We start from the raw sequence: 60,948 nt of genomic DNA on the forward strand, positions 1-60,948 counted from the left end.
GCGTGTGTGTGTGTGTGTGTGTGTGTGTGTGTGTGTCTTGGAAAATGGGGGGAAGGAGGACATGGCTTCCTCTTCCACCCGAGGAATGTCTCCATGCGAGTTCCTGTTTAGAGAGAGGCAGGCCTCCCTCTCTCCCTCTCTCCCTTTCTCTCTTTCTCTCCCTCCCTCTACATCCCCCTCCCCCACTCTCTCTCCCTCTCACACATTGGCGGGAGCCCACGAGCTGCTTATGCTCAGATGAGTGCTCACCGATAAGGCGGAGGGTGGTGAGGCTCAGCCAAAGCTTGGGGAAGGTAGATTATCCTCCGCAAAACACCCCCGCTGGCGTCAGCCCCGCGGAAGGAGCGAATCGTGCCACGCTCGTGTGCGCCATGCCTCCATGCCGGCAGGGAAACGTGAGAGAAGACTGAAAGAGGCAGACCGAGGCAGGGGGAGGGTGTGTGTGTGTGTGTGTTGGAGGGCAGCACAAGAAAGACGGGCAGGGAGACATCTCGTAAAAGAGCGACGGGCAGAGAGAAGGAGACAGATGGAGAGAAAGGCGAAGGAGGGGAGAGGCGGGGAGGGAACGTGCTTCTCTGTCAGCAGTGTGGAGTTCTGTCGAATTTGGGGCAGCCGTCACAAAAGGTTGCGCGACAAAGCCCCGCACACTGAAAGCGCAGGTGTGCGCAAGTGCACGTCTGCCGACGGCGCAGCAGGGTGGCCTTTTCCTGGGGTTTCTTCAACTAGGCGTACTGCGCCTTTAAACACAAAAATGAGGCGCTTCGCTCCTCCACCCACACCCCACCCCCCTTCACGCTTACCGCCCCTTCAGCACCGTCTCGTCCCTGCCGCCCATCGGTAAGCTCGTCTCGCACACAAGAGCTGCTTCCTACCCGGGACCTTGGGCGCGTGGTTAGGCACTCTACAAACGAGAGAACGTGCAAAACAAACTCCTGGCGTACCAAGGCCTTCGAGGCCACTGAAACCCACACTGGGGGTATCGCCCACAAGCTGGGGTGCACGGCAGTGCGTTCCCGTAGCAGTACCCCCCCCAGAGCAGCCTGTCTTGAGGAATAGAAATCATGGCTGTGTGGTGCGGGAGGTTTGGGCACCGTGGGACTCGTTTGGTCAGGCTGATTAGAGCACTGACAGATGCGTCGTGGTCGCCTGTTTCATTGATCGCTCTGTGCCACTGCCCAATATCCGGCCGCGGGAGGTCTGTCTGCAGCGCTCGCGGCTACTTTTCTCAGTGCGCTGATGGAGAAATTTCAGGGCTGCAGTGCTGTGAGGTTTGTGGAAATCCCATAGACCAAGTAGGGATATGCTGTTTTCACATTAGCCAGGTCATTAGACACGTTAAGTCTGGGAAGAGCAAATCTCTACGATAGTGTGCGTGTGAGAAAGAGGGAGGGAAGAAAGTGTGGGTGGTAAAAATCGCACTAAATGGCAGCAAAGAGTTTAAGGCTGAGGTGGACAGTAGAGAGCAGAGGTGCTGTAGGTTAAGGAGGGGAGCAAAGCGGGGGAAAAGCACTACCCACTAGAAGGACGGATGGAGGTGCTGCGCTGGAGGTGAATGCTGGCGGCGACGGGGGGGGTGTTACTAAGGCAGCGGGCGAGCTCTGCTCTTCCCGCCCTGATAACAAGCTTGGTGGCATTTTCGCACCAGGCACGAACCTTTCAGAGAGGCATTAAAGCAATTTTGTTCAAGAAAGTGATCAAGTAAGAAACCTCAGGCGTCAGTTCGGAATGTTAAACGAGTCTCAGTGGCTTCCATTCATTCGCGTCTAAAAAAAGCATCGAAAGCGACTGGCCATGCTTTAATGGATCTTAGGGATGGAAAAATAAATAATGTTACATTACCTAGGATAACGAACAACGCATGTTAAATATCTATGTGCAAATATTCATTATTATTAAATAAATAATAAAGGACGGATATGCTACAGGATTAAAGTCGCAATCTTTAAGAGAGACATCACAAGAATCTTTCGCTGCTCGCGTGACGTCTCGGCAAAGATTTCAGCAGCGCGCGGGAAACGTTTACGTTACTTGACAGCAAAAATCGTTGCAAAAGTGCCAAGCGAAGGAGCGGTGATATCATCAAAGGTGTTTTTCCGAGAAAAACGTCTGGACTCTGGAAGCCTTTATCTTGTAGGGAGGGAGGGAAGGAGAGAGAGAGAGAGGATGTTGACCATAAGTCTTCCACAAATCCGAAAAGAGGTGCAAATTATGCATGTATCATCACCTCTGGGTTACTGGGATGTATTTAAACATAGGAGGTGAAACTTCTATATCTATTCGGCAGAGGAATGCGAACAGAACGATCCGAATTAACGCAACCGGGCCGTGATGTGGAGGCAGTACGGCCTTTAAACGGAACAGGAGGTCGAATGCGAGTCATTTAAATACACAACAGGAGAAAGAGCACGCACGACACCGTGGAACACGAAGCACACGGAAAGACGTGAGAATCATATTGCGGCCATAGATGACTTCGCGAGAAGTTTGAAAAGAAAAAAAAAAAAACTTGGGAAGGTTTTATGGGAGTCCCGGTGATGAGACGATGGGGAACAGCAGGTGGGGAGCTGAGATCACACTGTCGAGAAGTCGTCGGTGACAGGCACGCTTCATTTCATGCATTACCCTCATGATACCGTGAGAACGGCATTGTGTATGGCGGTTTTAAAGGAGGCCCTGCCCGCAGCTGTGATATGATCACCCACACGTCGCAGTCACACTGATTTGCTAATCTACCTGTCCCACTTTTTGACAATTTTTGAGTTGTTTGTTTCACGTCTCATGCAATGTGTTATACAGTTATTCAAATCTCAGGCATCATTTGATGATGATATTCAGTATTTTCACTAAATAACTTGAAATGCCACAGTTTGTTACACTTCATAGTTCTGGCAGGGGAAATAGTTTTCATGCTACCTTTAACTAATCCACTGATTTCTTAAGCAATACTGTATCTATACCTACACCATCACACAATAACTACCAACAATTATAGTGCTTTTAACATTTAGATTCAAAGCTATTCCAGTTAGATTTGGACCTTACTGAAGAGCAAGTATTCAGTTTTGACTCAGAAATTAGTGTTTACTGCCTCTTGCCGTAGATCACTGTTGACTTGGGGAGAAAAATGTGTTTGCATGCATTTGTGAGTGAGGGAGAGAGTGAGAGAGGAGTTGTGGTAGGCTTGTTGGAGCGAGGCATTTCACTATAAAACATGCACCCAAGGCAGGTCATGTGTTATGCATTGATCCATGTAACTGTAGCAGGAAAATCCCACGCGGCGGGTCCATGTTTCTGCCAAAGCCCGCTCAGTCAAGACCACAAGAGCAACATGACTAGGCCAGGCGTCTAAATCCACTCTCGTATGATTTACTAGAATTAGGAGGTTCTGTGAATATCGTAGAAGTGCATGTTTCTTCCCAATAGTTTTAGGGGCCTGACTTTAATTTTGGACCCGAGCAAGCACAACAATGCTCTTCAGCCTTCTCATCACCTCCTTTCTAATGAGCTTGACTTTTATCATCAGGGCCCCAACATTAGCAATCGACACTGCTGCACCTCTACACTCTTAAATGCATACCTTCTTTCCCAGTAGGGATTTGAGACTATTATGCCCATCCAGACGTCACGTTTGGAATTAATCAGACCATGAATGTCCCTTGGGCCTCTGTCTCGTTGTCTGCATGGTGAGCTGCCTAGAAGCATCTCCGGGCAGGGAACCGTCTCTGAGCCGGAGCTGGTTTTTACGGTTTCGCTCTCAGAGCTCCCTGTGTGATGAGCCAGAAGTCATCGCCGTCCGAATGCTAGAAAGCTAGCTGGTGCCGCTTCCACGACAGCGTCTGAACAGAGCACTTGAGGACGACGATAACAGCCCATGAGCTCAGTGTAAAGGAAGGGGGAAATGTCTGCATCCGTTTAACAGATGCAAAACGATGCACATGTGATCCGTCTGTACAGTTGAGGAGAAAACAAAGTATGTGGTCAGTGAAAAATTTACAGACATGTGGAGAAAATGTCTAACACATGACATTCAAGCATGACATTTGCTACATCAATACAGTCTAAAAAGATGTTTGAAAACAATATTTGAAAACCTGGCTAAGGAGGTAAGAGGGGTGTGATTTTTCCAGTAACACCACAGTCAAAAGATCATCAATTGTTTTATCAGAATTCTTGGGACCAAAAAATGTGCAACCCATGGTGTTCCCAAGCTAACAGCAAAGACATTCCAAGAGATATTATTATCTTTGTTAAGATAATATCAATACTGTGCATTATATACATCATCTTACTTCTTGGCTGGCTGTATTGCAAGGATTTTTACCCTGATGCTTGGCATCAGAGCAAAAAAGTCTGTAAGCAACACTAACACTGCGCAGATGTGCAGCGTCGAGGTCATGCATACAAGTGGGCCCACTGCTGGAGATGAATAGCACACGGGTGGCTGTCTCAGCAGTGAGAGCACCGGGCAGACAGGAGTGCATGGAGGTTGCTTGGAGGATGGGATAGCTTATGGCAGGATGCTTCTTGGGGGACTGGCGCTAGCCCTGGCCTGAGCTGAGTGAGATGAGCTCCCTGGCTCCACAGCCTGGTGCTAGCAAATGGCCCGACCTGCTTTAACCCTGGCGCAACCCGACCCTTCTGGGTTCAGGGACTGCATAGCGTGAAAATGCTAACTGGGTGGAGACCAGCTCTTTTGAGGTAGATTAATGCAATATGCATTTGAACACAGGTTTAACAGAAGCGTCTCCAAACACTGGGCTCTTTTTAACCACACATCTGATAAATTAAGAATGTTTGAGCTTGAGGTCTGGCATGAAATCTACACTCAACTGGTACTCCTACTTTTTAGGAAACAGCTCATAGATGTACAGCTAGTCTATGGCCCATCTGTTGAGATGAATATTTATGTTTGGCATCATCCGCCCTTCACCAATAGTCAGTTTTGGGGACATTTCCCACAGGACACCTTTAGGATTATGTTAACTTTGACCTAGCTGGTAGGTTACATGTCTAGATACCTCTGTAGGAGTATGGTCATACTATGTGCTGTCCTTGGGCACACTGTAATTAATCATTGCTGGTTGGTCTTGTTGACACACTGCAGAATCAACCCAGGGTGTTGAACCGGTCTCCAGTGGACACTGTATAGCTCCAGTAGGCTCCAGGGTACACTGAAGGTGTTAGTTCCACACCAATGATTTTTACCCTGCACTTTTTCTGTCCCTGTCCTGATTTTTGGTTACCACCAACGTAAACGATGTTTCATATGTAGTAAAAAAGTGTCTTGCACTTTTTAAATTAGCATGGATGTAACGGGAAAATAGGTTCTCCTCAGGTTTCTATCAAGATCATCACGATTGACTTTCAAAAGTGAATTTTGAAATGTCCAGTTACATTTGGTAGGCAGAAGCCTTCAAACATCCCTGCCCACACGCCTGCTCCCTGTGCCGATTTTGGCATGAGGAATGGTCATGCGATCCTCGTTGCTTGTGCAACCCCTCGTGCAGCCTTCCTTGTTACCCGGGGTCATGCGCAGGAAGTAGGAGAGATGCCTCACCTGATGCTAAACAAGCCGCGCCGGAACTCTATCTAAAGGTTAGCAGCGCTGGAACGATCGCAGTGGGTTCAAAAGTCGTCACGCTCTCTCGTGAGAGTGTCCCAGAGTCCGCAACCCTATCAAGGATTGCATAAGACTGAGGGCAGGCCAACAGAGGCACGCTTCCCTTAACACATTAGTGTCTTATCTCCACCTACACACGCTCCAAGGGCTTATCCAGGAGAGGAGTTTCCCAACCGTCCAGATGCCGCTGGCGAAGTCCAAGAGGGTCATCCGGCACGTGAGCGACTGGAGCTTCAAGCTCCAGCAGAGTGAACTAGTCTGCTCCGGTGCAGAAATTAAGAGCCAATACTCTTTGGGCGAATTTCTTGAGCTATCAATCACGTAACGTCACCAAGGAGTCAGAGATAGGCCTAGCACTCTGAAAGCTTAAGACTAATTAAATTAATTAAAGACAGGAAATTAACTGATTTTTTTTGTTGTTGTTGTCACAGGCAGCAGCATCACATTTCAGTGGTGAAGGCTGAGCTGAGGCAAGGGGAGTCCTTGATGTTCTTTCAGAGGGGGAGAGAGAGAAAGAGAGAGAGAGGGAGTGAGAGAAGGGGGGTGGCAGACAGCAGTGTGACACATTCTAACAACATGCTGTGCTGATGAGAGGTTGCTACTGTGGGGGCCCTGCCACCCCTTTCCTTACTACGCTTCGGTGCATGTGCGTGTGTGTTGCTACTGCAGCTGCAGACACTGTAACTGTACATGTTGGCCTGGACTGTCAGGCTGTATGTGCACAGGAACAGGAAGATGTTGTGGGCATAGGGAGCTGCCACTGAAAATCCTACACTATGATGTCACAAATTAAACATGAGCCGCTTCTGCTCAGCCAGCAACGAGGGGAAGGGAATGGGGTCATTTTTGATTACTCCAACTTTAATTTAGTTGGGGGGAATAGTATATAAAGTTGCAAAACACTGTGGTGTGGACGTATGAGAGTAGATTGTTTTTTAGCCAGCCTGAAATGAATTTGTGTGTATGCTGGCTTTGCTTTATCCCCGTTTGCATATGTGTGTTGGCTACAGAATGACATGTGTTTGTGTCATCCAGATGTAATCCACACCAGGCAGGCGCTGAATGCTATGCTACAGGAGTCACAGGGGGCAGTCTAAAGGGGTGACAAACTGACACGCTCAGCCATGCACATGTAAGGAGATCTGCTTTCATACATGTCCCGAGGGCTACTGCTGTGCGTCTCTCTCTCTCTGTGGGTGTGTTTGCGAGGGGAGTGAGGCAGACCTACACTTAAAAGGAGTATGACAAACCCAAGCTCCAACATACAGCAGACGAAAAATCCTGAGTAGATTGTGGAGACTTGTTTTTAATACTCAAGCTACAAGCTCCAGCAAAGAGCATGCACTAGTCGTCTTGGTGTTTTCTTGGTACAGAATTAAGTGCTAATACTCTGGGTGAATTTCACATCGCAGAAAATAAAAGGCATAGTCGTTAATGGATAGCAGTAATGGATTACTTAAGCCTAAATGATGACAAACACGTTCACCCTGGTCAACGGGAACAGCATCAGACTGAGACAAGTTACGAACGACCTCACTGTGGGCAAAATGCGCGTTTAATATTAGAGGAACAACAAGGCCTCTCCGTGTGGACATAACCCTGGTTTGCAAGCTCGATGTACTTTACCGTGAGGGATCGTTAGCGCAGAGCAACTACTCAAAAAAGCCGAAGGCAAGCAGATACGCGCCGCTTTGAGAGCTGTGGTCTACGAGTAGGCGATCTTCTGTAGCTTACCGCTGTCCAAACATGGCCTTCGCTTCCTTCTACTGGACTAGCTCCCTTCTGAAGAGGAGCGTCGCTTTGAGGAAGAAATATGTGGCGCAGAAATGTAAATACTTGGCTAAAGAATGCGAGTTCTTCCGAGCGCACTGGGGAACTCGAGAGACAGCGATACATCAAGCCGACGTTTCTCTCCGCCTTGTCGGTTCATTTCAGGACTCGTGAGACAGTGTGAGGGGTTAAGCAGGGAAGCAGTCTAAAGGGAGCGGGAGCGCGCGCGCGCGCGTGCTCACGCTGTTGTTTGCTGTCATTCTTGCTTACAACTCCCACAGCAGTTCTACACCAGCCTTCCAGCAGAAACTAATTTTAAAATATTAATCATCTGTGACAGTTGTTTAAAATAGAAAACATATAGCTTAGGGGACTGGGGCTTTTGTTGGTGTAACTTTAAATTCAAAATCAATCATGACAGCATGGCCCTTGCTAGCATATTTAAATATACATTTAGGGTTAAATTATTTCACCATCCAGTAGCTTAATTTATTAATTTCACACACCGTTTAATAAGTTTTAAATGGACTGTTCATGAATTAGTAAAGTATTCTTTCAGATGTAAAAACCCATTTAATATACTTCCTATTGGGAGCAGAAAATCATTTGTCTAGAACAAAGGTGGCATATTCCAAACACTGACAAGCAAGTTAAATTTGACACTTTTGCTAATAGTTACATTAGCCTTCATTGCAAAAGACTCAATGCAGCGGTCTGCAGAAACCAAGAGTTAATGGCTGGACAATGGGGTAATGAGACTCTGAGACACAAGCATATACATAGTGGGCATGATGGCTTGGGAGAGGAACTAGTCTACTGACCACCCTGACAGCATGTGCATTGTGAGATATTCTCACACACACACACACACACACACACACACACACACACACACACACAGCAAATTAGCATGTATTGGGGAGAGATTGTTGGTTAGGAGCTGTTGAAGCACAGTCCCAGCCCCCAGAGCTCATGCACTCAAACCTCATTTGCATAACTCCAGTCAAGAACCAGCTCTCCAACTCTCATTCCAGAAAAGTTCACCTCAAATAACATGAGCAGGTTAATATAACTATGAAAGGACATTTTGCACCACTACAACAAAAGGACTTGGCAATTGTTCACCTGGTGAGGTGAACCTTAACCATGCTTAGGTTAGAGATGATTTTCTCCCCAATGACTTCATGTAGTTATCTGGAGGAATAGGGAGCACTGTTCTAAATGGATGGGACTACTATGGTTCAGAGGCACCTCTCGCAGAAGTTTCTACGACAGTTTTCAGATGTCCGGAAGAGAAAGAGAGAACAAAGAGGACTCGATGCAGGCAGGCAGGCAGGCACGCATAGATAGAGAGGGCACAACAGCAATTGTATTTGCACAGTCACTGGAGAAGGCAGGCCTTGGAGAGCCACACATTCATTTCTTCTGGAGGGCTATTCATTGGCACAAGCACCAGAATCACTTTGCTCTTAGGACTGAGAGGATATTGAGCTTTCTATTAGTATCACAGGGCAAGGGCTGACGAGTAAGGGGTGTGTGCGTGGTGGCAGCAATTCTGTCCTTGGTCTGGTAGCAATAAGTCTACAGTGGGCCCTTGATGCACTGAGGCACAATTCTAGTAGACTGACTCAGTGCTAAGGAACAGTTGACAGGATTTTAAGTAAATGAGAACACACTTGAAAAAGAGACACTGGACATCACCTTATGCCCTACAAAAATGGCCACTATTGCATAGATGTTTGACCTTTTTGCTAGTGTTTCATTTGAGGGTGGACCTAAAGAGTGGGATAAACAGACATTATGCAGGCACAAACTGACCAATCGACAGATGCTTGCCCACATGCCGCCACCGTACGCATGCACGCAGCATGCACACACACTCACACAGAGCTGCTGCTGTACTGGAGTTAGATAGTTTATAAATGAGCAGTAGCCGAAGTTTAATGAGGACCTCACAATGCATTTTTGGAAGCCAGTCGTAATTACAGCGCTCAGTAGATGCTGGAGGGGAGAGGAGAAAAAAACAAAAAAAACCCACCAACAAAAAACAGGCCTCATTCATCTAAACCTTGTCAGCTGAATACATTTAAACGGCACCGGTGTCCCCTCAGCGGCAGGTTAGAGCTATTAAAAGCTGGGGCGGCAAAGGCGAACGGTTTCGTTCAGGAGTAGAAGGCCAGCCTGGCTCTCGGAGACAGCCTTCATAATGGGAAATATGGCCTCCTCTTTAGGATGAGAAACGGCAATGCAGTGTGTCACTTAATCAATGGCGAGCCCCCCGGAGAGGAGAGGCCGCCTGGTGCCTAAGGACCTCTGCATTCTGCTCTGCGGTGCGGCCGGAATGAAGCCGGATGTGGTTTGATAGTGTTTAGACTGATTGTCAGGCTCCCGAGGTGCCACCGGAGAGCCCGGTCAGCTCTTCTCCGGGGGGTGGGGGTATGGCTACTTTAACGATGTCATCCGTTTCCCTAATGCAATAGCACAAGGAGCTCGAGGGGCCAGCTGGGTCATTAAGGCTGGCACTGAGGATTTGGGGAGAGTAAGGAAGAGAGGCCAGAGAGCTCAAAGTGACTCCGCATGAGGCAGAGGAAGGTATTGCCCACCAAAACCCCTCTGCCCCGCCTCCTCTGCCCTTCCCCTTCTGTGGTTGACAGCCGAAGTGCATGTGCCAGGCCATTTCTCAAAAGCCTCGTTTAAAGTGAGTGTGCGCAATTCCTCAGAGCGCATGTCATTCCATCACCAAGCATGCTGCGTTCCTGTAGCCCTCTCTCCTTCCACTCGCTCCTTAGCCCGGTACACTCTCTCCAGCATCGCTAGTTTCGTGCTGTCCACGAATGCGAACCAGTGGCCTGTTGAACAGCTCGACCTTAGAGTGAGGTTCAGACGGAACCCTGAGGTCAAAACCGGGCTGTGTGCATGAACGGCCACAGCTGTGGCTCCTGTAGTCTGGAGTGAACTTTGAGTGCTCACCTCCTTCTCAAGCGGCTCGCACGTCCTCATCCACTCTCCATCCCAGTGGCTTTCTAATCGCCTGAGAAAGATGTTCCCCTTTTTGCTTTTCTCTCACCTCCAAAGTGGGTGGGGTTCACGCTGTCGGGCAGGTCCCACTATGCCGCCGTGGTCAGGCTGGAGCAATCAGTCACCTTCACTGCAGAGCTGGACCATTACCCCAAGGGAGGGTTCATCGCTGACTTCCGAATGAGAGGAACAAGAATGATTGCTCATATCAACAGCCTCGTTAGGATGTGGGGACACCCCGGCAGGCTCAGCAGGCAAAGACCACCGAAGTACGTGACAACTTTGGGGGAACACCTTGAGGTGAGGTCTCCTCAACAGAAGCATAGCATAACATGCTGACACAAAACAAACATCCAAACCACGTCTCAGTAGCTGCAAGAACCACGGTTACATATCTCCAGGAATGGCTCAGCAGAAACTGAAATATCTCCCAGCTTTGACACTTTCCCCCAGAGAGCTAGTGAAGGCCACCACTGACATTTCCTGCTGATATGCCCCCGTTGCATGTTTATCGTCCAGTGACACCCCCCCCCCCTTTTTTTTTTTGCTTTCTGACTTCCAAGGAAATGACAACCGAAACATGCTAATCTACTACTCGTCGGTGTGCCGAGGGCTGGCAAGAGTGAGATTGGGTTTCCATGCAAACAGGATGTGAGCATTTTAGAGCGCTGTTACGCACTACAGGACCACAAAGATCGACATGTGATAATGACGAGGCCCTGAATTCTTTCCCGAGCAACACGGTAAAAGGGAACATTAACCATGTACCAGTACTTTTTGATTAGAAATTGTAAATTTTAGACTAACTACCCTCATGGTGTGCTTTGAAAATTATAAAAGCGGTAAGAACAGTGGAATAAAATCAGTGCAAAAAACATAACATTTAATGTATATTTTCAAGGACAATAGAAAAAAAAACTGGACAAAATCTAATTCTTAAAGTGTATTTTCAACAATAAGTTTCCTTTTAAGAGCCAATTCAAAACATATTCTTCAGTACTGGCATAGAAGTATCAAATTACAGTCCACTGATGTCCACCGTTTTTCTGCGTCCTTGTTATATCACTCACTAATTTGGATTATCCTCATCGTCACTGTCCAGTTCCTTGGTATCCACAATTCGCAGAGGGTTCCTATGTGGCTGAGAGCATAACAAGTCCTTCCTTACTGTTGATTCCTTTCTCAGTGCCTCACACTCTCCCTCTATGCTACGGCTCCTGGAGCGCCCTTCTGTCAGAAGTGTGCTCTCCTCGATTTGAAGTCCCTCCTCCAACCTCACTCCTAACTCTTGGATCAGCCTTCTGTGCTCGCCTGGCCCTCCCCTTCCTCCGCACTGGAGCTCCTGAGCAAGGGGGGAAGGTTCAGCCAGCGAGGCTGCCTGGCGTGAGCTGTGGCCTGGCTGAGGTCGGGAGGCAACCCCTTCTGCTTCCCCTCCTCCCCCTCGTTCCTCTCTGAAAGTGTGGATGCGGCCATCCTCCTCCCCCTTGCCACCACCAGAGCCCGCTTCCTCCCCCACTCCCATGTTTCCGCTCGAATCTTCCTCCTCCTCGCTGCTGCTGGAGTCTTCTTCCTCCTCCTCCTCCTCGGTGCTGCTGGAGTCTTCCTCCTCCTCCTCCTCCTCCTCGCTGCCATTGCAATCGTCATCCTCCTCCGTGACTTTCCACTTTTGCTCCTCATCCTCCATCACAAGATGGGCGGCTTCCTCCAGGATGTCCAGCTCCAGGTCCAGGTGCTCCTTGCGCAGCTTGGCTGTGCGCAGGGGTTCGGCCAGGGCCACCACATGCCTGGACCTGCAGAGGAAACATTAGATGATCAGATACCATCAGACAGAGGAGTCACCTACACAAACGCCATAAACACTGGAAACAGCGATCTTCACATGCAAAGTGATGAGGGTCCTTTATTTACTACAGGATAGTTTTTGCCAATCAGCCATCAGTGAACTTAAAAGTTTAGGATTCGTATGTGAGGAAAGGAATCGCTACACATGCGATGTTAGCATTCAACTCGGAGAGCAGCTGTCTCCATGGCTACTGTTGGAAGAAGTCTGCAGTAGTGCTTTAGTGCATGCTTATCAGTCTTGCTCTCTGCTGGAGTAATTATTATACGACTAGGAGAGCCTCCGCGCCCCCCCCCCCCCCAAACAAAAATGATTTGCCAAAAAACACAGATTGCTTACTTGAACTCCTGCTTGCAGGCGCGTGCACACACACACCCACACCCACACCCACACACACACACACACACACAGTCTGACATATTTCCACTCATACACTTCCCACCCCAAAACAGTTGTGGGCACACCGCATGTAAATGAACCCCAAACCAATTCTGTCCCAAACATAAGTGAGCGGCGCACTGCTAAAATATACCCAGCAACTTGGCCTGCGTTCATACCGCATGCAACCGCTGAAGTGCCTCTGAGGACAAGTGCAGCAGCACACAACCGAGGCACGACAAAGCTCTCCTTGGAGAGGAGGAACCAGCTCCAATGTGGCGCATGTAAAGGTTCCCGAGCGGGTGGGGTAAGCCTGGGGGCTGCGTGCATTATTCACAAGGCAGCCGGGCCCAGGCTGCTGCCAAAACTCAAGTGTCCGCTATTGAGGGCTGCGGGCAGCTAGCCGCCTTCATCGCCATGGTGATTAGCTGCTCTGCTGTGGTTTCGGGGGGCCCCGGGTTCCCTGCTTTGAGGGACGGCCAGCCCGGGCCGTCCCACGCCTATTGATCTGGCGATATCCCGCTCGGAGAGGGAGACGTGCTGACGGGAGTGTGGGAGAGCAGCGGTCTGGATCGTTTTGGCCCCCCAAGTGTGGGGCGCCCGTCTCTGTAGCGGGCGGACAGAGACAACTCGGCCGCGGGGGGATACGGGAGCGTGCTGCTGTCGCCGTCAAAGCGGCAAAGTAAACAAGGCTACCGGCTGAGCCGTCAGCGACAGGTGCCGCCTCCCGCGAGTTCACATTCCCGTGCCGTTTCGCACATATGCAGCCTGACTCCATGCGTGCTGATCCTGAATCCTGCCCTGTACCGCCCATGTAGACCGGAGCAGCAACGGCCCTCCGAGGCGAAGCTGGCCGAGACGCTGCCTCTGACCCGCCGAGGCCTCCAGGTCCATTAGAGAGAGAAAAGGAGCGACGTCCTGCAGCGACGTGGCTGCGGGACTGCAGGACTTCCTGCGGCTGGCGGTGGAACATCAAACACTCGCAGCACTATCGTCTTCCCCCCGTGGGAAGGTATTATTGAGTCAGCTCTGCAGAGACAATCCCCCCCACCCCCTCGCCCCCAGCCCCTTTCTGTGGTGAGAGAATGCGTGCTTGCAGTGCAAACAAAAAGCTCCTTTTGGTGTGAGGGATAATGTCGTACACAATCCAGTCATTAAGAGCCAGGCACTGTTGTGGCTCGCCTTAATTGGCCGAGGAGGGGCCGCTTTCAAGGTTAGGGCAGAGAGAGAATAGAGTGAGGGAGGGAGACAGACAGAAGGAGAGAGAGCGAGCCAGAAAAAGAAAGGCAGAATGAGAGAGGGAGAGAGAGAGAGACACACAGGGAAAAGGGGGAAGGGGGGGGGAGAGAGAGAGACGGGAAGGAGAGACGATGTGTGCATCAGAGGTAGTCTGTGAACAGAGCAAGACCTTGAAGCCTGGGGCAGGAAGGGGCAGACTTGTGGTGAATTACTCAGCAAATTTCAGCGAATTACTAGCTGAAATGAAAATGCTTGGATCTCTCTTCATTAGTGTGCTTCAGACGGCCAAATCAAACGCACATTGAGAAGGAAACACGCCGTGCCTTTGAAGCACTTAATCACCCTCTGAGCCCAGTGGAATGATGTATGACAGCCTACCAGACACCAAACATGTTCCTATACATTTTTTACAGACGTACGCTCATCAAGATGAACATAAAGAGAAGATAAAGAGCCCCAAGCCATACAATACTTAATAACCAAGAGTTAAAAATATAATAAATCATTTATATTAAATGATCTTCCAGGCATTCTTTATACTACGAGTTAGCAGACACAAGCAAGCTTATGGAACGAAGTGGTGTTTGTTCTGAGGAGCTCTGCGATAACCCTAGACAGTTAGCAGTGAGAGAGTACTGCCGGTCTGCTTATCCTGGCAAACCCTGAAACCAGAATCCGCCCAGCCCAAGCGACAGGGCACTTCCATCCCAGCTCACTGGAGCCCACTTGAATGGGACTTTTAGTGCACAGCCCTTTCAGCGCACATGGGATAGGGACTAGAATAGGGCAATGAGCTGAAGGTGAGCTGCTCGTTACATGGCAACACTGTGGATGGGGTGGGGAGGGGTAGGTGCCGTGCAATTGAAATGCATTATTCGAGACCTGCCTAAGGAAGCGTTATGCTGGAAAGCGTCTAAAACCAACAGTTTCTGACCATTTCAAAACAAAACAAAACTACTGAGAATGTGAAAGTGAAAAGTTCAACCTATTTTTTTCCTATAACTTCATGTTGCTAGATACTAGAGGAGCAAACACAGTCATAAAGAGAACTTAGCAAAGTTAAACATCAAGCAATCTGCAGTAAAATTGATAGGATTTTTTCTATGAAAAAATGTTAAAAGCACTCATTTCTTACCAGTTCTGTGAAAATATTTCTCATCAGTTCAGAGAACTATATAACAATTGCTTTTAAACCTGTTCTAAGAAAACTGGCTTGGTCTTTCCAACCATATTACTTTATTTCATGCTATAACAGCACTCCATAGGGCATTTTCTTTGTGTTCGTACAGTTTTTGAAGGCAAACACATTTTTGTGCAACACATCCAATGCAGACTTTGTTAAATGGGGACAAAATAAAAGACAGTTCGAAGCCTGTTTTATCGCAAATCTAAGCTGTGATTCTTAACCCACCTTCACGTCACTTGAGATTTCATCTTAATTTCCTGGATTGCTGCTGAAGGCTTACTTCTTAAGAGAAACTGTAGAAGTTCGTCTTCCCATAATGCACCATGGTGGCACGGTGATATAATGCTGGCGTACAGCGCTCGAGTCCACTCCACTAAGCATTTCGCCGACGCCCAAGCTGCGTGGCCCCTGCAGACCACCGTCTATGTGGCCCTATCGGGCTATTGCATAGAAGCTCCCTTTCCACAAGGCTGCCTCGCTTGGCTAGTCACCAAGTTCCAGACAATGCACCATTTTTCTCTTCGAAAGAATGGGTCTCCTCAAAGCCAAGCTCAGAGATCCAACTCCTACAGGTTACCATGGTTGCCCATCGGAATCCAATTAGCCCAATTTAGGAGTTTGGACACAACGAGGGAACGTGCAGAAAACATCCACAAGTCACAGCCCAGGGTGAAGCACGGAGCTCATCTTATCCGGCTGGCCGATGAGAACCCATGCTGGAGTCACTCCAACGGGTAGTTGGGGGAAGGGGGGGATTAGAAGAGAGCAAAAAAAATGAAGTGCTAGTTGTCTTTGCAGTCTGGCACTGTCGCGGGGAAGTTTTGGCAGCTGGACAGCTTGCTAAAGCCACAGTGAAATGAATAGCAGTGTGCGAGCGTCTGGCCTCCGCCTGTTCTCTCCGGGCCGTAATTGATAGCAGAGGTTCCACCACCGCAAACCGTCTTCCAAACCAGAGAAAAACAAACTTGCTCCTAAAGGAAGGGGTGGCTTTTTAAAAATCGCAGTCACAGTGAAACATGCGGAGATCGCCTAATAGCGGGTCCGTCAAAACAGGCTTTGCCCCTTTTTTTCCCCACCCCAACAGGCAAACGTACATGCACACGCACACTGGACATGGCAGTGCTGCATGGCGTGTAAGAAAAGTGAAAACAACAGGCAACTCTTAACCACCCCTCTTGCAAAACCTTAAAAATGACAAAATCCTCGCTTCTTAGGAAGACCCAAGAAACTCTGAGCTCAGTTGAAAGGTGAGCAACGGTCTTTTATAGTGGCTGGAACTCTACTCTACTGGATGCCTCTACTCCAGGCGCTCTGAGGAGCTCTGAGGATTGTGGTTTGTTGTCAGGCACGCTGCCACCGCGGGTTGGTGAGAGGAGGCATTCAGAAAACCCCAGTCAGTCATGAGCCGTGTGTCCGCGAGAGTCACTCCGCCTCGCTTCTGACAGGACAGGCCTCCCTTGGCAGCTTAAATCACTCCGATGCCTTTACGAGGTCGTAAATCCTGGCCCCGACTTTCCAGGAGGCGAGGGAGCCATCGGAGCGGGAGACGTCTCCGCGGGTATCGGAACGGCGCGAGGCGCGTCCGTTAAATCATCCGTTGAGCTAACGTTCATTACTCCCCCGCGGCGGTGAGCGGCCCATTGCGCCCGACTGGCAAGAAGAGGTGAGAGGCATTGAGATGCCACGCTAACAAGTGAGGGGGCGGGAGGTGGTGGGGGTGTCAGGGGAGGTCTGATAATGTGGACTGAGGCGCCCAGTGCAGGCGAGTCCCTGAGCAAGGCAGGGAAAACATTCTCGGAAGACACTGCGGTGGGTGGGAAACACGAGAGACATGAGCGTTTAAATAAGACGTCATCGGCTCTGTCAACCACGCTCGGTGGATGCTGAGCGAGGCTGGCCGCGCACAGCAGAGTGGGACTGGGTCCGGCACTCGAGGAGGAACAGCTGCGTCTCTCTCTGCCGCTCCGCCTGACGAGTGGCGCTCGGCTTCAAACCCCTTCCGCGAGGGAGGATGCAGTTCCGCTGTTTACATGAGTCCCAAGGAAGCGAGCTGGAAATCGATTCTCAGCATGAGACAAGACCAAAAAAAAAAAAAAAAAAAAAAAAAGAAGAAACGAAATAAGGAAGCGGCGGAATGTCTCATCCCTCGTCAAACTCCTCCGGGCATGCATGCGGTTGGGACTCGACCCGGCTGCTTACAGAACTGGGCTGAGGGAGGAAAGGAGGAAAGTGTGCTGAGCGTCGTGCCGCGCTCCACGGAAGGTGGCTTGGCCGGAAGCCAGGCGAGGGAGGGGCCGGAGAATGTGTGTGTATGTGTATGTGTGTGTGTGTGGGGGGGAAACCCCACCTGTGCCTCTTCCGTCTCCCCGGCTGGGACGTGTGGGGCAAGACTGAGTTTTGTGGCGAGGTGACATTGGGACTGTTCCATGTGCTGGGTGCTCAAGACAAAGCTCTGCTCTGTGTTGGCCCCACCTCAACCCTCGCTCTTTAGACCTATGGAAAAAGGGTCACATTCCAACTCCCTCTGAACGCCACCAGCGATTTTTTTACACATTTATTTTTAATTGGCCGCAGAGGCGTTTTTCTTTCCAAAAAATCTGCGCCGGACATAAAGGAAAGGGGGAGAAAAAAAATCCATCAGATCCTCCCGGGATTTTATCATCTCTGCATCTGGGCACGGGGCCTATAACATCAGGGCCCATTTTTCTCTACTGGACCCTTTACACACAAGCGTACAACTCTGGCCTGAAAGCCAGCCAGGGGAGATCGTAGCTCATTACTGACTTATGTGCTCACTGGCTCACATTTTAAACATGCAAGCAATTACAAAACACAGTCAAAGCAGAAGCAGGTTTTTCAGGCCAGGGGAAGGGAGGGGTGATTGCATTCACTGTTCCGGCGGAGTGGGCAGAGCCCTCTGGTTCAGCATAGCTTAAATTATAGAACGCTTCACACCATTGCTCCTCGTTAATGACCTGTAAAAGGGTATCTTAAGGCTATGGTGGGGACGGAGCACGTATACGCGGAGGCAGTCCTTTCCTGGTTGGATTCAGCCCACATTCATATAGCAACAGTCTGAACCTAAAGCCAAAACATTTGATTGGGTATATAAGCACTTCAGCCTGCTTCCTGCATGTAACCCAAAGAGAGCGCCAGATGGTTTCTTGACAAGTTACACAGGGGAGCAAAACCCTTCTTGAATAGCATGTGAAACAAAACCTGCATTCCAAACTGACCCACGCAAATTAGCTGCGGTCCGCTTCAAATTATTTGTTCCCTAATTGCAAGCACCCCCCCCCCCCCAATTCTCCCTCTGCGGCATCAAATCGAGTTACCCAAACTTCCTGTGTGGACATCAAAGGGAGTCGCATAAACTTACTTGGCTCGCTGGATCCACACGCAATAGTCTGTGATGTATAGATCGTTGAGGATGTAGGCGGGCTCGTTCTCTCTGAAGACCTTGTGGACAGCCAGCAGGCATTTCAGGACGCAGGCCTTGCCTAGGACCAAGCAAAGTGTTGGCCAGATTAGGTCTGCAGCAGACAATAAAGGAGCAGCTGTTTATATGGGTCGCTGCCGGGCCTGTAGGGGGAAACTGCTGTTTGTAATTCTGGAAGAAGTGGCAGCCGCTAGCTTTCTAAGAGTTTCGACAGTTCATAAGCGAAGTTTTATATAAAAAAAAAAAAAGAAAAAAAAAAAGGAGGGGGGGGGGAGGAGGAAACACTTCAAGCTCTAGGATATGTTCCTGAGAGATTAAAAGCATGTACTTTTTCAGCAGATGGGTCAACGGCACAAGGGAACAGCACGGCCCTGGAGGGTGCAGGGAAGGAGCCGGGACCGTTTGTTGACACAACACCGGCCTCCCGCGGAAAGTGTAAAAATATCTACCCCGAGCACGAGGCGCAGCAGTTTGGCTCGGGCTCTGCGGCAGGGAAGAGGCACGTGTGAGGATCCTCCAGCTGCCCACAGAAGGGCCTGGCGGGGGCGGCAGGGACTCCAGCCGCCTGCGCAAACAACCGGGGGGCAGCCCTGCTCTGCAAACATTCGGTTCCAGGCTTGAGCAGGGACTCTCACCTCAGCTGCGACAGGAGCTTGTTCTCTTGTTCTCTCTACCAACCCCCCTCCCCCGGTCTCTCCCAGGAACACCGCGACCTCATCCATCCTGGAGCGTCTCTTCCACTCCTCCCTGCTCTCAGGGTTTAAAAACAAGCTATAGCTTCATCTGCCTTGCGCGGGGCTGTCTCGTGTCTTCTGGAGTGCTCGGCTTGGGGGTCTCCTGACGACACGCGCTGCTGGTTAATCATGCATGACTCAGTCTGAAGGGACGGGGAATCACGGAGAATAGGAGTGGGAGCGGGACACAAAGAATCTGGCACCGGCCGGCTCAGACCCTGGCAGATCGCTGTCGTGTATGCAGCGAATTAATGCGGATCAGCAGTGTATCTGTACCCTCAAACGTGCTCTCTGTAAAAGCGTGAACGTGCACCCCTCCACATGCTCCGCATGCTTGCTATTACTGCGAAGATAAAAACGGGCCATTAGCGTAGTGGTTTTGAGCTGTGCGAATGAAAGGTTTTCCATTGGAATCCGCCCTCGTGTTTTCAGAGCAAGATACCGCATTTTTGTTTTTAAACGCACACTTTTACCAGCACGTGCATCTGTCTACGAGTTTCCTTAGAACGGGTGTGCGATGATCTCGCCTTAATTAAAACACGGCTGCTTCCACATCGTCAGTCTCCTGGACAATTCTGTGCGTCTCCCTTCCCTGCTGTGGACAGAAGCGAGAAAAAGGCGTAACGGACACTACAGACGCGTTGTGCGTCCCTTTCATGAGCGTGTCGACGCCGAGGGTTGTCCCATGGAATGCCAAACGCGCCGCTCGAGGGCTGTTCAAATATTTACCCCAAATTTCATTCCCTCCACATGACTGGCCTTGGGCACAGCGCTTCTAATTGGTTTGTTTTCCTCATCCTGGCGACGGTTGGGCTCCCATGAAACTCGCTCGGGTGTGCCACGCTCCAGTGGAAAGCCTTCGTCGCTCGCGGGCTCATCGACAACGGTGGCTGCTGCTAAGGTCACGACCCTACACTTACCGGCTATAAACCAACAACAAACAAGCAAATATTTGTACGACGATGGAGACACGCTACTCTGTGCTGACTCTCTGTAGTGCTAAGGGCCGCGTGCGGGAGGAACGAAAAATAAGCCATAAATTACTGCATGCCCCCCCCCCCCCACCAATAATCATTGTTGCATTATTACCTACTAATACATACGTTTGCCTTTGCAGCAACCCCCCCCCCCCCAACAAACAAACAAACAAACAAAAAAACACGGCGACAGTGTCTGTCTCCTGCATTCAGGCTGTTCGGTTGTATACTGTGCTTGTGCGGCCGCACGCGGGCTAAGCCTTAAAGGGAGGCTTTCTTGTGGAAAGGAGCTAACAAGCGTGTCTGGGCCCGGCCCCGAGCAGCGAGGTGCTTGCCGCGGCTAGCGCCCATGAGCACCTACTAATGAGCCGCGGCCAGGCGCTAATCCAGCTTCTAAAAAGCCCTTTAATTGCCATCGTTTACCAGCATTAAAATCAGGCCGCAGCGTTTAAGCTCACCGCACACATCCTAAATGTATTTACACAGAGCTGCTCTCTCTCTCTCTCTCTCTCTCTCTCTCTCTCGCGCTCTCACACACATGCTCCTGCTTTCCTTCCTCCCTCAGTGCCTCTCTGGCTGGCAGTCGCTTTGATTGCGCTCCTCTCCGAGATATCAAAGTCGATTGGGTGTGCGCAGCGAGAGCCTCGCTCCCCCGCCGGCGCGTCTCTCTCTCCGCCTGCATCGCGAGACCAGCCGGAGCTGAGCTCTCGGGGGGTGGGCTGCCTTAGCCCTCGTCTACCCCGCAGGGGGCGGAAGGCATCCCGCTATGCCGCCGCATACCCCCCCCGCCTCAGCTGAGTCAGCCTCTTGGGGGTTGTGTCCGAGCAAAACAATAATATCTGAGCGATGGTCGTTGATGTGCTTCTGGCAGCCGAATGGTGGAGGGAAGCTGGAGAAACGTGTCAGTGGGGCCGGTGGGAAAGTGGAGGCGTTTGGAAGGGGAATGGCTCATTAGGGCCACTCTAGGGGATTAAGGGGTGAGTGGCAAGGTGAAAGGCGGACTTCGGCGTGTGAAGGACGGGTCACGGTAAGGCCTCGACCCCTGCCCTGACCCCAAGTCCTGTTTAAAAAAAACACCCGAGGGGCTTACTGTGATGGAGTCCTGCTGTTGAGGATGGAGGAGCACAGGAGGGAGGGAGAAAGAGAGAGAGACACACACACACACACAACTTACCACACTGGAATATGTGTGCAGTGTCCCTCATCGCAGCCATGATCAGAGAGAAGTGGCGATGCAGTGGATAGCAGAGTACCCTTCTTCCGAAAGACACCAGCACCTCGTGCACGGAGTGATATGTCTGAAACCCCCAACATACACACGCACACACACATTAGATACTGCAGCGCTACTGCTGTCCACTCACCTGACACCATTCATTACACTCCAGCGGTCAATAAAAGCTCTGGTCATAATCTTCGATAAGCCCCTTGCCTACCGTGTTCTGGCCCCCTCCACCCCAGCACAGAGAGCCTTGCTCATAACCACGGCAATTAGTGCGCTAATTACTCCTAACGACCGGCAGTTTCACTGGATGGCTAAGCAAGCGGACAGACTCTTGGAGACCGTTAAGGCCGCCAGGCTCCACAAGCCCGGCATAACCTTTGAGCCTGATGGGCGGGGGAGTGTGGAGGGGTGAAAAGAGGGGAAAAAAAAGAACTGTGGGTGAAGACACTTTTTTTCCCCCTCAAGGTCTTTGCCTGCACCCCCCTCCCAGGTAAGAGGGTGCGTCATGCTGGCATAGCGCTTCCCTGTGGGCCGCGAAAGAGCGACGGATAAATAAACCCGGCGGCGGAGGGCAGGGCAACAGGGCAGGAGACAACGTTAGTCAGCTGGAATGGGGGGTGGGGGTGTGGGTGTAGAGATAGAGGAGAGGTCTTTGACAGCGAGAGGAAGAAAGAGAAATTGAGGGCGCAATAAAGCGAGAGAGAGATGGATAGCTGGCGAGATAAGGGGAGCGATAGACAGAGATGAGGAAAGATACAGAGGGAGACCGAGGGGGGGGGGAAGAGAGAGAGAGAGAGAGAGAGAGAGAGAGAGAGAGAGAGAGAGAGAGAGAGAGAGAATGGGAAAGATGGGGTAGTGTGCGCTCGCGAGCGCGAGAGAGTGGGTGAGCGAGTATGTGTGTCTGTGTCGGAGGCAGCTGCAGAATGTCATTAGCAGGGCTCCATTATCAGCCTCACACTGGAGTGCTGGCTCGCACGGAGCATGGTGCAGAGAGGAGGGTCAGGTTACTTGCTCTCATTGTCACACTCACCGTGCAAATGGGAGGGATTAAGGGCTGCTGCTGCACTGGCTGGGAGGCAGGAAACACACACACGCGCACGCACGCACGCACTCTCTCGCACACACCCACACACTGTCACGCTTACTCACACTCACGCACACCGTCTCTCACATACACCCCCCACACAGTCATGCTCACGCTCAGGCTGCCAGCCATCCAGCCACATAAATGGTGAGAATATATGGTCTTATGTCCCTGCATTCTGTCTCTCCCTCTCCGTCTCTCCCTCTCCGTCTCTCCCTCTCTGTCTGTCACTTCAGGAATAATCATGAGGGAACGGTCTCAGTCGCTCCATCTGTGTGCCCGTCAGGTACAAACAAACACCTGTTCCACTTCATAAGCCTACAATGCTTACACACACAACCACACACGTGTGCGTAACAGCCCAACCATTTACCCAATTCTCACCCAACCTACTTTCCATTTCGACGGCTGGTAGATCCGTTAACACTCCTCCCACCGTGACTCCTCACATCCACACCGCAGACCTTGGCTAAGAACGAGGCTTTTACCCAATGAAATCCATTTAAGAATGCCCAGAATAGGATCCCTTTGTGTGTTGCTACAACCTGGCTTCTTAGTCAGCCACGTGTGGATCAATAGCTTACTAAGCTTTAGTCTGCCAGCAGTCTGAGCCTCGGGAGCTGGCTGGGGCTGAGCCCCGCACGAGGAGAAGCAGGCCCCAAGAACATGCTCCCGTCTGAGGCCTGGAACGGGAGCTTCTAAAAGGCCGACACTGACCTGGTCTGGACGCCAGGACGTCTGGTCTGCTCCGAACCGCTCATTCTCTAGGCTGTTCCGTCAATCACTTCGCCTGCTCCCTCATTTCTTCACTCCTTTGACCGCTCCCTTGTTCCTTCACTGCTTCCTCCACCCGCTCCCTCGTTCCTTCACTCCTTCGACTACTTCCTTTGCCTGCTCCCTCGTTCATTCTACTTCCTTCACCTGCTCCCTCGATCGTTCCCTGCAGGCTTTTATTCAGTGACTGTCTCCCTGCCAAATGTTCCCAACACCCCCTCTGCTCACCGCCGACTGACAGCAGCAGCGCGGAGAAAAGCGGAGAGAGCTGCGGCTCCGCTCCGCGAGCAAGGTGCGACGCGTGAGACGTGCGAGACGTGGGGGAGCACACGGGCCAAACTGCAGGGTCACGTGCCCGCCGTGCCTGCGCTGCAGCGGTGGTGGTGCTCTTGCTCCAGTCCCTGCTGGCAAGGCTGGTCACAGTATGTGCTCAGAGCTTTCTCACCACACCGGGCTGGTGCTGGCCTGCCTGTCGTACAAACGACACAGCCCCATGGCGGAACTCCCTTACCCCTAAACAGGGAACACTGGCAGAAGAACGCCTCCTTGAATTCGGTTCAAAGTTTAACCTAATCACCTCAGTGCTGGTCACAAGATTGGCTGTCGTTGGCCCAAACTCCTTGGCAAATGCCTTTGTCAGCTCTGTAGACCTGGGGCTGCCAGACCCGGAGACTTATCTACAACTAAATGGAAAGAGGAAGAAGGAGGAAAAAACAACCACTCTAAGCCTTGCACCAGCACCCTCAGGGATCTCTCTGCTGTTGAACCTGCTCACCCGTGACCATGCTGACAAGTGTAGTGCCATCATTGGGATCGCTGAAGACGCTGCAGTCTCGGGCGCCGTTACCGACAGCCCTTGCAGAGAAAGTCAAGCTCCTGTTCGGCCAAGATTGTTTGTTTTAAGTAGAGGGGTCAACAGGGGTCACGGCCTCCCCCCTAAACACACACGGGGCTTAGAGGAAAGGACCCTAGAGGGCCCCCAGAGCAGGCGGCTCAGCTCAATTCGTTGCCAGAGCAACGCCCCCACCTGTACAGGGCCTCACTGCCAAGCGACGCCTGATGTAGGCCTACCTCGCCGTTGCGGACCCCTCCCGCAGGGCCCAGCAGTGGACTCTGGATCCTGACGCCGGGCCAGCCAATGCCCAGGGGACAGTCAGGGTGAGCAGCCTCTGCTGCCCTTTCCCAGTTTCTAAACTGTGATCCCTTGCCTTGACCTCCGACCCCTGAGCTGAGCTCCCGACCCCTCCGTCCTCCCAGACGCGGCCGATAAAGTCCGAATCCTCCTGCAGCAGAAGCCTGCGACTCACAGCGACCCCTAGTGCCTTCTGCTCCTTTCGCTCTGCTGCTGCGCGAGACCAATGTCGCCATTGCGTTGTTTTGTATTTGTTTTCCTGAATTTCGGGTGCTTATCGTCACGCTCGCTGTGTTGGACGCCCCTCGCCCAACTGTCGCCACGCGTTTACCGGCGTGTCATGTGTCTGGAGCACACGGAATTCATCCATTCTTTCATTCATTCAGGCAAAGAAAAGGCAGCTGTCAGGGCAGGGGAAGTGCTTGGCTGAGCTTTGCTGTGGGGTATGTAGCACTTGTGATGCTGGCTGTGTAGCGTGCTATACCTCCAGCCAGCTCAGAGTCCCACTCAGCTTTCTTATAGTCCACGCAGACTCCACCTGTAAGACAAGGCCGAATCAGTTCTGTACAATAGTACCACGACACTCAGGGGGCATATAACCACACACACACACACACACACACACACACACACACACACACACACACACACACACACACACACACACACACACACACACACACACACACACACACACACACACACACACACACACACACACACACACACACACACACACACACACACACACACATCTCAAACTGACCACACTAAATGCACCTGATCATTTCAAAAGTTACACACAAAAAAAGTTACAACAGCATTTATTTCTCTGCCCTGTCTAATGACACTATGAGATGAATTCATTTTCTGAGCTTTGCTGTGGACCCGAACCAACACAAACTCTTCCGTTACTAAGAATTCAGTTTTTCAACAAAAGTGGAGTCTTATGAGGGATGCTGAGTAGTTTTCCAGGTTTCCCAAAAGGAAACTAAAGTGCAGATGTCTGAAGGATGTTTATGATATGTCAAAGGTTCAGGACCTGGGCCAAGAGATCTGTTTACAGTAGCTATAGCCTAGGTCTTTCCAGAATTATAGCTCACTCTCTCCATGCGCTTAAACCTGTGATTTAAAACTCATAGCCCTGAAGAAAACACTATTTTTACGCATTTCACATCAATTTTTATGGCGGGTACGTGTGGCAGCCTTTCAGGAAGATTCTTTCGAAAAACTGCCTGAAATACTTTAAAAAGAGCATGTCAGAGAAGCCTCGAGCTTTGACGAATGGCGGGGGAAAGAGTTGATTCTACACTCTGACAGCTGATGCTACAGGGGAGAGGAAGCACAAAACTGCACTTGCGCCTGTGCACGGAAGCCAAGGGCGAGAGGGCACTCACATTGTGCTCTCCGTTCGTAGTGCGCACGTCGTACACATAGGCGAGGACGATGTCCAGCAGGCCCAGCCAAATGGTGCGTCTAGTTGCCGGATCCAGCAGGTGGGAGCGGTTTGGGAACTTTCTCATTTGTTCTTTTTCCTCGTCTGTGAAAGTCACGGCTGTGTGGGTAGGCGTTGGGAAGAGAGAGATTCCGGGTCATTATGTAAATTAGTAGCAGCGTGGTGCGCGATGCCGCGTGGGATTTCAGAGGCGCTTCAAGACAACAAACTGGGAGAAGCGGGATCGATGGCTGTCTTGCTGCAAGCGTATTAATACCAGCACAAGCGAACAGTCAGAATCTGTGAATCAGGGCTGGAGAATAAACACACATACGTTTAAAAGGCAGTGCAGGCGAGTGTACTGAGAGTAAACAGGGGTTTCTGAGTTTGACTGATGCCTTGATAATCCCCTGGGGAGGGAGAAGCAGGGTGAGAGGGAGGAGGAGGAGGAGGAGGAGGAGGAGGGGAGCAGGGGTGCGAGTCAGCAGTTTGGGAGCAGCTGAAAGTGATCCGGTCGCAGGCAGCAGTGAAGGGGGGCGGGCAGCCCCCCATACAGGGGCCCTGATGTGCACATGCCACTGATCTGGGGGTCATGGTGGACACCCGCTCTCTCACACACCCCCACATACACATACCCACTCACAAACACACTCCACACACCCCTCCACACTCATGCACTCACACACCCCTCCACACCTCCACACCACGCGCAACACATGTTTCGAATGAGGGCGCTGGCTACAGACGGGCCTTGGCTCGGCCGGGCGCTGATGGATTCCTGCAACATGACGACAGGAGCGCTCCCTCCCCCGTCCCCAATCCTCATTCGCTCTCTCCCCCTCACCTCCCCGTCTGTGCCTGTCTACCTGAGGTTCTCCGTGGGGCAGCTGCCACAGCCGCGGATGATCTGCGGCTCTCCTGTGGAGGCCGCGGGAGCCGAGCTACGTCCCCGCTGGCGGGCCCGTGCTCGCTCCCAGACCCACGGCCTGAGCCGAAAGCCATGGCACGACAAGGAATGATGTGCGTTTTAATGGGTTCCTTGCTCCTAGGAACGGGACTGCAGGGAAAGCGTTTCATTCTGAAACTCGACACGCATTTAAGGGTTTAAATCATTCCAAACCTCAGATTTTTTGGTGTTGTTTTTTCTTTTCTTTCTTTTTTGTGTGTGTGTGTGGGGGGGGGGGGTGTATTATTAGCACATATCTCTCCGTGCCTTTACTCTACTGAGAAAAAAGGACGGCTGCTGAACTGTGAGGATTTGGGGGAAATGTAGTCCAGCTGTGGTCTGAGGGCTTCCGTTTTCCACATCATTTATCCTCCGAGGGATCTTATAAAGTGAGCTCTCCCTTCTCTCTTTTTTTAAAAAGCCAAACAACTCGAGCCAAAGGCCAAGCTTGTCTAATGGACATATCACTCACCACTCTATTAGCAACTTCTGACTTCAGCTCAACTTATCTGGCTAACCAGGAAAACCTGCCGCGGGAATCGTTCAGCTCCCGCGGCGAGTCGCACGCCCGCCCACCAATGACGACACATGAGCGCAGCAGGCTAAGGCGACATATGGAGCCTTTAAAACCTGCTGCCTGCCAAGGCCGCAGGGCTTTAAGGTGTGTTTGGGGGAAGGGGGCAGTCACGTAGCAGGGGAGGCTGCGGCTGGCAAACAAACACGCCGCTGATTTGTTTACTCGCTGGCAAGTACTGCAGAACACAACCGCGCCGGAGCTCGTGTTGCTGCCAGCCCAGCCAAGGCACCAGTCAATACGGGACAGAGAATCTGACGCGTGCACGGGCAACTGCCAAGTTCCTGATTTCTTTAACCATTCGGTACTCTTCTAGGAATCAGTTAAAAACCTAGTTGTGCGTTTTGGATTTTTCTGGAACATTTGTTGTTTTTCATTTTTCTTCAAATGCCTTTTGCAGGAAGTGATTTTTATAATTTTTTAAAGTAGTGGGTGTTGGAGGAAGCAGGCGCACCCCGATTGCTCCACTACTTCTAGCTGACTCCCCTGGAGCAAGAAGCAGGATTGAGAAACGTTTGAAACACGGTGGATAATTACAAATCTCGATGGTCAACCGGTCGATGTCCGAACCCGGTCCGGTCCCCATAAAGGGGGGAAAAGCGGAAGTGGATGATACACTGAATGCCTGAGTGCTTCAGCGCCAGGACGAGCGGCACATTGGCCCAGGTTTTCCTCTGAAGTGTGCTGAGGTGAAAGGTCAGGGTTCGCACCGATGCCGATTTCCCCGTCAGTACCCTGCAGCTCTTGATGAGTTATGCAGGGAGAAGAACATTTAAAAACCCTGAGCAGCTTTAGCTCCCTCCTGTGTATCTTAGGTAGGCTGATGGAGGCGGAGCTAGTGAGGAGTTCCAGAGGCAGTCCAAACAGGGACCTGGCCAAGCAATCGTAAAAACAACAACAGAAAACAAAAAAGCATCGGTGGGAATTGACTAAGTTTATGACTTAACGAGAATGTTGCAGTCAGGGGGTTATGAAAGCCAAACCGGTCCGGTTGGGCGGTGAGGCAGGAGAAGGGTTCTGGTGGCCGGGTTTAAGATGTCTGAATCACAGCCAGGCTGCTTGGAGCTGTCAATCCAGGCAGTAAGTCGGCATTACGTGAGGACAAAATTACTGCGGCACGCAGAGTATGTGTGAGCCTGTGTGTGTGTGTGTGTGTGTGAATGCAGGCTGAGAGGCTATGCTGAAAGACGGATGTTTGTGTGCGCATGACAGTGAAAGAGATGGATAGCAAATAAGGAGGTGTGTGTGTTAAGTAGCTGTCCTCTACAGAGTGAGTGTATCAGAGTGGCACGCTACTGACTGATGCCTGCTTGCAGGTGACTGACAGTTGCTCTGCTGGCACAGAGGCAGACTCACTGATCTAAAACACTCCCGTCTCTGTCTCTCTGTGTCTCAGTAGTGCTATCTGTTCCATCTTAATCCTCTCCGTGGCTTCCTCTGTGCTGCCGTGCGCTTGCAGCTTGGAGTCATTTGTTCGTGGGGCGTCGTGAAATTAACAGGCTGCTAAAGGCACAGGGAGTGTGCGCGTGATTGAAATGTCTGCATGTTGCCACCCCAGCACCGCCTAATCGCTTCCACCCACCCTCCCCGGACGCACACGTGCACAAGCACGCAGTCCTGAGTCAGTGATCCGTGCATCACGGCTTTAAATGTGTCAGATAAACCCATCGATTTTAACTGCGAGTGACACGCATAGGGGAGCGAGAGAGAGAGGGAGAGAGACAGAGAGAGCAGACTGGCAGTGGGTTTGAGAGTAGGCTGTTTGAGGGTGTGGATGCCTCATTGACTAAAATAGCCAAATGAATCATGGTACGTCTCTGCGCAAGATGACTCTGCAATCGAACACTGCAATCTAACATTGCAACCAGCACAGCCTACGTTTTTCTGACTCAGCTCTGGGCTAAGTAATATAAACTGACCGCAAAAACTGAACAACTGGCATTTCAGTACGAGAGTCAATAAATCAGTCTGTCATTAGTGATTTGGTCCGGAGCCCCGCGCAGCGACACAACGGCGTCTTGGCAACGTGACGCCACCTGCTGGTCAATTCCGGTACCTAACATAACATAATACGCTGCCCCCTTACCCTCACTCTACCTTTGCATACAAAAATCACATTTACCAGGGACAAAATTAAACCAGAATCGAAATTTAAACAGCACTTTCACTCTTTTAATATCAGGGTTGGTCGAAGAGCTGTGGTCCACTACAGTATCATTTGCTAAAAGACTTTTCGACAGTTTGAGTCACTGAGAAGCTAAAAGGATTAACGGTTAAATGGTTGAAAAATGACAAAATCTGTTCCTAGATGAGGGCTCCTGTTTTACGCTGTGTGAACATGGGATCTGGACACCAATCCCACCACTAATGTCAAGTGAAACTCCTATTAATTACAACCTGTGTGTTACGCTACGAAGAAATAGTAAATGTAAATGACTTACTGATTTCAGCATGGCTGTCAGAGGGAGGTGCCATCTCACTCCACCATGGCTTAAAGTTGAGATAGACTTGTCTCATCTCTTCGCCTTCATACAAGTCACACCTGTTAGGAACCAAAAAGTAAGAAATCACGATCCTGTGGCGACATTGCTCTAACAAATGAGTCAATTAGGGACAATAGATGGACGAGCTCCTGACAAAGGGATCCCAGCTGACATTACTGAGTGAAAGGCAGAAAAACTGCACCCCAGCACTTTGGAGAAGCCACCTGAAACATTGGGTGACCGTTAGAAACCCCAGCTGAGCTTAGACCCGCCTCTGTGACAGTTCAGCAAAACAAGCTCCATAGCTAGAAAAAACAAACAAATAAACACCTCAAAGAGGAGGAGCTCCCACAAAGCTTTAGGCTGAAACTGCCTCCACTTTGATCTTTAATCTGAAAGGAAAATCCATGCCAGGTCCATGCCATGTAAACAACAACAACAAAAATCTGCCTCGTTCATGGAAACAGCACTGTGAGTGGATGTGTGTGAATCTCCTGCCTCAGCTCTGTGGGCCATTCAATCACCTAAAGATACGCACATCCCCGTGCTACGTCCTCCTACCCTACCCATGTTTTAGGCGCCATTTCCGTCAGTCTGTCACAGCCTGTTAGAATGCCTGGCTTATCTTAACTTTGTCTTGGAATATAAGTGACGGGTAACTGAACGGCCGAGGCACTGAGAATGGTGAACGGTTTCTGACGCTTCCCTCGTATAGTGGAAAAGTCTGCCGACACAAAGGTGCACTCACAGGTAATGGTCGGCGCAGAACACGGAGGTCTCGGCATCCAAGCGATCACGCCTCCTCGCGGTAGGGGTGGAGTTGTCCGGGTCGCCGACGTCAATAACGTCTGACAGCTCCTCCTGAATGGCCGAGAGCAGGCGTCCGTGAGGCGAAAGCAAAAATATGGCTGTCTGACGAACGTCAATCTCAAGTACAGGCGCTGTGGAAGTTTCACGTCCCTGATACCATCTCTACACCCTCAACCTCCTCTTCCATTTTTTTACAATTTTACCTGCAGCCTGGAGAAGACAGCAGTCCTTAGGTTTCCGAAGCCGTACTTCTGCAGCTTTTGCAGGTCTTCCACCGAGGGTGCCACATACATCTCCTGTTCCACCTGCCAGTCAAACTCCTCCTCTTCATCTTCATACTCCTGGCCTGCCTCGCTCCCACCGCATGCCCCTTCCAAAAAAAAAAAAAAAAAAAAAAAAAAAAAGGATTGAGGGAAACGCCGGCAACAAAGAAGAGGCGGCAGGGAAGTGGGAGTGAGTGTTGGAGACACAGAGGACAGAGCTTGGGATTCTAGCCTACCCACGTCTTCCACCAGGGCCTTGGCCGAGCGGGAACCTTTGGGTGCCAACAGGGAGGTTAGCATCTGCAGGCCCTCGAAGTGATGTCCTGCTTTCTCCTTAGGGACACGCATCGTGAAAAGACCTGGTGCCACACACACACACACACACACACACACACACACACACACACACACACACACACACACACACACACACACACACACACACACACACACACACACACACACACACACACACCAGAACACAGAAATCAATGCATTTCCTTGCTTTGTCTTTAAATAAATAAAAATGATGAGTGGGTAGGTTATAGAGATAATTCTACACCACAGCTCTCTCTAATCATGTAGTTATGACAGGTGAATGATATTTTTCTATCGATTGTTTATTTCTATCCCCTCATGTACTTTAAGCTGTCCATAAGAAGACAGAAAAAGAAATTCCGGTGGGATTCCATGATCGCCTAAATGGTTGGCAAATTTGCACAGCATTTTAAAAAAAACAACACACACCACACTCCACTGCGTTCCTTACCTATAATATTATATGGATATATGGATAATTGCTTTGGCCGAGGTCCTTGACGAGACATCTGAATGATTTATAATTAGTTATGTAAACACGCAAAACAATTAAAGGTGCTTTATGACTGACTGCTACTAAATTATTCACTGCGCCCGTGCAGGCGAGGTCGAGGCAGAAATGAGGGCAACGAGGTGACAAGCCCGAGACTACAGCCGTCGCGCATAATTAAAATCTCGAACAGAGAGCTCATTAAAAGACCTGTCAGCATGACGACAGATAGGTCAGCCGCGATCCCGCTGCTGCTTGTTCTGCCGTAACGCACGCAGACGATTAATAAGAGGGATAAAGACAGGAGAAAAGAACGGAGCAAAAGTGTCACAACAGATAGGGCGAGGAGAGAGACGCAGTGAGAGCATTTGTTTTTACGGGGTCGACTCAAACCGTCTATAAACGGCCTGAGACCGCCAATTAATTATCTGAATAAAATGCTGGTTCTGCTGAAAACGTAGCCAAAAACAATAATTACTTAGACACGAGTAGACACTTTATATGGTGACAATGTAAGAACAGTCACAGCTACACTGTACCTGGAAGGTATTAGTCAAAGGTCATATATACTGCTCACCAAAAGTCAAGACGTTCCGTCATCAGACCAGAGTCACAAACATCCAAACCCCTGAAGAGTTATAGACGCCTACTTTCATGAATTTGATCTGGCAGCTAGATTGCTGCCCTTAAATACAGTCACTATAGGTAGGTAAAGAGCACAGGAAGAGGTGAAAAATGAATGAATTCATCTTATGTAATGAATGTCTCCACAGTGGAAAAAGTACAAGACCGCAATCTGTAAGCAACACTTGTGTTACATTCTCTGCATCACTTCTGATGAGTCAATTAGCATTAACCTACTTGTTTGAATGTCTACTGTGACTCCATTGTGTGGGTGTTTGCGTTTTTTTTTTTCTTCCCTCAATTTTATTTGATGTCACTGCACAACTCGGCGCATCACTTTCACTCAAAACGGAGCTCTGCGTTCTTCTCCGTTGTGGGGATAAAAGCGTCAAGGATAGACTCGGGTTTAGCTGATGGAGGATTAGCGTTTGGCTTTCAAATCCCACTGTGAACAAGTGTAGCTGGAGCTGATTTGACATTATCTCTTTCACTCTGCGATGCCTCACACAAAAGAGGCGCTTAGTCCCTGTGGATTAGCCCAGTCCTCAGTGAGTGTGACCCTTCCACTAATCAGATCGGTCAAGGGCTGTTCTGCACGTTTTATGATGAGAGAATTATTTTATTCCCCTTCGTGTGGTCAGGGATTCCTCTACCATCCATTACAACGGAATAAGAAAATAGTAAGAGAATCTGTTTGGAGCGAAAACAGAGCAGTTCTAACATTACTTGTAGGTACTTTTAATACTGATACCAAGTTACCAAGTTGAGTATTCATATACTGGTCTCTCGATTCTGATCACTTTCTTTAAATGGTTTCTTTGTAATCACTGTTTCTAAACAATCAAAAACAGGGAATGATGTATATCTGGCAAGCTGTTATTGTTAAGGTACATTTTGTATTTACTATGAAACCAAAAACTGTAAAATAAGCAAAACTGAACACTGCTTCAGCATCAAACAACGCGTGCTCTAAAACCTCATCTTGTGTGTTTGTATTTGAGATTGTTTGCATTGCAAAGCAACTGCTAACACTACCAACCCCACTAACCCCACTAGCACTACAGCAGGTTAGAAGCCCAAACAGAGAGCAGGGTTTTACCTTTATCAATGTCAAAGGAGGCCTTTTCTCGTCCATCCTGCACTATTCTTCCAGGCAAATTCAACCTATAAGGACAAGGAATCAAGATGCGCATGATTCTGGTCTGGATTTATTCTAGCATATGTAACAAACTATAACTGACTGCTCTCTGCTCTTTAACAGCAATATCATTCATTCCCTTTGGTAAAATGTGCCTCAAGAAAAAGTCGTCCATAAAGTCACTGACCTGAGAAAATAAGGTTTGGCGTAAAACTTGAAGTCACTTCCGTCAATGCAGATATCAAATTCGGATGTTCTGGTGTAGGGGACGCGGATAACCAGTGTGAGGTAGTCAGAGTCTTGACTCAACTCGAATGCGGGCGTTATCATACTGTCCGGAGCAGTCCCGCAGTCAAACGGCTGAAAGAGAACGCTTCGTTACAGCTTAATTAAGAAGGCCAAGGTAATGTCTTGTTCACTGGAATTCCCATTGATTTCTATATTGATTGCAGTCAAGGATAAATGATCCTGCCACCGAACATGGTTATTACAAGAGGTGAAAGAAAGGAGGGGGATAACTTAGGATCTAAACTGCCATAGGCTGTCTCTACATCTGAACCAAAAATACTTCAAGATGCACGCATGACGCCGCTTCGTGGGGTTAATTCAGTTTGTAGCACCACCTTGTGGTCATTGCACTCAAAGTACAATAATGCTTTACTTGGATTGGAGGGCAATATGAGGGGGGGGGAGGCAACAGATGCCATTTCAAACTCCACGCACCACTACTTTATGTAAGGAAGATCATAACGGTCAGGAAGATTATACTGCAGTTGGGTATGGACCTCCACAGCTGCTACCAGCGGGTCACTACAATGGCTGGGCAAAACAGGCCTAGATTTGAGAAATATTAATGACCATTATTAAAACAATAAATTAATGTCATGTTTACAGTAGAGAGAGAACTTGTAGGCCATGTCTATTACTAATACTGAATATGTTATACTGCTATTAAGCTACATGAAACATCAAACAAGGATTCGAGTGAAGAGAATTACTGATCTATCGGTTCATGGTTCCAATTAATTAATTTTTGCAGTAGCTAACACTAACTGTTCACTGCAGCATCTCACTTGAGGTCCTTGTTATTTTAGCTTCATGCGCTGAGGTGAAACATAGCAGTGCAATATTGAGGCTTGCTGTGACTAGAATTCTAAATTAACTAGCAACATTGTCTTTTATTATAACTAAACTATAAGTATTACCTTGATACACAATTAGCAGGTTTGAAATATACAGCCAAAAGTTGAGACTAGCACAAATTTTGGGTTTCACAAAGTTTGCTGCTTCAGTTATGGTAATAATTTGCATTAACTCTAGATTGTGAAGCATGATCAGATAAATTGCAATTAATTGCAAAGTCATTCCTTGCCATGAAAATGAACTGAACCACAAAAATTACTGCATTCCAGTCACTGCATTTCAGCCACAAAATGGTCTGCTAACTTCATTTCAGTGATCTTGTTAACTCAGTTGAAAGTGTTAACAAGGACAAAGCAACTTGTATCACTCTATCATGCTGATCAGAAGAGCAGACTGACTGCTTTAAAAAAGATGGTGGTGCTTGAAGTTTTCTTCTGTTAACCATGGTTACCTCCAAGCAAAAAACATGTGCAGTCATCATTGCACTGCATCAAAAGGGCTTCACAGGCAAGGACATTGCTGCTTGTAAGAAAGCACCTAAATCAACCATTTATCAAATCACCAAGAACATCAAGGAGAGAGGTTCAATTGCACTGAAGAAGGATTCAGGGCACCCAAGAAAGTGCCATCTCCTAGAGGATGCATCTATGGGATTGGGTCCACCACCAGTGCAGAGCTTGCTAGGGAATGGCAGAAGGCAGGCGTGAGTGCATCAGCACGTACAGTGAGGCGAAGGTTTGTGGAGGATGCTTTGGTGTCAAGAAGGGTAACAATAAAGCCACTTCTCTCCAAGAAAAACATCAAGGACAGACCGACATTCTGCAGAACGTACAGGGAGTGGACTGCAGAGGACTGGGGTAAAGTTATTTTCTTTGATGAAGCCCCGTTCAGACTGTTTGGGACATCCGGACAAATGATTGTCCGGAGAAGAAAAGGTGAGTGCTACCATGAGTCCTATGTCATGCCGACAGTGAGGCATCCGGAGACAATTTGTGTATGGGGTTGCTTCTCATCCAAGGGTGTGGGTTTGCTCAATTTTTCCTAAGAATACTGCCATGAATAAGGAATGGTATCAAAACATCCTCCAAAAGCAACTTCTCCCAATGATCCAGGATAAATTTGGTGATGAACAATGCTTTTTCCAGCATGATGGAGCACCATGTCACAAGGCAAAAGTTATAACCAAGTGGCTCGGTGAACAAAACAGTGGAATTTTGGGTCCATGTCTGGAAAACTCACCAGATATAAATCCCATTGAGAGCCTGTGGTCAATCCTAAAAAGGAGGTTGGACAAAAACACAGAAACTGTGATCAACTCCAAGCACTGATTAGGCAAGAACGGGTTACCATCAGTCAAGATTTTGCCCAGAAGTGGATATCCAGCATGCCAAGGCGAATTGCAGAAGTCCTAAAAAATAAGGGTCATCATTGTAAATATTACATCTTTGCTTAAACTGGATATATTACAAAATGCTCATAATTGCACTTCACTATACCATTTAAACAGCTGACAAAAGGATAAAAAAAAAACTGAGGCAATAAACTTTTTAAAACCAAAATTTATCAGTCTCAACTCTTGACCACAAATGTATATGTGCTTAAGAACATAAGCCCTGTGACTCATTCAAGTTGTTAAATCTCCTGTTTCTGCACATCTGAAGACAGGAAAAAAATCCTTAACTTCCTTGCTCTGATGAGCTATCGCAAGTACAACCACTAATCCAAACTTGCTTTATATAGGCTCTCTCAAAGGCTCCTAATCCCACCCCTCTCCCCCAGCTTGCATTTCTGGATATGAAAGACAAGGGATGGATAGACCAGTGAAACTATGATAACTTTAAAACTTTGCCCCAGCAAGGTATTGGGTTATTAACAGTCTGGCCATTTTGATTTACTAGGCAAAAAATGCAACACATGAGTCATAACTATCACAAGATGCTCAGAATGGAAAATGGTTTACAGTTAATGCAAGACAAGTGGGGGACGGGTAGGTTGAGGACAGCTTCAAATATGATCATAAAATGATTTTTCCCCACTACTAGCAATAAAAGCTGAATTTATGTATGATAAAAATAAACAAACAAAAACGGGAAAATTCACTCTCTTTCCATGTACTGCGGGTGGATACTGCAACATTACTGGGGCCTTGTTCCTACCCATATATCACGGTTTCTCAGCACAATCCTTTGAGCTCACCAGATGGTCTGTTTTTGCTCCAACTTGCTCCAACAGTACAACCGTACTAGGTATTCACTGTTCATAATGGCTTGGTTCAGGCGCTGCAAGGTGGCGCAGAGCCAAAATGAAGTCCATGTGGCGAGCCGCACAGACTGAGTTAACATACACTACATCTGTGACAGATGTCTGTGAAAACCCTGTAGTAGGCTATTACAGATTCTGCACAATCCAGCAATAGCTCATTTTTACCCACGTCATATGGTAATTAACTGCTGGCCTCAAACACTGTAGTTATCCCCAAACCGTCAAGTTCCTGACACACATATATGCTCTCGCTCACGCACTGGAAACTTCAGTTAGCGAAATTATTTATAATCTCTCACAAACTATGCAAAGTACAAGTTTTTTGAGAATTGCGTTAAATGATTACACAAACTAAGTCCACTGCAATACCTAGCTAACTAGGTGCGTCTGTTTTATCATGAATTTACACGGTCGCCGTTCAGTGTCACTGCTGTCGCTAACCTATATGTGCAATATTTACATTGTGGCTCACGTCTAGTAGGATGGCAAGGGCTAACGGAAAAAACGCTAGGGTTAGTTATATTCCACGGCTATAGTAGTAACTAGCTAGCTAACTAATCAACTTTATAATTTGGCACAATTAACTCAGTAAAGAAGCATTTACAGTTAGCTAACTAGCTAGCTCAAATTACAAACTTAGCTTGCTAACCCCAATATTGGTGAATATAATGCAACCGTAGTTAATCAGATAGCTAGCTAAATTATCAACAATATGCAACCCTAAAGACCGACAATATAGCTAGCTAACTAACTAAACAGTCAATGTATTTCGGTAATAATCTTATTCTTTGCTGCATTAGCTGTAGCGTTAGCTAACCCCTGGAAACGATTCCATTTGCACCGCTTAATAAGCATGGAGTTTTGTGGGAGAAATACATTAATACTGCCAGGAACAAACAGGCTGTTACTTTACTAACCAATTTCATGCTAAACGTACCTTGATATCCCATTTAGTTAGCTAACCACGTCTTACGCGTGGTAGCTACACAACAAGACCACGTGCTCTGGTTCCTGCTTTACACGGCGTTCATGCTCCTACCGTAATACTTAAAATAGGTAGGGTGGGGTTACTTGCTATCAGAGTTTGATATAATTTGATAGCTAACAAGCCACGCTAAAAATATCGCTAAATCAGGGCTAAAACATTCTCGGAATTGATCGTGGATGCCAGTATATCTAAGAATAACAATGTCTGGCTGGGAGTTCTATCTTGCTGTAAATTGGCAAGTACAGCAAATTCTAGAAATGTTACAGTAATCCGTTTTGGTGAATGGGTTTGTTCTTCAACTGAGACACTGCAACTATACGCAGTTGTCTGGTAGCTAGCTAGCGATATGATTAAGAATTGCAAAGTAACTGAATTTATTGCAATTCCTAAAAAAAATGGAGCATGGGCTTTTCAGCATTACGGTAAGGAAAAGCCCCTCCTCCAGAGAGTAATTTACGTGGATCATCTCGGCGCTAAGCTGAGCCAGAGAGTAGCCTTCTTCACAATACAACAGAAGTAATACAGCAATGCTGTCGAAATACATTTTATTTGCTTATTTAAAACTATAACGGGACACGTCGATGCAATGTCGAGAATACAGAACACTTTTCCACAATGAGACTTCATTGCAAAATTGTGGTTATTGCGATATGTTTCGGAGTTTTTCTACTTTTGTACTTTTTTGGGGGGAATGCCACAGACGAGCCACCGATAAAAGAAGTTGAGAAGGACAAACATTTTCCACCTTCGTCAGGAATCGGAAAAATTGCCTCAGAGAATGTAGCAAAACAATCCCGCAAAGAGCCTCAAAAACAAGTCCGTCCAAATCGAAAAGAACCAAAAATAACCAACAGAGGAGGCAATGTCAGCGCAAAGCTTAGGTAGGAAATTCTCACATCATTACTCACTTGATGGTTCCGTTCCAAGGCTAGTAGACCGTCTCACCAAATGCATTAACAGTGACGATACGAACCCAAGCCAATTGCATCTATATTTGGTTTAATACTCTGTATCGCTGTAGAAGTAGAGAGTTTTAATATCTATTTCCATGCGTTTTTCTTCCCCCTCCTTAAAGTTGATAGCTATAGCTACCCATTCTTATCATGGTCGGAGCAGATCTCTCCTTGGCAAAATCGAGAGACCAGTTTCATTCTCGAGTGTTAAGGACGTTTAATGCCTGAAGTGTGGGTCGCTTTGATAAGCAGGTCAATCGCTCCAAATGTAACAAAACACTAGTCATCATGTGATTTTAATGTCTATTAAAAGAAGAGAAAAACACCGAATCTCCGAAAATCTTTTTGTCAAAACAGGCAGTTTAGGCATTGTACATGTTGCATTTCCTCCTAATCTGATGTGTGACTAAAATCAAAATGCATTTGGGTACAGCAGTGCAATTAAGAAGCAGTGTCCCCATGCACGGTATAGACTGTGCTGTATCGTTAACGAAATGTCCGTCATCAAACAAAGCTGCAAGCATTAATTCTTGTCTCGTGGCATCAACACGCGGCAAAGCTGGAGCAGACGGGACCGTGACCCCCAAAAGCCAGTTCTAACCTTAACGCGCGCCGAATGTTCATCAAAGTTGCGTTCATATCAGGGCTGACCTGCAGTCACCTTGAGAATAATTAGCTCTCTCCCGCGGGCTAAACGAGGAAAGGCCAAATCAGAGATGGGTTGTTTGGCCTGAGTGAGTAAGCACGAGCCCTTGAGACAGTTTCTTATGGAATAGCTTTATCTGTTATGTCAGCGTCTTTTTTTATCATACGGTGGACTATGAAAAGTAGTTGTTGGCTTCACCAGATTAAAAACGTACGAATCGTTGCCTTTTTTTTCCTCATCTTTTGTTAATTGTTATAATCTATATAGCGATCATGTGTGCGAATCATATCGTACATATGTGCAGCCCCCTGATATTCCATCACAACATCTTACTCTTTGATTAAAGAGCACACATCATCAGTTATTTCTATCTTTGTTTGGTCTCTCATAATCATGACACCAGTGCCTAGTTTTTTTTCTGATAGCTAGTCGAGGCCACAGCTGGAATAAGGATATGGTGCCACGGGCACATTAAAACATGCGGGTAGGATGAGAGGAGTCTGAGCACAAAAGAGAAGTGTAGGAGAAAGATTATGTATGTGGCCTTTTGTTTGATTTTAGTCTGTTTAACACTAACACTTTTTTTCTTCTTTTTATGCTTGCCCTCCCTCGGACAGACTTCCTGCCTTGCTGGGGCAACACAGACAAACAAGTGATATGTCAGCCTGTTAGAGAGAGACAGAGAGAGTGTGTGAGGCGACAAACGGCTCACGACTGCTCTCGGGCAGCTTTTTCGAGTGACTCAGGTGCCGTCAGAAGTTCCTGTAGAAAACGTTTGCACTTGCTCATGGTAGTGTCTAAACAGCTCAGTTGTGTTTTTGGACTGGGTAGACTGAAGGGGAAGAATGGATAAAATTGCACACATCTGTCTTTTAAAAAGGCACATTTCAGCCTGAACCTTTGTCAAAGTATTTGTTCGTCTGTTAGCTAAGGTGCTCCCTTCCCTGAGTTTTAGATGCATCTTAAAATGGCCTATAGGTAGAGCCACCAATCACTGTGACAGCTGCAGACTCAGTCGCAATTGGGCTTTAATCCAGGATCTGATTGGTGGTTCTACCTATAGCCTACACAGAAGGCCTCTAGTTCTTATCAGTTTAGTTATGCCCTCCAAAGTGCTGGGAGTGAGTTTGCTTTGGAAAGGCTTCAGAGTGTCCCTGATGGATTAGGTTTGATAAAATGGGAGATCTGGTTTAATCCTGCTCTTGAGGCCAGACTACCCTGCTCCTTCAACTGGTCTCTCCACACCATAAGTAGGTAGATGCAACATAGTCTTGCACTCACTATATGCTTCCTGTGCATGTTTCACGGGCACAAGCATACATGTGCACAGACTGTACTGCACACAGATGCACAACACCTGAAAGCTACAGTTCATGAATCATCTCTATAAAAGGCAACTGCATGATCAAGTTTGTTATGCTTCATTATGGAGTGCAGCACAGCGCTTGGCGATACCGTCACGAACATTACAGTGTGTTGGGGCCACTCCTCAGTCCACATACCGACCAGACCTAATGGTTGCTGATGAATCATTTAAAAACATTTAAACAAAAAACCTTTTGCTGTCAGCTGGAACCCAGTTATGTTTTGTGCCTAGAGGCAATTGTACTGCTCCATGTTAGGCACATTACATAGGGCTGTAAACATGTCATCTGGGAAGACTTAGAGTCTCTCTCTCTCTCTCTCTCTCTCTCTCTCTCTCTCTCTCTCTCTCTCTCTCTCTCTCTCTCTCTCTCTCTCTCTCTCTCTCTGCAAAACTCCAGAAATCTCCTTGCTCACCCTGAGCCCCCTGATCACTTGTTACTCTGCCCATTCCAGTCCCCATCAGCCAAGAAAAGCCAAGCGGAATCTTTCGAGCTGTTAGCCTTTGTAGCCTTTACAGCAGGGTTTAGAGCCAAGTGTGGCACGAAAAAAGCAGCTGTTTGGCAGGTGAAGCTAAGTTCGTGGGATGGGGAGGGGGTTGGGAAGCTGGGGGGGGGGAGAGTCCTAAATCAGTTGGTCGTACAAGACAATGTGCAGTGAAAAGCATGCTGAAAAGCCCTGGCCCTATTCCCATACACGGACAGGCAGGAGGATTTTCATACGGAGTGGAAAGTGCTTGTTTTCTAATTTGAGTACACTTTGATGGATTTCTCTTGGTGCTCCCTTTCCCGATATATTTAAGTTCAAGGCTACGCTACAGCTTGAGAGTTTTTGGTCTTTGTTCTTTTAAGTATTTCTCCATTTAAGAAATATTTTGTCTCGTTAAAGAAAGGAGAGCAACTTTTGTTAAAGGTGTTCGATTTATTAGGCTACAAAGGCTCATGAAGGATGGGTATTGGCTGTCTAGTACCTGTTGTAGGAACAGGCCGTTTAATAACAGACGGCCTTTTTTTGACGCTTTCAAAGCCAAATGTTTCCATATGTGTCGAATCAGCACAGAAATGTTTCATCAGTGCTGCCAGTGTTGAGCTCAGTGCCTGTGAAGACTGTGCTCCTGGGAGCTGTTGAAAGAGAGAGAACAGCTTTGAGTTGACAAGGCCCTTTTTATGGACATGTTTAGAATAGAGTACTGTTGGATGTCCAGCGTAAGTAACATTTGCCTAGAGTTGTTGGGTCTTGAAACTTGAAGTTGTGTGTGTTTTTAACATATTCATAGGCAGGACATCTGTATGAATGCCATTTTGAATGAATACTAAAAGGCTACTGAACTGTAATGGGTGGTTAAGAAACTGGCAAATTTACCTGATGACATGCATTCTCAGTAAAGTTCTGATGAGTCCAGGTAGATGATGGCAGTTAAGGTTTAATGCAGTGGTGAATTAGTAGGCAGTAGTTCAGCTGGGCATAGTCCAAAAACAAAGGTTACAGTCCAAATGTGCATTTGGGATTTTATTTTATTTTATTTATTTATTTATTTTTAATACACGCACCAGTGCGTCTAAGCCAGGACAGGGCATTTTCTTGATGCCTGTAAAAGATTGCACATATACTGGAAGACTGTTAGTCATTCTGAGGCTGATTTTAGTTTTAAAAGGTTAGCTTTTATCTTATAGTGCAGAGAGATTTTTTAAAATGTGTCTTTTTGAAGAGCCCGGGTCTCTGATATAGTGCTCCCTTGCAGACCCAAAATGTAATTCCCCCTTTCCCAAATCTATTTCTTTATGTATGATTGAAAAATGTAATCTTACTGTTATAAAATATTTTTAAAATAGAAAATAGTTGCTTAAGCTTTAAACACTGTCAGAGCATTGGCCTACTTCCTGTAATGTATCCCGATGTAAATATGTGAGGTGTTTTGTTAAAGAAATTCAAGCCTTCAAAGTGGAGGCAACCGCCCACCCTCAGTCTCGTCTTCTCGCCAAATGTGTGGTGCACGAATGTGTCTCAGTCGGGCAGAAGACAAAGTGTGGCTGAAGATGGTCCCGCTCACCTCCAATCACCACAGCGTTTCCTCTTTTTTTTTCTTTTCTTTTTTTTGCCTTCCGTGGCAAGGTCCACGTTTGACTTTCCATGAGAGCAAGGGTATTTTTTTTTTGCTTAACCACTCCTCCATTGAAGCCCTTTGATGTGTATTCCCTACTCCCCTCTCTCTCTCTATATCTCTCCCCCTCTCTATATCCCCTCCCCCTCTCTATATCCCCTCCCCCGCCCTCTCTCTCTCTCTCTTTCTCTCTCTGAAAGGCTACATACTCCTCAGGCTGCACGATTTTGTTTCTTTTAACTAAATCCCTGGATAAATGGAGGACTGTGTCCCAGCCGTAGCTCTTGTTGCAGCACTGGAGAGCTCACTACCCCTGGGTGCTACAGTCTTTAATGTGAACCATGGAAGAAGGACCAAAAACCACAAACGCCCACACACACACAAAAAAAAAAACCTACACATGTATGTGATAAATCACAAGACATATGTGTCTTCGCTGCAGACAGTGATTTGTCCTACATGAAGAAGCATGCGCCTCTTCTTTCCCCGCTGGTTCTCCGGGGTCAATTTAAATTCTGTTGTAGTTCCCTCCATCCGCTGTGCGGGTAGCCGATTTTGCCTCGGATGTAGGACCTACTGAGAGGGGTGGAGAGCCATGACCCTGACATATTTCGTCTGCAATCGTTGCAGTTTTTCTTGAAACCACAGTTGAGTTGTTGACCGCTTTCTTTGTGTGCGTGTAAGAGAAGCAACCTTTAGGACCGCCTGTGTTCTCCCTTCTCGATGCATTACAAAGACTAGTCTGAGGTGGTTTTACAGAAGTCAAAACAAGGAAGGAAGCGTTCTTTAGTTTGGACAGCATGTAGTTGTTGAAAGCAGCTTTCTTCAGTTCTGGTTATTTTGGTGTAGAAGGTCTTAAATGATGGAGTTGGGTAAAATTTCAGGCTCATTTATTGGATTGGAGTCATGTATCTCAGTGGGAACTAAAGAACTCCCAACACACCTAGCTTTTGTTTGTTTTTCTGCCTTGCATATCCATGTTTGACGTCCACCGAGAGCAAGGGTGTTTTTGGCCACTTCTTGCGTTTTTCACGGTTCTGGAGAAACACGAATGGCATAAATCAAATAAAACAGATTTATTTAAAGATATAAACTAATCTATGTAGGGGATGGTACTTCACATTGTAAAGTCAGTTCTCCTATAGTGGTATTCTTATGGTGTACTCCACAGCCCCTGCATCTTGGTATGTTGTTCTAGTCTTTTATGGTTTGCTCTGCTAACCTCTAACAGATGCGTCGTCTGTGCCATACTGATTTGGAACGGCATCTTTCAGTCTTCAGACAAACGCCTTGAAATGTGGGCTGGGACTCCAGTGACCTTTCTAAACTTGATTTGATTCCTCCAGGCAAAAGAGCGAGCTGGGGCGGTCAGATTCGAAGTTTACCCGAGCAGAGGACCCGATGCACCTCGCTGTGGTCGCCTGCGGTAACCGCCTGGATGAAACGCTTACAATGGTGAAGTCAGCGCTGCTCTTCAGCATCAAGAAGATCAAGTTTCACATCTTTGCAGAGCAGGACCTGACTGGACACTTTGAGAAAGGGGTAAGAGTTCAGGGCAGTGGCCACGGTCTAATCCTTCTCCATTTAAGTGATGCGGTGTTGGAGGTTGATTGTTTGTTTTTTGCTCTACATTTTAAGGGATTAAATGCAGTTTCATGCCTCATTTTTTTGCAGTCTTTGTTTGCCCTTGGTGTGGATACCTTTGTATGTCTGGGATGACGGAACACAGAGTTATCAAGAAAAGTATAACTGGGTCATTTCTGTTCTTGCTTATTCTAATGTTTCATGTGGCTTCAGCTCTGTTATCCGAGCATCAGGCCGTATGTTACGTCTAACTTCAGTTCCCCTCAGTAGAATGTGGTGCTCCCAACACAGGCCAGATGCTCCAGATACACAGTTCTAGCTTTTTTTGCAAGGTCACTTTGGTTGTTGTTCAGCCACAGTTGGCAAGAATACTCCAAACTATGCATGCTGTGAGAGCTTCTTTAGCCTCCAGAGTGCAGATGTAGTTAAGACTTACTAGAACCGCGACTGTTATGCAGAGGCCTCCAATGGCAGTTCCCACACCACTGAAGTTCTTCTGTTTGCCACATGAACGCCTCTGCGGTCGCCCTCGAGCGTTGGCTCTCCAATGCCTTGGCCTGTGCTACGCACCGCTCTTGCAGGGGGAGGTAACTGCCTTCGCCTCCCACCCATCACGCTTTGATCCCTTCCCCTTATGGGTGTCTTGGCAGCTGGCTTCTGCCTCTCCCTCAAACCTAATCATTTAACAACGGTTAACGGGGGGGGGGGGGGGGCTTGGGGGCGCTCTTTGCGGGAAAGTGATCCGCTTTGCTAGCGGAGCAGGCATCTTTGGTAGCAGCGTTGCATTGACTGAACTGCGTGCCCCGTAAACAGCCACAGAAGGGGGAACAGAATGCCAACAGCATGAAGCTTTGAAGGGGGCTGAAAGGAATCCATTATAGGTCAAATGCAACAAGCTCCAGATCAAGCCAGATTAATGCAGGTTTTAACATTTCCCAGTGCTGAGGTAATTGGAAGGACTCTCCTGCTGTGGATTTAATTCAGTGTGTTTGTTGGCAGACAAAAATCCATCTGATCTTCATAGCTCCTTTTTTACTCTGACAGTAAATGATGCACACCTGCTGGTTTAGTTTGATTGATCATACAATGCCCATTGATTTGTGCATGTTGTGACCCTCTTTTACATAAGCACTGCGTAACACAAGGGGTTCCCGGTGAATTATTCGGAAGATGATGCCATTTTTTCACTATATTGTCTTCATGCAGTACATTTATTTGACTTTTTTGCAACAAGCTAGAGTGATGTTTAATTTGCTTTTTATTAGTATAGTGAAATACTAAATGACTTGGTCAATAACTTTGTTTAGATAACACTGATTTTAACTATTTTATATAGCACAAGAGTACAGAATCGGCGAGAACCCATTAGCAAGTTACTTCTTACATCTTAATATTACGCATGGAATCATAAATCTACACTGTCACCCTTTTACTCAGTCCCACTCCAAGCAGCACCTTGTCTGGTTTAACTTTGATGAGATTATCACTCCTAAAGCCATGGAGAAATGGCTCTCCAAGGCTGTGGTGTGCTACTCGCAGCACGGCTGGCTGGATGTTTCCTCCTGACTGTGTGCACTTCCTCCCTCAGCTGAGCCAGTGGCCAGCACCGCTGTCCTCCAAGTTCCAGTACACTCTGTACCCCATCACCTTCTCGGTGGGGAACGCCGAGGAGTGGAAGAGGCTCTTCAAGCCATGTGCTGCCCAGAGGCTCTTCCTTCCGGTAAGGACCCCCACCCGAGTTTTCCGCTTCACCTTTTTCCCGCCGTGTTGATCGTGAGGGTTACTTCCCGGTCGCCCAGGTGATCCTGAAAGATGTGGACTCGTTGCTGTACGTGGACACGGACGTGCTCTTTCTGCGGCCTATGGACGACATCTGGGCATTCCTGAAGGCTTTCAATGGCACTCAGTTGGCAGCCATGGCCCCCGAACACGAGATCCCCAAAATCGGCTGGTACAGTCGTTTTGCGAGGCACCCTTTCTACGGGGTCACTGGTGTCAACTCAGGGGTCATGCTGATGAACCTCACGCGGATCCGGAGCACTCTGTTCAAGGTGAGCTTCTTGATTGAACTCCTTACTTAATTTGGCTGTTAGTTGATTGGAATGAATTAGGCAAATCCTTATTCCAACACTGGAATCGTCGCTTTCCAGGTTAAGTGAGGATAGTGGTTAACTGGAGGTTAAACTAGGCAATTATCAGGAGGTGGTCCATTAAATTTCATAGCATTCCAGTTATTCCTGTGCTGGGTGTCTGTGTCCCCCACCCCAGTGAGCTTTCCCTATTTCCCTACCTTTGTACTTTCCTTGCACATTATACCTTGAGATCTTAATTTTTTATTACAAGCTATTAAAGGCGTAAGTGCCACTCTGGAGTACTGATGCCTTGATGCATGCTCCTTTCCTTAGCATGAAATACAACAGCCATTTTCTTACACCTCTCCTGTTCCCTGAATTTTATCGCTCTCTTGAGGTGAGAAAGATGTCAGAGAGGAGATAGATGGGAAGTATTAAAAACTGACTGAGTTTTCTGACTGTGTTGCCGTAGACTATATCGGTCTAATTTACTGGGCATCTTGGGATAGCTGACATTGTCCAGGTTTCCACAAAAGCAAAATGTGGTTAGTAGATCTCGATATCTCTCTCTCTTTGGCAGGTAAAGATATGCAGGGTGTAGGCCTTTTAATATCCAGAAGGCTTTTAGTGAATCAACTCCGCAAATGCCTGAGGTTGGGAAATGCATGGACGTCTCTTCCAAAATTCGAAAAGTACTTTACCTTCTTGTCAAGTGTTGCAAACAGAAGTAGAGAAAATGAGTGTAATGGCAGTGTAGGCTCAATTTGTTGATGTATTTTCAAAGCACTTAGTAATTGAACTCATGGACCTCTTAAGAAATTTGTATATACCTAATTTTGAGTTAATGTGTTGCATGTATGAATTAGTATAATAACCAGATTAAACTGGTGGGCATTATTGATTCTTTGCCCCTCTCCAGACAGAATTTCTAGCTTTTCTATTCTGTGCCAGTGTTTACAGTAATGAGACACACTACTTTGTAGCTGTGATTGTAGTAATTGTAGTCATTTAGATAAGGGTGAGGGTAATGTAATTTCTCCAGTATAAGGGAATTGTTGCATGACAAATGCCTTATTTTTCCTGTTCTTTTTCATGAAACCTTTAGCAGGAGCGGGTGTTGTGTACATAATTTGTTCATTTCCTTTAACAATTGGCAGAGACTTCAGCCCTCACGTGTCCTTGAGACTTCAACCTACACGTGAACCCTTTTAACCAGCGCCTTGCGGAGCCTTTAAGAGCCTCTGCTGATTGAAGTCTGCTGATTGCACTCTGAAGTGGGTGTGGGGGATGTGTGCGCTCACCCGTGTGCCTGTGTGGGCGTAGCGAGGTCGAATTAGCATATTTCTGAAGCCCATAAACAGTTGTAATTTCAAGCCAAGGCACTTTTTCAAAATACCCTATCAAAAAAAAATTAAATAGGAAACTTCTCTTGAGAAGAAAGGGGGAAAAAAATGCTGCCATCTCTCTATGGACAGATGTCTGAAATCAAGCCGGCAGACTTGCTGTTGAGGAAAATAACCTGCCACTCTTGATTTTACAGAACAGCATGATAGCCAGTGGTCTGTCCTGGGAGGACTTGCTTCACCCGCTCTACCAGAAATACAAGAACCACATCACATGGGGGGATCAGGACCTCCTCAACATTATTTTCCACTACAACCCAGGTATCTTTACACATGTTTAGTAAGGTTTTGATTAGTACATTAACTTGACATTCATTTGTGCAGATTATAAATGGCAATATTGGCACATTTTCTACAAATGGAGATTATAATTAACCCTATTTAGTTGAATTAGATTAGGTTCTTCATTAGTGGATCAAATATTAACATCTGTTTCTCATTGAATGTGGAGATTATTACATGAAAATCCCATTGTATGTGTGTCACATTCTCAGAACTGTATCCTTTTAAACTGATGTAGCCCAAATTCCATCCTTTAAATGAAAGCAGCCCAGAACTACAACCTTTTAAAACATCCCAGAACAACAAACTTTAAACTAAAGCATCCTCAAACTCCATCCTTTTAATCTGAAGCAGCTTGCAGTGAAATTTACAGGGACCCACCAATGCTCACCTCATCCGATCCACCCATGTCAGAAAATCGATATCCAGCTGCCAGCTCTCTTTCTCACTGAACCCCCTAGAAGTAGCTCCTGCAGTAGAACGCTCTCAATTCGGCAGGTAGAGCAGTGCTGCGTTCGCAGGTAAACACTTTCCCAGCCCCAGGTGGAGGTGGCAAACACAGAGCCAGGTGTGAGGATTAAGGCCCTGTGGCTGTGATGGAGACTTGGCGCAGATTGTGTTTGTCTCACAACTGTAATGGAACATCGCAGGAGGGGGGGAGGTTTGCAAACAACGAAGCAGCAGGCATTCAAGAGCGTGTGAAATGGATGTGTGAAACAAGCTCAGAAAACATGCTATACAAATATATTGAACAGTTTTGTCTCTTTTTTTTTTTCTCATTTGGATGGTGTTTTGTTGTTAAATACCTAAAGCGCTTGTCTCTCCTCTCCCCCCCCCCAATCCACAGAATGCCTGTACATATTTCCATGCCAGTGGAATTACAGGCCCGATCACTGCATGTATGGCAGCAACTGCAAGGGGGCGGAGGAAGAGGGTGTGTCCATTCTCCATGGCAACCGCGGCGTTTACCATGATGATAAGCAACCCGCCTTCAAAGTGGTGTATGATGCAATACATGAAGTGAGTCATCTCGTTAGCTATTCTGTGAAGAAATAATATGTCACACAGCGTGTGTATACACCGGTATACACCATCCCCCTTTATGGCAGCATTACACTTTCCCACTCATCACTAGTACCTCTAGTACTGCCCCGTTAAGTTTTACCCACTGTGCCTGTGCAGCCGACTTGGCTTCTGAGGTAGGAGTGGCATTTAATGAGCTCCATCGGGTGGGTTAAAAATTCCTTAACTGTACTGTGGGCAATTTGGATCTCCTGTATTGGGACTGAGGAACATCATCACAGGTGATCTCAGTGTATTGCCATGGTTTGTTGTCATACGATCCTTGACACATATGAAGTGACAGGTAGCTGCGATTATCTGCAGCTAGAAAGGTCTGAGGACTAAGTATGTTTTTAAAAAGCCTCGATTTTGTCTGCAAAGCTCTTGTGATGGTGGACTTCACTTTGTCTTCCCCTCTCACGACTTGGAAGGAAATGCTATGAAGTTTTACTGTGCTGGAACAACAGCTGCATTGCATTATTGCATTTTATATTCTCCTCCAGTCTGTTCTTAAAGACTTCCATATCAAAAAGCCATCTCCCCAGCAGAAAACCATTTGTCTAACGGTGTTACATGCCCCCTCTGCTGTTCAGAAGTCTATATGAATTTGGAATCATGAGGTGTTCGTGAATGTAAGCTCCATTGTTATTCCAAACTGAGCATGTTTCTCACAGCATTTTGCCTTCTTGTTTTTCAGTATCCTTTTGGGGAGAACATGTTCCAGTCCTTGTTCTATCCTCTCCAGACCAAATTCTTGGATACGGTCAACACGTTGTGTGGTAGAATTCCTCAGGTGTTTCTCAAGCAGATCGAAAAGACCATGAAGGCCGTGTTTGAACAAAAAGTAATCCGCCACATTGGGCCACCACACAGACAGCACCGCTGAGCTGCTTTAGTAACAGTGTACTAATGTAATAATGACAAGGAGAAGTGCTCATTCTCTACCAATGGGTGTCTCTCTGTGTTTTCTATTTGTTTTTGGAACATGTGCAATGCCAAGAACTTTTAGTATATGGTCTCCAGAACATCATCGTCTGTCTGGAGAGGATGAGATGCAGCGCTCCTTGGATAGACTTGGTTTTAGGCCATGGTTATTACTGGATAACTGGCAGCTTGACTATGAAGTTGATCTCCAATGGATTGTACTGCTTAGCTGGCCTTGGTGGATGAGCAAAGAAACGACACTCCACGTGTTTGAAACTGGGTCAGGGCAGGAATGTTCTCCTAAATAATTATTTTGACCTTGTGGTTGAATGGTGTTATTTGAATTCAGCAGAATGTTTATATTAAGTGGCATGAACAACAAATATATTTTTTGTGCTACACAATAGAGAAAGCACCAGTTTGCACACATTGCATTTTCAGAGGAACTATTTGACTGAGGATATTATGAAAAATTGGGGATAACTGTTTACCCTAAATTCAATTAAGGACAAGATGACCTGTCAGGAGAGGTGAATACAAATTTCTATTGCACTCAAATTTGTATTCTATTGCACTCAGATGTGTTGCATCTAAACATTGTAGAGTGTTCCTGAGAAAAACAAATGTTTGTGTTAGATTTTTTTATTTTTTTATTTTTTTGAGCCTTTACAAAATGGGGTTAATCTCTCATACTGGAAGGTTTACCACATCTTTACCACATCTGATCAACCCAGTGCTTTATATTCGCGTACTTTCAAGAGTCAAAATTTGCAACAGCAGTGGCCCTGCTGAACTGGAGACTGACACTCCCGACATAAATATACCTAATCAAAATCCCTGGCAACAAACTCACAATTTGAATAGCATGTGTTCACAAGACCACCTTAAGGTACAGATACCATGTATACACCTTTTATCTTTCTCTTTTTTGACAGTATTGAACAAAAATAACCTCTACAAATGCACATTTTAATGTGCACTTCTGTCTGTTCTTCTGTTAATTTAACATTTGACCCTGACAATGTCATGCCATCCACAAACCATATTCAAAGCCTTTGATATCACAGATATCATCATACATCATGGCCTCAGTTTTGCTACATATCTTCTGATTTTTTTTACTTTGAATTGTATTTTCATATATATATCTCAGAGATATATATATATATATATATATATGAGAGAGAGCATATATATTGATATGGTCTTTTTTTTAATTTGATGAACTGTGGAACAAGTGTAAATAATTTGATACATTGGCACAATGTGCTTTTTATTATGTCTGACTGGTTTCCAGTGTCATCTCTCTTTAGGTGAATTTGAACAGTTCAACCTAAAAACAGGTGGTATATACAAACTATGTTATAAGGGTTGTCTCTGAGACTTGCACATGGTTTATATTCTTGTGTGTGTTTCTGAGATGAATATGTTTATCTCGCTATCATCTTACACAGAGCTGTGTCCATGCATGTCAGAAACCTAATAAATGAATACATAAAATTAAAGCGTATAATACGTTTATGTGTGTTATGCAAAAGACCACCACCTTTGAAAGCTGGTCGTGTGAGGACAGGATGAATAATTAATATGATGTGATTTCTCTGAGGGAGGGAAATCACCATTTAGGGGTACAACAAGAGAATTACGTTCAAAGACCCTATTAAGGAGGCAAGTATTGTTCGATTGTTGTAACAGGACAATCCGTCCTCCCCTCGACGGTCCAAATGCATTTACGCAGCCCAGATCCAACCACAGCAGCACCAGCCGGTCTAGGGCAGTGACGTCACCAACGCCATATTGAAATATTTTCCTTTTCCTCTTTTTCCTCTTATCTCAACAGCAGCCATCAACACTGCGTTTCCTGGTGGATTACTAAGAACAAACCTCACAAACATGGAGATCGACACTCTTCTAGAGGCTTTGAAAGGTTATAAACGTTTATTTTTGGTAGTTTCTGTGAGTGTTGCATTGAGTAGAGCATTGATGAGTACTGTGTCAAGATAGAGCACAAGTGGCCGTACGGGGAGAGGTGTTCTCTGTTTAGCGAGCTAGCTCGTTAACGTAGCAAGTTAACTTAGCCAGTTAGCTTAGTCATTATGTTTTGCTACCTAAAGTGTTCCTTGCTTTTTTTGGAGATGTTATCTAGCGAGCAATTAAGATTCGATCTGTTGCTTTGTAGTTTCTTGACAACGAACCTTAGTTTGCGATATTAATAGCTAGCTAGCTGGTGCTAATGAGCTTTCGCCTAGTAGATTTAGACAGCAAAGCTACCTTGCGGTTAGCGGTCTGGCTAACACATTTCTAAAGCTTAAAGCAAGTCCTCTAAGGTAGGTAGGTAGGTAGCTAGCTGGCTAGCTAATTAGCCAGTTGCGTAGGTAGCCGCTTAGGTAACGAATGTAGTTAGCTTTACTAGCTAACCTATCTATCTAACCGCTATCTAAATGGCTAGCAGGCAAAATTCGAACTGTTACCCTACCTATTGTCTAGCCTGCTTAACCCAGTATATTGCAATTAATATAACTAATAATTGATGTGGTTTTAAATTAGCTAGATAACTAACAGTGTTGTCAAATCACAGATATTAGCCAGCTGCAGGTTCGTTTTTGTTTCATGCGTTGAAATGATGCTTGCTAACTTAAGCCTGATGATCGTTCCTCAATCTTTGTTGACTAGACGTCGAGATCCTGCCAGTGAAGGACAACTTTTTGCTTTGAGTAGCACGATGATAAGAAATACCGACATTTTCTACAGTTTAAAACTAGAATAACTAATTTATTCTAACGAAAGTGTAAACCAAGGTATTCAATTATTGACAAAAGAATGCATTTATGAACTACAGTGTTACTTTCCGTGTTGTCTTCAGATTTCGAGAAGAAAGGGAAAAAAGAAGTCTCTCTCGTGTTGGACCAGTTTCTCTGCCATGTTGCCAAGACTGGTGAAACTATGTAAGTAGTGTGCAAAAACTAACCTTTCGGGCTCACTTTGCTATTAGCGACTGTCACTGAATTATCTTGAAGTCGTTTTTGTACCTCACTATTCGTCGATGTGCTTCATTGAACCACAAGTGGAACAAGGACACACTGTCATAGATGCGTAGCATGTTCATATCTGCAACCTAGGACAAGGATTTGAACATTTCTATAGAGCCTGACCTTCATGACATATGGTAGTTATTATGGTTGTAACGGAAGTGGTTGTTGACTTTCACACATAGAATTACATGCTTTCTGTCCTTGTCTTAAAAATAAAATATTGATTTGACTCATCTTTTGCAATTGATAAGGTGAAAAGAGCCAGTCATTAAGCTAAGTCAGTCTAAATAATATAACTACCGTTTATAGCTTAGCTAAAATGTTATCTGCCTCTTCCTTATGCTTTAAGTTAATGAATAGGAACCTAAAGGGATTCATTTAATTAAAAACATGGGTTTTGTTTGTCCAAATTGAAGCTGATAGATGGCACAGAGAAAGATTCATTCTTAGAAGCACAACTGGAGTTAATTTCTACATCAAATGAAACCTTGCATTTTCACATAAGTTACATTGAATCAATGTTTGTCTTCCAGAGAGCACCCTACTTTCTCTCAGTGTAGAATGACATTTTGTGCCTGTGATGTATTTCCTGTGTGTTTGCTTCACCATAGGGTGTCATGGTCACAATTTAAAAGCTACTTTCTGTTCAAACTGGAGAAAGTAATGGAGGACTTTAGAGCTTCGGCCCCGGAGCAGAGAGGGCCTGCAAACCCAAATGTTGAGTCGGTTCCATTTGAAGAGATGAAGGAGAGGATTTTGAAGATAGTCAACGGATACAACGGGTGAGTAGCCTAACAGTAACAGATTGTAAAAGATCACGTGGTGCAAAGTAGGAAGCTGTGTTTAGTGCCTGGGAGAGCTGACATTATATGCAAGTGGTGGGAGTCTTGGAGAGTCTTACCCCATGCAATTGCGCCATCTACTGACTGTTGAATATAGCATGCAGGATGGCCGCATTGCTGCTGATAGATTAGCTCTTGAGCACATGGTGTTATTCATTTGGTGTTGGTCAGAGCATGCTGCTGATTGCTGTGAATTCTATCTTCCATTCAGAATTCCATTCACTATCCAGCGCTTGTGCGAGCTCCTCACAGACCCTAAAAGGAACTACACGGGGACAGAGAAGTTCCTCCGAGGTGTTGAGAAGGTGTGAACAAGCTCACTAGACCGGGTATATTTTTGGTGTGCCCATTAGGCCAAGTACTAGTACATTTTACAAGGTGTTCTGTGTAAGAGGTTAAGTTTTATATATTACACTGTACCAGTATTAACGCAAAAATCCCATTTTTCTATACATTGCTGTTGTGATGCTTGTGTTCAACATTTGTGTTCTCTGTCCAGAATGTGATGGTGGTCAGCTGTGTGTATCCTACTTCAGAGTGAGTGACAGCTTGCTCCTCTGTGTTGCAGTTTATTAACTTGTTACATTTATCCAGCCCAGCTAATGGGCTCTCACAAACACCTCTGGTGACTCAGGTTGGTCAGCGTTTTGCTTACCTTCTCAGGAAAAATGGCTGCAGTGGTGTCAACAGAATGAACGGAGTCATGTTGCCGGGCAACGCATCTGTCTTCACTGACAGGTAAAGAAAATTTGCCCAGTGTGTATGTGAGGGACATCGGAGGGGGGCTTGCTTTCTCTCTTGCTCTCACCCATTGTGGCTCTCCTGTGATTGCACTGTCACACCATCCCTTCAGAAAGGTGAATGGGCCAGGCACCCCCAGGCCGCCAAGCAGACCCAAGCTCTCCCCATCCAGTTCGCTCGCCACAAATGGCCTGCCAGACATCACGGAAAACAAGGAGTTGAGCACAGCACCGGTCCACAGCAAACTCATCAGGTACACTTTGTCTGTGCATCAGCTACTCAGGGAACCACAAAAAGACTTAAACAGTTTTTATTTATAACTTAAAAAAAGGAAAATAACAGACAGACCTAGACTGATGAGTAGATTTAAGACTCATGTTAAATGTTTGTATTTTTCATGGTGCATGTTTAAAAGGCATTCTTCATATTTAGGATGCTTCTTTTGACATGCAATAAGCATTGATTAAATTGTTGATCACGGAAGGATACGTTTTAGTATATTTATGGTCTTGATGCATATCGAGTGCTCTGGTACCTTTGCCTCACTGTTGAACACTCCTTATGGGTTTTTCAGCGAAGCACCCCTGCCTGGCTTTGGTGTCCCTCTAAGCAGCTCTGTCAAGAACAAGCATACGGACGAGGAGGAAGGCATGGAGGAAGAGCATCACGAGGTGAAAAGGCTCAAATTTAGTGAGGACAGTGGCAAAGAGGAGGAGGAAGAGGAGGAGGAGGAAGAGGACGATGATGACGAAGAAGGCGGCGAGGACGAGCTATGTAGCGAGGCAACCAGAGTGGTGATGGCCAGTAGCGCGGCAGACGTGGGCGGTGCCGATTCACCGACGTCCATGATGCAGGGCAAGGACGACAGGTGCAAGGAGGAGGTGGAGAGCACAGCCGCCACTTCGACAGCAGCCTGCGAAGAGCAAGGTATTCACAGCACTCAGGGTTGACCGTAACCTTGTGAATGAGGTCGGACTAATCTGGAGCATTGGATTGATTGTTAGACATTGTTGGAATTGATTGCTGGCACTTCTGTTAGGCAATTTCTTGCTCCATGTAACTATTTCTAGATGTCGTTGGTTTTAATTGTCCAGCAACGTATTTTTTTCTGTGAAAAGGGACCAGTCACCTATCTTTGTGTGGACTTGTGGTAATGGTGTAAAATCAAACTTCACACTCCCTCCCCCCCCATTTACTCCCCAGAACCCTCGAGCACGCAGTCCGACTGTGCACCGTTGGGAGACCGAGAAGGGCACGACGAGCGTGAAGTGCCCTGCGGTTCAGCCCCCTTTGCTGAGGAACCCAGTGACATGGACCAATCGGAGCAGAGAGCTCCGGCGTCTAGCCCAGAGCTGCGGGAAGGGGAGGAGCCCAGTGAGCCAGTTAGTAGCACCAGTAGCAAAGGGAACGGTGCCAGCAACAACGAAACCGCCGGCGGCCTCCCCCCCAGCTGCAGTAGTGCCGACTTGCCTACAGAGGGCGATGTGGACTCGGGGGATCCAGACTCGGAGAGCACAGAGGAGCCCATGGACCAGGACTAAGCACTGGCCGAGCGCGGACTCCGTAGCACAAACAGCAACCAGCGTGCGCTCGCGTGGCAACTTGAGAAGAACACACTAACGAATTGGGAGTGGCCCGAAAAGTGGTCGCCAACCCCGCCACCCTGCGCCATTTAGGTCCAGCATCTCCTACCTTCTCCGACTCTTTCCCCTCCGAATGGACACACTGTGCTGGGGTACATTTTTTCAGTTTTTAAATTGAAAGTTTTAAACTACAAGGTTCTTTTTCTACACTGTTTTCCCCCTTTCTAGTTCCTTCCAGTGCAGTTGGACTTCACAGGCATTTTCTTCTAATTGCTTTTTGTTGAAACAAAGAAGAGACAGGCTGTCGTCTCCCCCCCTTTTTTTTTCTCCATGTCTTCTGCGCAGGCTGTAGGAGTGGAAGGACTCTGGAGGGTAACCCCACCCTTCTTAACATCACTGTTTTGAATTTCAGTAGTTCGGTTAGCTACATAGACCCAATCTCCAGGGCAGTAGTGGAGATCTTCTCCTTGCTTATGCAGTTTCTCCAAAGACCCATCACTTACTAGAGTAAGAAATGACAACCCAAGCAAATGCAAGCCATAGTTATAAGTCCATGTTTTATTTTGTCCTTCCATGTAGTTTGTTATAAAGGGTTGTTTCTCACCCGTCAGCTTGACGCATATGGATCTATGTGGAATGTCTCAACTGTGTGTTAGATACACAGCATCCTTGTTTCTCCCTTGTATCTTTTTGTTCCTCATTTTTTTACTCTCGCTGTTGCTACACCATAGATTATACTGAAGGAGAGAGTTTAATATAAAAGGTACATATATTTAATGAAACATTTCAAATGAGTCATTTTGACTTTTTTTTGGTTGATTTTGACTAATAATTTATGAACATTTTCCTTGAATCACTATTTTTGAGGTGTGTGTGTGTGTGTGTGTGTGTGTGTGTGTGTGTGCGCGTGTGTGTGTCTATACCAGGTTGTCTCACCAGTAACAGCTAGCTGCCCCCACTGCAGCTGTACTGTTTTGATATTTAGAATTTTTACATTTCTGTAGGATTTTGTAGGGCATTGTGTTCACTGCTTTTTGTGACTCCATATATAATTGTAAGGTTTCTGTGTATACTGAATGCGTGTGCTTTCAATGCAGTATTCAGGTGAAGCAATAAATGTTCTGGTTTTAAATGTGCAAATGCACCTTTTTAAATGTCATATTTCGTCAAGATTCCCAAATTGTATTTCAGACTTTCTCTTGTAAGTGTAGAAATTGTGACGGGGAAGTTATCTAGTACAGTATCGGTGCTTAAGTGTATTATTGTGGACACGAAATGAACACTTCCTGAGCTAATGTCTGCATATAATCTTCATTTCTTCAGAGCCCTCGCACATTGTGTACTCATACGCTTGGATTCCGTCGCTGTCTCGCGAAATCATGTTAGATCGGAATAATACAGCCTCACCTTCCCGCACGTGCATGAGGTCACGCAACGGCGCGCGCTCCCCAGTCTCTCCGGCAGGGTGAAATTTACCCACCCTCTCGGAGGAAATAAAAAGGGGATTGTCTAAATCCAGCCGCGACGCTTTGCAGCAGGCTACGTTAACTGTAGTCTTTGGACGACAGTCTCTGGGGAAATAAGTCGTGTCACCTTTGGATTCGAGTCAGATCAAAAAAGACGTCAGTCACAGACAATTGCCGCGTCCTTATTAAAGACAGAGTCTCGTGACGGGGGAGTTAACGCAGATATGCTACTTAAACATAGGACAACAAAGTCAATATTATAAAAACGGTAGGTGTGATTACTTTGTGCGATATGCACACATGGCTCCGTATTTCACCAGCTGCGGCCTACCATATGCTACCATATGAAGCCATGTATTAAGACAAATATCCTCGCGCATTAGCTTACTTTGGGATTAAGGGATGAGGAAGACCCGAGAAAGACCGGCGCTGTTGAGTAGTGGGGGAAACACCTGATCCAAACAGTTAAGTCATAAGAATCGGCTCCAGCGAAGGCTTTACAATCGCTATTTCTTTGAGAAGTTTAGTATTTTCCTAACTCAACCAGCCTGATTGGCAACGGCCTAAAGACAGACACAAACGAGTTCTAATGTTTTGAAGAAGTTCATATAATGACCAATGTCTTAATGTGATAATATTTAAGATTTCTTTTTTTTTTAATCATCTTGTTCCCATTACTTAAAATAATTAAATATTAATTCCTCATTCATTACATAGCACAAACGAGAGGCACTGGAGACTTAACTGTTACTGGACAGTTCATACAACGGCAGAATATTCTTAGTCCTGGGGACCCTGTTGATGGCACACTATATCCCTGCTCTGATAGGTCAGCTTGGTCATTACCCACTGAAGTGGATCAGATGTGTAAGATGTTTGCTTCACTCCACACTACCTGAGTTGACTGTTACTCAACAAAGAACTGAACATAGTGGAATCACAGGTTGCGACACATGATTTGCGCAAAAACCACTTGCTGCAGCTGTGAGTAAATTTACCACACTTTAGTACAGTGGCACCTCATGAGCTGAAATTTAACCTTTATTGGTTCAACTGGTTAAGGTAAAATTTCTGCTAAGTTTTCACAAGGGAAGCCTGTCATACATGACTTCACGGGAATGGCACTTATGGTAAATTGCATGAACTTCTCAGTGCATAACCAATCAAACTAATTGCATCCTGACATTTCTCCTATTTTAATTATATAGAGCCCTCTGAACCTGGGCCGTGTCTAATGGTCCTATTACTTTTCACTTATTGAACGTTGTGTATAAGAATATGAGGTCCACAAGAGGCCTTGTAGGATGTTCTCAGATGTTCTGTTGAATGAGCTTTCCAAGTTCTTTGAACAATAGATGTAATGTGGAGACTGTGTTATGAACCTCTTATCATCTTGCAGGTTGCAAATAAGTATCCAGGGCTATTCTGTTCCATTATATCTCCATATCACTGTCTTCATCAGACTTCTTATTTAGTAGTTTTAAAAGGTCTATCCAATTCAACATTTTCCCAGAGACTTGAGCGATATGTAATGGACTCTTGAATTGAAAACGTCTTCATGCCCTCTATGCCATCACCTTCATGTTTTCATTCCCGTCCTGCGCTTTAACAGGATTGGAAGTTCACTGCTAGTGCGCCACTTTCATGAAACCCGCACATAATTTCCTCATGGTCGGGTCGGGCCCCATCCACGCGCAATCTCTGTAACATCCAATAGAGGGGAGTATTTAGTCTCCCAACTGGTCCTAATGGGATTACCCGCCCACAGGGACGGGGAGGGCCGTCAGAGTGCCCGGGGCTGCAGAAAGGGTGTTCGCTCCTCTTTTGCGCTCCTGTCCTTCCCCTCCTCCTCACTTTATCCCTCTCACCAGCACGAGGAGAGGGCGAGTCCTCTGTAGTCCATATTCCCACATGGAATACGATATGGAGCGGCTACAGGACAATGGAGAAGCTTAGCACCAATATCAAAAGCTGCAGTTACTGTGGTTACATGAAAAGTGAGTTCTGTCAACTGTGATGAACATTAATTGGAGTTAGGTTAAAAGGAAAGGTCAAAGTTCTTGTATATTGGAACTGATAAACTTAGTAGTGGTGTTTGGTAGTCACATGTTATCTGTCTAGGCTGGGTTTTATTCATAGTTATTTACATATTGGTGCCATTGGTCAGCCTATCACTTCATGTAAGAACTGAGAGAGAAGATTTTGTGAATCAGTGTCATTCTGTCAGGCAGAAGGGGTCATTGGACACACCACACATAGCTGGCACATGGTAAGCACACCTAGAGGGTAAAAGAAGAGATTTGTCCTGGAACTGAAGCTGTTTTGTGCTGTAGAGTTGTTCCCTCATCCATTTCAAATGGATCAATTTTGACTGCATCAATAAATTAAACGAATGTCTGCATGATGCAGTCATTCACATGGGATAAACTGGATCATTTACATTTGGAAAGCTCCATTTGTTAAATACTGCTGCATATATTTTGAAGATAACTATGAGCATTGTGCTCCATATAACAGTCCAGAGTGAACTCCCTATAGGCGCCTGTAGTTGTACAGCACTGGAATTCACAGAAAATCTTCACAGCCCTAAATGAGTATAGCAGATGGAACAATGCTGTGTGAAACCCATACAGCACAGATTCCCCCTGTCAGCCTCACATCTTCAGGTTTGGAGATGCCAGACCATCGCAGGGGTGGTGTTTAAAGACACCTTGCTCCGTTATGTGCTGTTTGAGCTATCGCCTGTCAGACAGACACTGGCCAACAGCGAGTAAAGCATTCAACACCACGGCAGACAATAAAGTCTGCATCTCAGGAGGAGGGCCCTTCCTGTGTGAGAAACTCTCATGCTTAATAATATATTACAGATGGAAATGCTACATAAGTCTTTCCATAAGTATTTTTCTTTTCTTTTTTCTTTTTTTTTCCACTTTCGCGTAGGGGAAACTCGAGGAGAACTGGTGATGTGGAATTTATAACATTCATATTGCATATTTATCTGACAC

The 60,948-nt window shown here is 46.8% G+C and overlaps 3 protein-coding genes and 1 long non-coding RNA gene across 11 annotated transcripts; 2 read left to right on the plus strand and 2 right to left on the minus strand.

Annotated features, from left to right (window-relative positions):
- Positions 1–11,265: 11,265 nt before the first annotated feature.
- shq1 (SHQ1, H/ACA ribonucleoprotein assembly factor) lies at positions 11,266–38,917 on the minus strand. 8 transcript variants are annotated; one of them, XM_081716876.1, is made up of 12 exons: positions 38,799–38,917; positions 33,685–33,857; positions 33,459–33,523; positions 31,164–31,286; positions 30,868–31,034; positions 30,603–30,715; positions 29,813–29,913; positions 25,814–25,971; positions 24,901–24,954; positions 21,376–21,499; positions 18,431–18,551; positions 11,266–12,198 (listed from the first exon to the last, which is right to left on the minus strand). In XM_081716876.1, the coding sequence occupies exons 2-12, from the start codon at positions 33,825–33,827 to the stop codon at positions 11,478–11,480; spliced, it is 1,890 nt and encodes a 629-aa protein (XP_081573002.1). In that variant the 5' UTR covers positions 33,828–33,857; positions 38,799–38,917; the 3' UTR covers positions 11,266–11,477. The 8 variants fall into 8 exon arrangements, with proteins under 8 accessions (XP_081573002.1, XP_026855476.2, XP_026855477.2 ...); XM_026999675.3 differs by lacking the exon at positions 38,799–38,917 and adding an exon at positions 37,840–37,932; XM_026999676.3 differs by lacking the exon at positions 38,799–38,917 and adding an exon at positions 36,837–37,811.
- gxylt2 (glucoside xylosyltransferase 2) lies at positions 38,365–51,784 on the plus strand. Its single transcript, XM_035524769.2, has 7 exons — positions 38,365–38,771; positions 44,299–44,494; positions 46,125–46,256; positions 46,336–46,587; positions 48,149–48,272; positions 49,141–49,313; positions 50,053–51,784. The coding sequence occupies exons 1-7, from the start codon at positions 38,506–38,508 to the stop codon at positions 50,239–50,241; spliced, it is 1,332 nt and encodes a 443-aa protein (XP_035380662.1). The 5' UTR covers positions 38,365–38,505; the 3' UTR covers positions 50,242–51,784.
- On the minus strand, positions 41,238–43,000 carry LOC113570965 (uncharacterized). Its single transcript, XR_003409942.3, has 4 exons — positions 42,902–43,000; positions 42,402–42,439; positions 42,214–42,309; positions 41,238–41,972 (listed from the first exon to the last, which is right to left on the minus strand). It is a non-coding gene; the product is annotated as an uncharacterized LOC113570965 (long non-coding RNA).
- A 240-nt stretch (positions 51,785–52,024) lies between the features above and the next one.
- ppp4r2b (protein phosphatase 4, regulatory subunit 2b) lies at positions 52,025–57,617 on the plus strand. The gene is made up of 9 exons (XM_026999684.3): positions 52,025–52,206; positions 53,143–53,224; positions 53,923–54,093; positions 54,365–54,458; positions 54,653–54,690; positions 54,817–54,891; positions 55,007–55,147; positions 55,469–55,821; positions 56,098–57,617. Exons 1-9 carry the CDS (start codon positions 52,173–52,175, stop codon positions 56,433–56,435), a joined length of 1,326 nt encoding a protein of 441 aa, XP_026855485.2. The 5' UTR covers positions 52,025–52,172; the 3' UTR covers positions 56,436–57,617.
- Positions 57,618–60,948: the final 3,331 nt, after the last annotated feature.

This window comes from Electrophorus electricus, chromosome 7, assembly GCF_041902795.1.
Source record: "Electrophorus electricus isolate QZ-2024a chromosome 7, ASM4190279v1, whole genome shotgun sequence".
NCBI lineage: Eukaryota > Metazoa > Chordata > Actinopteri > Gymnotiformes > Gymnotidae > Electrophorus > Electrophorus electricus.

Bases quoted from the DNA above. Each gene is read 5' to 3' on its own strand.
- gxylt2 (XM_035524769.2), top strand. From the start codon at position 38,506: ATGAGACTTCATTGCAAAATTGTGGTTATTGCGATATGTTTCGGAGTT. The intron at 38,772-44,298 runs GTAGGAAATTCT...TGATTCCTCCAG, and splicing joins AATGTCAGCGCAAAGCTTAG to GCAAAAGAGCGAGCTGGGGC. The intron at 48,273-49,140 runs GTATCTTTACAC...CCCAATCCACAG, and splicing joins TATTTTCCACTACAACCCAG to AATGCCTGTACATATTTCCA.
- ppp4r2b (XM_026999684.3), top strand. From the start codon at position 52,173: ATGGAGATCGACACTCTTCTAGAGGCTTTGAAAG. The intron at 54,691-54,816 runs GTGAGTGACAGC...TTACCTTCTCAG, and splicing joins TGTGTGTATCCTACTTCAGA to GAAAAATGGCTGCAGTGGTG. The intron at 55,822-56,097 runs GTATTCACAGCA...TTTACTCCCCAG, and splicing joins AGCAGCCTGCGAAGAGCAAG to AACCCTCGAGCACGCAGTCC.
- shq1 (XM_026999674.3), bottom strand. The intron at 18,552-21,375 runs GTAAGTTGTGTG...GCTTGGTCCTAG, and splicing joins TGCACACATATTCCAGTGTG to GCAAGGCCTGCGTCCTGAAA. The intron at 12,199-18,430 runs GTAAGTTTATGC...TTTCCTCTGCAG, and splicing joins GTGTGGATCCAGCGAGCCAA to GTCCAGGCATGTGGTGGCCC.